This window comes from Argiope bruennichi, chromosome 4 (assembly GCF_947563725.1).
Source record: "Argiope bruennichi chromosome 4, qqArgBrue1.1, whole genome shotgun sequence".
NCBI lineage: Eukaryota > Metazoa > Arthropoda > Arachnida > Araneae > Araneidae > Argiope > Argiope bruennichi.
Window position 1 is genome coordinate 116,504,290 of NC_079154.1, and position 72,089 is coordinate 116,576,378.

At 26.5% G+C, this 72,089-nt stretch overlaps 3 protein-coding genes across 4 annotated transcripts; 2 read left to right on the forward strand and 1 right to left on the reverse strand.

Annotated features, from left to right (window-relative positions):
- Positions 1-1,193: 1,193 nt before the first annotated feature.
- LOC129966806 (heterogeneous nuclear ribonucleoprotein 27C-like) lies at positions 1,194-21,056 on the reverse strand. The gene is made up of 12 exons (XM_056081380.1): positions 20,909-21,056; positions 18,908-18,948; positions 17,047-17,213; positions 16,522-16,560; positions 16,345-16,443; positions 15,772-15,820; positions 12,864-12,946; positions 5,689-5,854; positions 4,771-4,899; positions 3,737-3,859; positions 2,008-2,097; positions 1,194-1,314 (listed from the first exon to the last, which is right to left on the reverse strand). The coding sequence occupies exons 1-12, from the start codon at positions 20,935-20,937 to the stop codon at positions 1,253-1,255; spliced, it is 1,077 nt and encodes a 358-aa protein (XP_055937355.1). The 5' UTR covers positions 20,938-21,056; the 3' UTR covers positions 1,194-1,252.
- A 343-nt stretch (positions 21,057-21,399) lies between these two features.
- Positions 21,400-30,224, forward strand: LOC129966805 (phosphate carrier protein, mitochondrial-like). Of its 2 annotated transcripts, none has more exons than XM_056081378.1 (8): positions 21,400-21,495; positions 21,575-21,745; positions 24,555-24,679; positions 26,988-27,167; positions 27,248-27,429; positions 28,807-28,979; positions 29,066-29,176; positions 29,849-30,224. In XM_056081378.1, exons 2-8 carry the CDS (start codon positions 21,592-21,594, stop codon positions 30,010-30,012), a joined length of 1,089 nt encoding a protein of 362 aa, XP_055937353.1. In that variant the 5' UTR covers positions 21,400-21,495; positions 21,575-21,591; the 3' UTR covers positions 30,013-30,224. The 2 variants fall into 2 exon arrangements, with proteins under 2 accessions (XP_055937353.1, XP_055937352.1); XM_056081377.1 differs by having other exon boundaries at positions 21,438-21,499.
- Positions 30,225-40,711: 10,487 nt separating this feature from the next.
- On the forward strand, positions 40,712-61,558 carry LOC129965913 (UTP--glucose-1-phosphate uridylyltransferase-like). The gene is made up of 15 exons (XM_056080194.1): positions 40,712-40,915; positions 42,032-42,157; positions 46,016-46,123; positions 47,130-47,312; positions 47,977-48,110; positions 49,828-49,896; positions 51,735-51,867; positions 51,985-52,074; positions 53,658-53,726; positions 53,915-53,946; positions 56,949-57,045; positions 57,138-57,216; positions 58,183-58,349; positions 60,154-60,258; positions 61,103-61,558. Exons 1-15 carry the CDS (start codon positions 40,889-40,891, stop codon positions 61,208-61,210), a joined length of 1,527 nt encoding a protein of 508 aa, XP_055936169.1. The 5' UTR covers positions 40,712-40,888; the 3' UTR covers positions 61,211-61,558.
- Positions 61,559-72,089: the final 10,531 nt, after the last annotated feature.

Here is a 72,089-nt window from a genome sequence, read left to right on the forward strand (position 1 = left end):
GAGCACCAAAAATTGACTCGTGGCCTACAGCATGGGATCACACACTCTATACTAAATATTTATGCAAATGAAATTACATTTTTAATTAATATAGTGCATTTTTTTTAAATATGTGATGAAAAATTATTTTTACCTTTCTAACCAACTTAAAAATACTTTCAAAAATATCTTCTTGAAAACAGGAAGCTAACTAATATTTTATTAAATAATTTATTATTTAGATTTTAGCTGACAATTTGCATACTATTTACAAGTAGAAAAGAGCAAAATTTAAAGAATAGTACTATAAATGGCATACATAAAAAAACAAAAAAGCATTTTACTAGAGAATAGTAAATATCAGAGGGCAGAAGAATTAATGACTTTAAAATTTTCAAACTTTTAGCTTTAAAAAAATGAAATTGATTTTTTTTTTAAAAAATCTCCTTATTGCATTAACATTTAAAATCCAATTCTACAAATACTGTTCAAAATATTTTACATTTTAAATCTTTCCCCTAATAGATGATACACCTCCATTTCTTGTGAATTTCACTCTCTTCCCCTATAGATTTCCCAGCCTTGTAATAACATTTTAAATATGATGGCTAGATTTATTGTTAATAAGAGTATATAAGAAAATTTAACTCGAAGGGAGGGGGAAATCTAAAGGGAACACACATCTTCCAATGACTTGAAAACAAAGTGAAGTATAGATTTATCCAATAAGAATTCCCATCTAAAAAGATTTAATACCATTTTTGAAATCTCATTATTTAAAGATTAAATTGTTGAAATAATTAAAATTGAGGATTGCTACTGCAACATCAAGATGAGAAGAGTTTAGAGAAAATATAATTATATAGTTTATAAGGTGGAACATAAGCTTTATCAGCAACCAAATATACCATATTTCTATCTAGAATAAATTTAAAAAAAAAAATGCCTTTAAAATTGAAAACAAATTCATGACACAATGCATTTTTCAATGCCATAACTTGAAACCCACTGTGAGAATTCAGATCATAAGAATAAACTCAAATTCTTAAAAACACTAGATATTGCTTCCCATGAATTAAAATAATTTTACTAAAAAATGAATGAGTTTTGGATCCTTCCCAAATTTTAATCCTTCAGTAATTTTAAAAATGGAAAAAGAACTTTTAATATCACTGGCAATATTTTCTAATAAATAAATAATAAAGAGACAACAATAATTTAAAAAGCAAGAGTTTAATGAAACAATATGAAAATACAACATTCACGTAAAAAGTCAGCGTCTGTATGGATGATATCCCTGGCTTCTATTCACAGCAGCAGCTTGGTAGTTTGGTCCTGAAAGAAAATTCAGAATAAATTAAAATGGAATAGTTATTTTTTATATTGTACTTAATGTTCCATTTAATAAAAAAACAACTTTTCATAAATGGAAAATAAATTCCTATTTATTCAATATATAAGTTCAAAAACATGTTTACAGTATTACTGGTTTTAATCTTAAAAACTTAATAGCACCAAAAGTGTAACATGTTCACTACCAGGGCACACATCTGATATTCATTCCATATAATTAAATGCATCCTTTATTATCTCCTAACCATTATAGGGATTGAGTCAACCAATTAGATAGATTTTTCAGTATATTTAGAAAAGAGCTGTGAACCACAGGAGAATCAAGTAGCAGTAAATGTTAAGGATTATTCGATGAAATTTTCACACTAAATTTATGTACATTAAATGTAGTATCTTAAAATATACATACAAGACCTAAATGTGCACCTTTTTAGATTTAAAAAAGTTTTATTATAAAGAATTAAAATCAAAAACCGATTTTTAATCACTGATTACACAAATTCTATCAAATTACTATGAAAAGAAAATCCAGTACATTTTTTAGCATAAACAAACAAACAACACAAATAACAACACGTCATTTAAATCTTAAGAAATAAAAAGTTTTATTAATTTTTTATGTAAGTGGAACGGGGGAAAAAAACTCAAATACAGTAGAAAGATGAATAAACAAACCATTTTCAGTTGTTTGATCCTTTTGAAATGAACTTCCGTAAGCCTTAGTTGGTCCAAATGCAGGTGGATTTTGTGGATAAGCATTAAGAGCTATTAAAAAAAAAAAAAACACGCCTTGAATTAAATTTCTGAATGGATATTATTCAGGTTATACACAATTTTCATGTTATAACTGATAAACAAAAACAGTGCATTTGTCAGATGAGTATATGCATTGTAAAAAAAGGCATATATTATTTGAAATGGAATTGATAAATATAAGAAACAAGATTCTAAAAATACAATGAGATTTCCTAGTAGTTTACAAAGACATTTTGCAAAAACAATTATTACCCATCATGAATGGAAATAGGTTTAAAACAACTGGAAATATAACCAACCTTCTCATTCATCCACTTTAGTATAAAATATTGAGACCCCAATACAGTCTAATGAACTTGCAGAAAAAGGGGAAAAATCAAGATATTCAATCATCTCCAAAAATTAACTAATATAAAGTTAATTATATATATTTTTTTCATTCAAATGAAAAAAAAAAAAAAATCAATGGATAGTTACACGATCCAGAAATTGCTCTAATATTTTTATTTCAACAATAAAAAAAAATCATTCAAAATTAAAAACTTAATATCAGTTCATAATAAACACTTGACACCTAGCTTCTAATAATAATAATAAAGGGTACATGTATGCTGGCATTTAACAAAATAGATCATGGAACCAAGCCCTCACAAATTACCAAAAATTTTGATATTTTTCTAAAGGTAATTTGTTATTCCTTATTAGATGGTAATATTATTAAAAATTATTTTAATACTATTTCTCAACTCTGCCCTATTTCATTTCAATCTTTTAAGTATTAATCTAATTAAGGTGAATTATACAAAATAGTATGTTTTCATGAAATACAATTAAAAATAATATTTTACCATAGCTTTCACAATAATATTTTTTTTTTCATTTTTTTTCTATTAATATCAAATTTGACTTAGCAACTGACAAATTTGAAAGTTTGGACTAAAATAGGAATTTTGTTTTTGCACAATGATTTAGCCTGCAATTCTTATATTTATTTTCTTTGAATTCTGTGATCAAAACAATAAATATTTCTGAAAAAGTAAAATTATAAACACAATTTTAAAATGTGAACAATAGATTTTATTTAAAGTTTATATTTTTCTTGAATTTATAAGACACGTAAAGAAATGATGCTTTAGTTATATTAAAATAATTCTTAAAATATTAAAATTATATTTACAATATGTCATATAATTTGACATTTCCTTGCAGAAATATAAAAATAGCAAAAAAAGGCATTTGATTTTGTTTTCTTTTGGAAATACAGAACAATTAGATTCATTATTTTCATTTTAAAATGTTAATAATTAAATAAGTAATGTTACAATTTCTGACAAACATTAAATTGCAGATGACATTGAGAAGGAATTTTTAAAGAAAAGAGTACTTTTTAATGAATTTTATCAATTATAACGACCAAGAAGTAAAATAAGCATGAATAATTTAGCAATACAATAAATAAATTTATAAAAAAAAACTGCTTGAGATATTAAAAATATTGCAGAATTATCACATAATAGAAAATTAAATGCTTTCAATGGCAAAAACCAATTCTGAAAAGTGATGAAATTTATAGAACTATATCATATCTAAAAATTAGTATTAAATTTTATGAATCTTTTGCAAACCCATATACTACATCAAATCTTACCATCAGGAGCTGCTGCAGCTGCTGGAGGATAGCCAGCAGTTGGGGCCTGATTGTAGCCAGTAGCAGCTGGTTGCGAATAATTTCCAGCTGCAGGAGGTTGGGTGTAACCATAACCAACAGCACCTTTAGAAATGAATTTGAAATTATTACCATGATAAAAAAAATTAAAAAAACTTTAATATATAACTTTTTTTTCTTCATGGATATGCTGCTTCCATCCATTTGTTTTATTTAATACAAATCTCCAAAAATAATTTTAAAAAAAAATGTTATAAGTGTATGATCAACTGCTTTATAAAATTTATAGAAATATTTCATTCTAGTAAAAATAACTGATACATACAATTGATATTACTCCTGATATTTAAAAGGTAAAATTGATAATTTTTCAATCAAAAATTCTTTCACAACAATAAAGTTTTTATAATATTTTGCATCATCTAAAGGTTTTTTACACATTATACAAATTGAATGACTTTAGATTGTATATCTAAAAAGGTTCTAAGAAAATTAGAGCTTAAATCATAAAATGAATAATTTAGAAACTATATTATAGTTTCTCATTTTTCATATAACTTTAAATTTCTGAAAAAAAAAAAAAGCAAATGTGAAGGAATGAAGAACAGAGCTTAAGAATAGCATTTTGAAATTAGAAGAAAAATTAAAAAAACTTTATAAAGAAAAGAAGAGAAGGCAAGAAATCCAAAGCAATGTTCTTTAAAATTTCTTTATTAATTTTTCTTTCCAAATTTCTTTAAATTTTCATAATTATCAATAATTTTTTTTCTCTAAAAAAGTCTTTACAAAAATGTTTAATCAAATTTAGGATTTCACTAATCAGGGCTCAAAAATAAATAAACTAGACATTTAATTTAAAAAAAATATATAAAAAGAGACTTAAATGTGAAGTCATAGCTGATTATAAATATAACCTACTCTTTCACAAAATACTTGCTAAATTAAGATTAGACATTTAATTTATGTGTAATAAACAGACCAGGACTAAATTTTAATTTAAAAAAAGTGCCACTTACCATAACCAGGATATGAAGGTTGAGCAGCATACTGAGTTGCAGGAGGCATTGCATTGTATGGTGCTGTGCCTGCTGAATACGAGTTTGTACCCATAGCGTTATAATTTTGGTAATTACCATATCCTTGGCCTATAAAATAAAAAAGTCAGCGAAATTAAAGTTTATTTCTATATTTCTTATTTATATTAATTATCTATTTATCCACATTCAGAAATTTCGCAATTTGTTTTTTCAATAAATCCCAAAAGACTAGCAAATAACTTATACCTCAAAATACAAAAATGGGATAAAGATTTGTAATAAACTTCCATACTTATTCTTTTTGATAATAAACTATCTATGGTTTTAAAAACTTCATTATCATAAAAAAGGGAAAGAAAACCATGACCTTATCAAAAAAGAATTTCCAATAATTTTGATTAAAGTTGATTAAACATGCTTATAGTTGAGGAAAGTAAAAGCATGAGCTAATATTCGATAATAACTTATCTACTTGAATATATTAATAGTATAGACAATCTAATCATAACACTCATAATAAAAATGATTATTTTCACAGTTTTTACATTTCAGAAAAAACTGATCCAATACTTATATAGATAAATGTCAGTACAGATCTGCTGATTTTAAAGCGCATAATCCCCCCCCCCTTCACAGCATTGAAACTGCATAAATAAACAAGCAGTTAAATTAATATTGTACAGCAGTTAAATTAATATTGTACAGCACTTTATATTCATCAAACAAAATGTCTTATGAAATGAAGCACTTTCTCCTCTACACTATTTATTATGGTAAACATGTTTAAAACAAATATTATTTCTTTTACTTTTTTTACATAATTAAATACTTATATAATAAAAATATTTATCACAGTTTATTTTTTAAATTGTTTAAAAAATAGAGTTTACAAAATACCTTGCATGTTATAAGATTGTGCAGGCTGATTCCATCCAGTTTGATATCCTGGTGCTGGTCCATAACCACCTGGTCTCATCATGCCATTTTGATTTCCAGGACCATATGGTTGCCCTGGATTTCTTCTCAAATTATTGTCTCTTGGTTCTGCTCTCTTGCATTCAACCTTGAAAAAAATAAGATCAAAACAAGTTAATGTCTTATTTCTTCCCAACATTGCAAACCATTAGCATGTTATCTTACCTCTGTTCAAAAGGGGAAAAAAATCCATGTTTTTCTTCAAAATAGGAGTAATAATTAAGTAAAACATTTTAAGACAAATGTTTAAAGTCATGCTCATGAGAAAATCATTCTATGAATCATTAAAAAGCTTCTATAAAATGTTAAAGATTCACAATCTTCTTCTCAAGTAATATATTCAATATTATACTTGATAATAATGTGCCTATTTCACATTTATGAAAAGGAATTTGTTATAGCAAAGATCAATTTTCATTAACTAATCATCAAAAGACACTACATCATAAGCATGTTAAATAACTTGATGCTTGATTAAAAAAAAAAAAAAAAAAAAGCATTACCCTGAAATATCAATATTTGGGAAAATCTATTTAGTAAAAATTAAAGGCCTTTTAATAGTTAAGTTTAAAATTTTTTACAAGCTATGGTTCTAATTTGTTACACTTCAGAAATTAATTTATCGGCAAGAAAATAGAAATCTTGAACAAAAATTGCATGTGCAAAAGAAAGTAGTTTTCTTACAGAATAAAATTCACCTTAATTTGAATGCTGCTTTAACATTAAAATATTTCACAAATGCAACAGAAAAAAAAAACAATCATAATATCTTTAAAATAGTTGGCATGAGTACAAACAATATAATATAAATAAGACTTTCAGTTTAAAAATGAGTTGAAAGGATGTTTTCCAATTATTTTAATTGCATGAGTAATCTGCTCATAACAAAATTTAAATACCACATACCCATTTAAGATTTAAAAAACAAACATGCATTTTACATAATTTTCTACCTATTTCTCATAATAATCTTTTCCCAGAATATTTTATTCAGTAAATGCGCTTTATTGTAGGATTTAATGGAGCAGATGGAGGATTCATCTATCATATTTTTCTGATAACTCAAACTGAGAAAATCACAACCTACTCTGAGAATTAACAGAAAATAAATATGGAAATGAAGTATCAAGAAGAATTACATGGCTAACCTTTATGCAATTTTTTTTTTTTTTTTTAAGATGGGTTTAATTCTCCAAGCAGCCAATTATCTCAAGCTAATATTCAACTCTCAGAAATGAGCTGTAAAGTTTACATCTTTTAATAATTAGTTTTTTTAATTATGTTTTAAATCAAAATATGAAAAATTGCTTTGGCCACTTGGAGTATTAAAGCACTGAACAGAAAGAATTAATGTATCATAGCACAATCAGAAAACAAAAGAATCCAAAAAATGTAAGAAATTTATGTAAATGTATAAATTAAATATATGATTTAACATACTTACCTTGTTTTAAATATAATTATTACAACTTTTAAATTCCAATGAAGAGATCCATTACCAAACATACTTAAATAATTAAAAGGCACCATTCATATCTAGTATCCCATGTGGAAATATAATGATATAATCCTTCTCATCACAGCATAAACCTGTAGCTTAATAAGACTGAATTAATATATTACTAAAATGAAAGCAAAACTGCCAATCTGTTTCCCATGCTCTTGCATATAGCCTGGCTGAAAAATACTGCTTGCTTCTTATACAACCATGTACAGATTTCATAAAGTTTACAAAATGAAGCATTTTAGTTTTATAATTTTTAAGATTCTAAAGTTTGACAGATAACACATTGATAGCTGTATTATTTTCAACTTCATATATTACATTTTCAAATGAATACTTTCATTTCAATGAATACTGATGAATACAGGCTATGACACCTGTTTTAATACCTTTCAATTCCCTAACTACTCAAAAATAAAATCTTGCTTTAAATAAATAAGGTCAGTTTGTTATATATTTTAATACTCTGCATTATTTTAAGTCTATCTAACATTAGACTCCACACAAATTTAAGATTTCTTAAAATTCTCAAATTTAAAAATAAACTACATTTTTTACAAACAAAAGTAACAAAATCAAACTTTTAAATATGTATTGTTTAGAAAGTGCATATTTCATAAAACTTTTTTTTCTCTATATCTGAATTGCTGAAAATACAATAAATTGTCTTTCATATTTAACAAGACTACTATAACAATTTATCAATTAATAATAATAATAAAAAAATAGATACCAAAACTAAGCAGCTAAAGTAATAAGGATACTTATTTCACATGATATTGCAGAAAGCAGAAACATTTCAGAAATGAAAAAATTACAATACAACGAAATAGATAATACATTTTGTTGTCATGTATAAAGATGCTAAAAATTCCATAAATTTTAAAAGCAGCATATTACGTAATAAGTTCCAACAAGACTGTTTTGAACATCAACATGTCATGCGGTGAAAAAAATCATTTACTATTAGTACATTAATAGTTTAAACTCTTAAGTTTAAAAAAAAGAGTGCAATTACATAAGGTAAAATCAAAATATATTATGGAAACAAAAGAAAAGCAATTATTGTATTGGTGAAACTATTTTGTATTCAGTTAAAATTTTTATTTTTACAGAAGTGGCAGTCAATTTCTCATAAAATAAATCCCTGGAGAATGACATTTCCACATCATCAGTAAACAAACTAGCTGTTTCTTTTGTGCCTTGTGGCCTTTTATAAAGAATTTTTATTGCAATTTGAGTATTTCCAAAGATTTACAAATTTAAAATGGCAAATACAAAGTACAAACTTGTATATATACATATATATGGTTCGCATATGATTTCTATCCAGTCATAACAAAATACTTAAGCCATTTAGTTTAGATCACATTCCTTCCAAATGAATGGATATTATTGATTAGATTAACATGAAAATTAAGTTGTTACTTTAAAATAAAATAGGTTGTAAATTAATAAAAATAATTGGTAAAATAAAAATTAATTAGGTTGGTTCTAATAAGACAAAATTAAAATTTGAAGTTTATTTACATTAAAGAATATATATTTAATAATTACATCAGAAGTATGTCTTTGAATGTGTGACTTCTACATTCTTTAATGGATTCAAATCAAATTTGATGAAAATGTTCTTTAGCATATAAAATATTCAGCTACACTATTAAAAAATTAATATGCTGCTCTTCAAAGGGAGTGAAATGAAAGTAAAAAGTTATGTTTTCCTATTATAGCCTTTGGGAAATATAGGAAAACTAATTACTTTTCTACTGATACCATTTTTGAATAATTTCTGTAGTTTGAATCAATTTTCAAAATTGATTTAAATACAATTTGCAACAACTATTTTGTTATAGTTAAAATATTTAGTATATCTTGCTGTGTAGCATCCATCATTTACACTTTTATTTGTCAATTTTATTTTGTAATATTACTCCTTTTTAATGTCAGCATATTAATTTACCTTAAAATTGCTGCAATTTCTTTTAAAATTCATGTTGAACTATAAATTTTTAAAGCACCAATTTAACATACAGCATATCATTTTAATGACTTTTTATAAGTTGGGCTCATTAAATATGATTTTATTTCATTTAATACATTTGTCAGTTTTTATTAAATCAAATATTTTATTGTGTAAGTATTTATTTGTCAATAGACACCCTCTTCCAACTATGGCAAACTATAAATTTATGGCCTCAGTTTGGTATTTTAATTATCAGGAAATTGGGACATACTTTTCCTATTCAACATTACTATATCAAAGCTAAAAATTCAAAAGAATTTTTAATTTTATTAAACTTCAATAATAATTTAAATATCATGGATTTTAAAATATAGATGTGAACCCAAATTACAAAATCTGAATAAATCATGAAACATTTAAAAAAAAATATCCAAAAGCATTTTCAAAAAAAATATTGTTATTCTATGTTTGTGTTTTTATTCAGTTAAGGGCAAATTGCACCATGCTTCATAAAAATTTATTTGAGCATTATCTAAGCTTGTAATTGCTAGAATTTGGTTTTTAGCACTTGATATTAAAATGTCTATGTGTATTATTATATAGTCATTAAGTTTCAGATATCATAGAATTTTTAGTTCTCTTCTCTTAAAATTGCCAATTTAATGAATTAAAATTTAATTTGTTGTTGCCAGTATCAATCTAGAAGCTTCATCCATAGAAAAATAATTTTACCAAATTCTAGAATGGAACTCCAAGAAATGTTATAATATAAGTACTAATAAGTGAGAATAAGAATGTTATTTATCTGAAAAGCTTTAAAATAGCAACTATTACTAATTAAGATTGAGTATTCTTATATCATAATAAATAAAATGCATATGCAGCCATGGATACAGAAGTTAGTAATTCGATATATTTGTTATTTTAAAATTTTCAGATAAAACTCAATACAAAGAAAAAGGACCTCCTCCTCTCCAAAATCCCCATTTAATAACATTTTACGAGATTTTCTTTAACCCATGTACCAAAACATGGAGTACAGTTTAATTCTTGGAATAACATACAAAATAACAATAGATAATTGTAATCAGATTCTTTGGAACAAAAATAAAAGTTCTAAATAATGAATCTTGTTTAAGCACTCTCAGAAGCATCAGGATAGATTTTTTTTTTTTTTTTTGATGTTCAGATCAAAAGAAATAACATTTAAATTTTTTAAAATATGCTTGAACAAAAAAACCCATCTATGTTATGATTAAATTAAATATGACAAAGTTTGATTCAATTACTTTTACAGCTGATTATTTTTTTGAATCTGAAAACATAAAAGATCAATAATTGATTTTTGAAAATTTAATGACATTGGCACATGAACAGCAAATGTTCAGCAAATTATACCGAAGATTTCATGACTCCGATTAAATATGTGATGAGAATTTGTGGAATAACACTTGATTGATTAAGTAAAAAGCACACTGATAAATTTAAAAGTTATTTATTAAGTTTAGTTGACACCACTTAATGCAATTTCGATTATTATCGTTTGCTTTACATCATTAAAATCCTTCAATTCCAAACCAACATAATCAAATGCACATCAAAGTATTCATTTTATGCAATAATTATATCATTAAAGTTATCAGATTATACTTTTCTTCATTTTCAACCCATGATAATGATTGACGTTCATAGTATTTCTAGCCACATTTATAAAAAATAAATAAAAATAATCTGAGTCATTTTTGTCACAAGACAAGACACAAAAGTCCCCCCCCCCTCCTTTTTTGTCAAGACTAGAATGCTCTGGATTAATGCAAAAGGATAGCCATACTGTTACATGTGGCATGAAATCTGTTGAATAGCCATAATACCATTGTTTGATGAACTGATTTCAGTGTTCAAAACTTAAATTCATTACAGATATAAAATTTACCTAAAATGAGTCAATGCAAAACTACAAATATTTCACAGCACTTTCTTTGTAAAATTTTTGAAAAATCATGAATGTTTTGTGAGCAATAAACGATTCGGTTGGGGGAAAATGTATTTAAAGAAACCCACCATGCAGCCTCATTCAACAACTTTTAAAAGACAATACAAGAGAACATTTTTAAAAGAATCAGAAATAATTGTTGATAAATAATAAAATTTTTTTGGTAGTTTTTAAATAAATTACAGCTAGATTCTAAAGTTTCTCTTAACCTTTTCCCTTACCCTTTTTGTCCAAGTATGATACTAATACAGTTGATTTTACTTAATCTGGTTATTATTATCAATCAGTTCTTGAAGTCATAACATTAATTAGCAGCTACTATATAAGTAGTTTTTACATATAAATTTAACTACTACAAATTTCTATTAAGTTGCTACACGGGCAAACTATATAAAAGTAAAAAAAATTGGTAATCAAGATTTTCATACTAAGAAATTAGAGCAATTGCAACTATTAATTTTATCACCTACAGCTAAATATCATTGCATTTCATTTAGTTCTGAAATGAACAGATATTCTAAATAAAACCCAAAATATATCTATACAATTCCCATCAAAATAAAAAGAGAATGAAGACAATTTGTTAAAATATAAATATTAAAAAGTATAATTTTCTGTGATTTGTTACCTTTTAAGTTCTAAAAAAAATTACATCTACATGTTAACTAATAAACAGATAATCTAACATCTTTTTAAAATCCTATCTCTTTTAATGAAATTGTTTTTGCGGCAATAAATAATCTAGCTGAATATACTATAGGTAGGTCCATTTTAATGTAAATTACTGCTCTATCAACTCAATAGCATACAATTCATACAAATTAGCTTAGCAGAACATTTCATACACTAAAATGAGTTGGGAATTCATCAAACGAGTCCATAATAAAGAGAATCCCCCATAAGAACTCCCAATTCCTTATAAATGTACAAATATAATTTATCAAACACTGCAGAAGAAAATATTAATAAGCAAATTGTTTCCAATTTCATTTTTAAAAAAAATCTGCAGCGCACATAATCGATATAAAAAATAAAAGTTTTCTTAAAAATTTCCATTATAAATGTTAAACAACTAAAATTAACTCAATTTTAATATCTATTATTACTAACACATTTGGTTTTGCTTACTGCTAGTAAGCAATTTTACCTCTTTTATCATAATTTCTAATTTTCAATGTTTCACATTTCTGCTATAGGAGATAGGATAATATTTTACAACATATACAAACAAGTTCTAATAAAAATAAAATGTACATTTATAAATTAGATAACCTAGTATAACAATAATGAATACAATATGGGTACTATTCTGTTATTCTAACAGAAGCCAAAATATATACTAAAACTGTTGCTTTTCCATTAGCGATTGCTACTGAAATCTGTAGAAGATCAATATTTGGCACATTTGCCTATATTTTGATGATTTATGTCTAATGGAAAAGTTACATTTTGCACCAATATTTAGGCTTTGTAGAAAAACTGAAACGCACCAAGATATTAAAATAAACAATTATCTCTATAACAGTTAAAAATCATCCATCCATTTGAATTCGTGTGTCATTTGCAACTTTCAACACAAATAAAACTTACAATATATAAACAATAGACAATAAATATATATTAAATGAGCACTACACCTGCTTGCCGTTGATGTTCACAAAACGTTGAGCACATGCTTGTTCAATGCTGTCTTCAAGTTCAAAAGATAAAAATCCAAAGCCTAATTTTAAATGAAGCACAATCTTACATATCTAAACTACAGAATACATGGAGATACCAAAGGAGAAAAATTATTCTCATTTTTCCTGCATGAGTTATTAAAATGGAATATACAATTTTTTTTTTTTTTAAAAAAAAGAGAAAATATTCCAAATTACTCATTATAAAATTCCATTGCTTAAAAATTGAAATACTTGATTCTTTAAGTTTAATTACAACTATGTTTCCACTTTTAAGAACTGAAAATTTTTTTCGTTTAAATTTATTAGTTCTGAAATAGGACTAGATTACAACCAACAAATTTCAGTGAGGTGGGGGAATGCACAAAAATTACCATTTTAAACATGTATACTGTATAATTTTTTAGACATAAATTTATTATTTTATTAATTACTTTATATTTATATTAGGCCATCATCTTCGCATTGAGAAAAATACATTCCCAAATTATTTATGGTTGAGATCAATATGAATTTTGAAATTCAAATTTGTGATATGATTGTTTAAATAGTATTCAACATTATGATTTATCCATGTTTATAACTAAATCCCTACATAAATTTAATAGAAATTAAATTTAAAATGTGTAAAACAATGGTATATATGCAATAACCTAAATGTCGTATGTAATATTCTAAATACAGATGAACAAATATTTTATTAACTAATATATACCCTTATTCATATTTTATAATAATTTTCAATCCAAAATTCTCACATTACTAAATTTCAAATAATCTATAAAAGCAACTATCTTAAAATTTGTAAATTTAAATTGTAATATGAAGATTTATAAAATTAAACAATCAAGGAAATATATATCTTAATCATGGCCTTAATGATACAGGGCATCCAAGCATTATGGATACATTACAAAATTAAACAAAAAAAAAAAAAAAAAGAAAAAAAAAGTAGAAGGGCAAAAAATTCAATTAATGCAATAACTGACATCCTATGTAGAAAAATTAATAAATGCCAATAAATAAATCACTGACAAACACCCAAGAAGTTATAGAATCAATAATATAATATAATCTGAAGAAATTCAAAAACTCAACAAAATTAAAATTTGAAACCTCATTCATAAATATGGCATAGAAAATTTATCTACTACATGTAGTGTATTTTTTTTCCTTCATAATTTTACAATGCATACAGTAAACTTCAAATACTCTGTATAAAGAAAGCCAATCATTTATTCCTTATAATTTTTAAAGAAAAGTTTTAAGTGTACAATGAATTATCTTTAAAGGCTTCAATTACAGTTCATACCTTCCAGCTAATAAAAAGACTATACTTTACATACAATCTAAAATATGCAAGATTTTAAATCCATGAAGCTAATAACAATATGGTTATAACGAGTTTCACTCAATGGAGTGCTATTTATGACTAGAAATCACCTTATTAAAGAAGAACAAAATTCAGATCAAATGCATCAAAGTAATCCATTACACACCAATTTCAAAAAGCTTATAAAACCAAACAGAATATTTGTAACTTCATACAAGAAAGATGCATACAAAGATGCAGATATTTATTGAGAAATATCCATTCATTATCTTAAAATGTAAAACTAGGTAATTAAAAAAAATCCAATCTCTTAAACATATCTATCATTAAATAGATATATTCTATTCTTTAAAACAAAGAGAAATGATCAGACGTAAATTTTCAAAATCTAATTTAAAAAACATTTTTTTTCCAGAAAATCTAACTATAATTATACCATTCTATAGCACTGATATCTTTCAATACAAATCAATCTAAATACAACAGACTTAAGAAAGACGCTTAATGGATCTTAACATGTTAGTCAGCAGCACTCTTCAACAACTTAATTTTGTATACATCATCTTTCAACAACTTAATATATATAATCTTTTAACAGTTTTCTGATTGTCTAAATACTACAAAACATGAAGATAAATCAATAATTCTGGATATTATAAATGCCCTCAAAAATGCACTTTAATATCAATTAAATACCCTATCACTTAAAATATCAATATAAACTGTTAAAATATACAAGTTCCTTATTTCAAAGGAAAAACAATGTTTCCAAGATACAATTTCTAAAAATTCATGCAGCTTCTGAATAAAAAAATATAGTCTATTAGGAGGAGGAATAAAAATTGCAAGTGAAATATGTAAATTGTTAATTTTACTTAATCATATTTAATTCAATTTGGTAAATTTTTTTTAAAAAAATGACATATATAAACACAAAACTATTATAGAATAAAGAATGTGAACATAGATTAGCAAATTTTTTTTAAAACAAACTCTAATTTTGCATTTGCTATAAGGTGATTTTTCGTTCCGGTATTTTGTAGCGGTAATAGAGAATTACAATATAGAAAACTCTGAATAAAATATTTCATTACATAATTTTTGTAAAGAAATTAAATAATTTTAATAATGCATTAATTGGTTACCCTGATACTATTTATAAACATTCTATGTATCCTTTTCCTCACTGACATTAAATTCCCCCCCCCCATTCAAGCACAAGGAAAAAAACTGATATATGTTTAAAAAAAATCAATTATATATACTTATGGAAATGGCAATAAAAAATTCAATTAAAGTGAAGAATAATCTATTTAGTGAGGGTTTATTTATTTATTATTTTAATTTTATACTAATTGCGGTATATAAGCCAATTTTGGAACTCTACAGGAGACCATGTGAGGTTGGCTATTCATCACTTTTCCCAAAAATTTGCTTATTTTTATTAATTGTTAAAAAAACTGTTTTGATATTATAATTTAATATTCTACATTAAAGTCTCACAATAAAGAAAGCTAAGCAGAAATATATTACCTCTGCATTTTTTCGTCTCTTGGTCACACATTATTGTTACTTGATTAACCTAAGAAATAAGAGAGATTAATAAATAAAATATGTTTACTATATTTATCCTGAAAATAGGCAAGATATTTAGTGCAAGTGAATACATAAGCTTTCTAGTAGTATAATTGATCTTGAACTTTGTAACTATAATTTAAAATTCTAAGGGAAAAGAATGTTATAATTTTTTTTAAAAAAATTACAAAAAATTAAAAAAATTATTGGCTTTAAAATTTTTTAAAAATTTAATACTACTAAAAGAGCAGAAAATACTCCAATTTTTATAACCAACAGTTTTTAACTTATATTTTTACAGTTCAAGACTGTAAAAATATAAGTTAATAAGTTACTATTAAAAGAACCAATATAAAGATTCCAGAAAGAAATTTAAAACACTTTTTTTTAACAATTTGACATTTATAATTACTTTATTAAAATGAACTGCATTAAAAAAAGCATAGCTTCACAAATAAGGAAAAAGTTACTATTCATTTTCAATACATTAAACGAAAAAAAAAAAATCTATGGAAATTATAGACGAATTACCTTTCCAAACTTTGACAAAGTATTACGAATATCAGTTTCTGTAATATCAGGAGGAAGCCCACCTAAAAACACCTTCCCTTGAGATGCCGCTTTTTTGTTCTATAGAAAATAAATACATTTTAGTAAGCAAAATATACCACTAATAAAAATATTCAAAAATGACAAAATATTATTTACCCTTTGCATGCTTCGTGGAGTGCATTCTTTAGCATCAACCTATAATGAAATTTAAAAAACACTCATCAACTTTGCATGTTAGTTTAACATGTTATAAAATGACAGATGAATATAAAAGATGGAAATTGTGAAAAGCATACAAATTTGGTATTTATGAAATTTGTACAAAATTTAAAATCCATGCAATACTATTCAAACAAAACATAAAACAATTAATTCTTGGAATTTTTAGAATATTATCCTATTGATCATGAACACTGGTGTAGATTACAACCATACTTGTACCAAGTTTCATAGTTGATGGCAATGGATATAAATGCCAGATTTTCAATGAAGCTTATAATTCATTATGTTTTAGAATTTAAAATTTTTAATAAAATTTCTTACAAATGGCATGTAAATACTCATTTTCGTAATCCTTCAACAGTCATATAATTAACAGATTTCACTTTGTAGCAATACATTTTACATAAATATAACTCTTTTTATATTAACAATCAGCAAGTTCAATTTTCATACACTTACCGTCCTTCCATTTATTTCATGAGGTTTAGACTGCAAAACAGCATTCACACAATTAGGGTCTTTAAAAGTGACAAAACCAAAACCACGGGATCTTCCAGTTTCATTATTTTTCATAACAACACTATCAATAACTTCTCCAAACTGGCTGAAATAGTTTTGCAGAGTTTCTATTGAAACATTAAAAAAATGCATTAAAAAACACACAAAAACATTACAAAAATTAACTCCAAGAAGTAAATTTTTTTATAATTTTTATTACAGTACAAATGCTAGAGTAAAATAATATTTTAAGAGCAACTCAAGAATATCAATTTATCTAGTAATTAAATATCTTATAATTAAATTAAAATTACTTAAATTCTGAAGTATGAGACATGGTTTTCCAAAGTTGATTTCTTTCTTTCTTCTCCCCCCCCCTTCCAACTATATGCCAAATATTGTCCCAGCAATTTTTTAAATTTCAACTCTGAAAGACATTTGTTACGATATATTATATACGGCAAGTTTTTAAAAGATAGGCATGAATCTATCATACTTAATAAGAGATTGGATATTAAAGTCTTACTGATGCATAACTCTGATAGAGTTCCTAAAAGTAGTCTTAAAAAGCAGAAACATTTTTTTAATACTCTAAATTTATGTAGCTTCAATTTCAGAATGAAATAAATAATTGCAGAAAAGATGAGTTTATATGCTTTTATCATATTTAATTTCAAAGAATCTCGCAAATTGTTTGAAATTACAAATTTAAACTTCTTTGGACTTATCTCCTCTTCATGATAATTCTAAATTCTGTCTTAAATGACAACTTTTTTTTTTTTTTGTTCAAAAACATATTTACTTGATTAACAATTGCATAATTTAAGGAAATTATATGTTAGAATAACGTTAAAATTTCTATAAAACTACATAATAAGCACTAGGCACCTGATGAGGCCAAAAAGTAGAGTAAATAAAAGATATTTTAGAATACATTTAGATTGGCATTTGTATATTAAATACATGCTAGCAATTAATCACTAAAAAGAAATATTGCCAAAGATGTGATGTCATCTATTGACTATATTGACCAAAGATATGAAGTTAAATCTGAAGCTTGTCAATGGCATGCAGTTAAGTCAAAAGTTCACCAATAACAAGCAGTAAATACAAAAGTACTATTATATTTATCAGACACAATTTTTTTTTTAAAAAAAATTACAGGTTTTAAATCAGATTTTTACTAGTGTTTTAAAATGAAAATTTCTTTAATATAATCATTCTAATACTGTCCCTAGAAAGCAGTTTTTCTACAATGTATACCTCTCACAGGAATCAAAATTTAATTAATTCACTAATTATTGATAATTTTAAGAAAATATTAAAATCCTGTACTGTTATAAAAGGAAGAAGAAATTTTATCACAAAATTACATCTTTACAAACATGAAATAAATGTCAAATAAAGGTATTAAAAAGATGTTATGATTGTAGAATTAAAGTCTTGCATTCTCTAAAAAAAAATCATAATTATCAACATAATAATTCAAAAATAACATTTTTCTGAATTAAAAATATAATTTATATATGAAAATTGAATAAAATTTATACAAAACAGCCATAATAAAGTATAAAGCTAAAAAAGCATCTGTTCAATAGATTTATGATATCAAATGGAAATTTAATTTGTATAAAAGTTCTTACTGTATTTCAATTTATCATTACATTTTATCACATTAAATCAAACCAAATTTGATAAATTATAGCTTGAAACTAATAATTATATTTTTACAAATTTTTGAAACACTTAACAAATGCATCAACTTCTTTCTTTGTAGGGGGGGGGGAAATGGTGAAATTCTATACAGAAATGTATACTTTACCTTTAGTTGTTTCCCAACTTAAACCACCAACAAAAAGTTTCCTAAAAGGTAAAGTGAACAAATGTAGAAAACATTAATTGCAAATAAAAGTTTTAATTATGAAGAGAACATGAGAAAAAGATTACTAATTTTAAAATTCAAATAAATTCCTTTCAAAATTTTTCATGATAAAAAAATTAAATGAAAAGAAATTAGAAAAGGAAATATTTTCTTTTTAAACACGTAACTGCCTTAAATTTTCCCTTTAACCACTTGCACGATTTGCTCGTGTGCCATACAAGCATAGAATTTTGCATTAACATTAAATCTAAAAATTTCACTATAAACATTATAACTTGATATAAAAATTCTATAGCATCCACAAATATTTCCAATATTCCATGGAATATTATTAAATAAAAATGACAACATACAACCAAATCAGAGCATTAACTTAATAGTTACTAGCCACCTTTGGGATTAGCTGGTTTGTTAGGGATATAGATTATCTTTAATTTCAGCTAAATCATTATCATACAATATCATATCCATAATACATTAAAATCTCCAGACATTCTAGTTACTTTAATTGTCTTGGATATGTTCTGCTCATTATGCACATGAAATTTTACGATAGGGACCTGTATCATAACAATATTAAATATAGAAATATAAGGTTCTGTTATCTTATGAATTTCTCAGTATTTGCTTGTTTATCAGCCTCGTAAACTACACAGATATTAAATAAAATCCATCTTAATTTTCAGTAATTGTAGAAAATCTAACAATTAAATAATTGACAAATAATAAAAATGTTTTTAATTTTCACGGAAATATATTGTTGGAAATTCAGCAAATAAATATTTTTAAAAAAAATGGAAGTTATGGAAAATATGCCAAGGTTTACTGTAAATAAAAGAGACCTTGTAATAAAACATTCCGCAAAAGATATTGAAGTACACAAGAATAACAAAATACCCGATTCCCCAGAGTAAATTCTTTTAAAAAGAATAACTAAATATTTCATATAACTGGTTATTGAAAGGATGATAAAAATGAAGAAATATATTGATAAGCAAGAAACCAATAAGGTTTGGTTTTCTGGTTCCTTGGCCATACTACACCAAGCATATAGTTTCACATTTTGCAAGATTAAAATGGTTCAATTATCAAAAGGTATAAAATAATTAAACACTGAGAATGTTTGTGTAATAATGGACATATAAAATTTTAAGAAGTGAAACATGGACAATGATTTTGAAACAAAAATCAAGTCCTACAATGTAAAAAATAAAAACAAATTAAATGTATTAAATGCACGCACAAAAATAAAACAGAAGTTTTTAAAAAGTGGTTTAGAGAATAAGGTGCTCATGAAATATTTCCAGAAAAAAAAAAAAAGTCATTTCATTAGCCATGGCATCTGTTTAATCAGCACTGTTGATTCTGAAGTTATTGCAAGTTGCATCAGAATATATTCAATAATGTAAGAAAAATTCAGAAAAAGATAAAAAGATTTTACGAAAAATTTTATAAGAATTAATATAAAATTCTCAATCACAATTTCGGATTTCAACTTTTTCTAAAGAAAAATATTTCAGATATTTTCAATCTGAAATGCATCCCGAAATTTAAAAAATAAAAACTATAAATTAATATTTAAAATTTAATCAAAATCGAAGCGCGCACATATGTTGTATGAACAATGAATGTAGAAAATTTTCCCAGGACTTCCTTGTGCTTCGAAAAAATGCTATAAAAACATTTTACTCCAACGAATGCGGCCATTTTATATATTCCAAAGTCCGTGAAAATAATTTTTCATGTAATCCATTCTAGATTATTGTATGTTTAATTTAATCTACTACAGCTGTTTTAAATCACTTTTTCATCTTTAATAGTGAAACTTAATTTAAATTAATCATCTAGAAAAACTAAAACGGACTCAGTAGAATAACCGACTTGGGAAAGTTAAGGATAATTAATAAATAACATTCTGTAAGATATAAAGCATATATTTACCCCACATCGTCGCTTTCCGTCATAGTCATACTTATAAAACTCTCGGTGATAAGTTCAAGAAAATTAAAATAGAACAAAAAGCCAAGTCGTTTTTGAAGAATTCGAAATTATGCATACGCCAAAACGATCGAGAGAAGAGAGATAGATATGTTGCCACACGCCCGAAATGTCAAAATAATTTTTTATTTATATCTACTTATTTATTTTGAATTTTGCAGTGTAGTTAAAAAGACAAAATTAAACCAAGGAGTAATGTATCCTTATTTGGATGAATATTTTCATTTGATTACAAAAAAATAATAATCCGTTCTTCATCGGTATTTTTTTTTCGTTGCATTTTAATAAATAATAAATATAGACCAACTGAAGACACGATCTATAGGAAATTATTACATTTTTGAAATGCAAATGTAAAATAAATTATTTTTTCTTGTAAAGTCTATTCTGTACTTTCCCGAAAAATTCTTGATCAAAAACATGAAAGAGAAACTCAAAATATTCTCCCTTCGACTTTGTCCTTTCTCTGTGTAACGCCAACCGTACAATACATTTACCCTTTTCGGCAGAGACCACTTGGCGGCCGTGTGGTGTGTACGGACTTTACTGAATTATAAATTTATAATTTTAACATTTTATTTGAATTGTTAATAATAATTAATTTTTCAGATAAAGAAGACCTAAAGATGTTTTCATCGTTAATTGAAAGTGCTAAAAACAATCCATTCTATTCACCAATCTATGCCCGCTGCGAGGCTGGTCAAGGTGAAAGTCGATCGGCCGAATTAAAGAGTAACATTTTGGTACCTGGCCGAACAATTTCTGCTGCATCGGCCGCAGGTATAAATTTTTTTTTTCTGTAATTCTGCTCAATTTTTTTCACCGTTCTTATGAAATCTAATAGCATTTTATACAGAAACCTTGTGAACAAACACCCTTATCTATGACGTTCGGCGTTTTCCTTTTAAAACTAGCAGAAGAAGAAGAAATTTTTAAACAATTTAATTGTTTCATGTCGGTAATGTTGTATTCATTTAATAGTTTTATGCAAAAAGTATGTTTTGGAATAAAATTAAAAAAGTATATATGTCATTTTTTCTCAAAGTTAGCTTTATAAATAATAAGTCATTAACTAGAACTTCTTCTAATTATATAGGGCGTTATAATTCACCAGATTGAAATAAAAAGAAAAGATCTAAAACCATACCATTAAAATTACCTTAAATTTATCAATGTTTTGCAAATATATATATAAGCACTTGCTATTTATATTATAATTATGTGTATATAAGGCATAGTCTTGTGTTTTGATATATTATCCAACCAGTTGTTAGTTGAATACCAACTAAAATTGAATTTGTTTATTAATCTTATTTATTGTTTATTGGTTTTAAGTTTCATTTAAGATTTTATCTTCTAAATCTGGCCTTTGTTTAGCTACATTGTAAAGTTTAACTAAAATATAAATATGTTAAAGACAATAAATTTTAATGTATAATTTCTTATTTTTCTGTATTAGTGCATTTGGGAACTGCATTCCTACTTTTAGCATCTATTGCACTCAATGCAAATAATGAGTGGAATATATGTTTATATGAATCATAAGTGCTGACCAATCTGAGGTTATATTTTCTATAGATGTAATAGATTTCATTCTTTAGTGACCTGGTCTCCTTTATATCTTTCTTTTCTCTTTTGAGTTTTTCTGCTTTTCTCCCTCAATGATAAAGTAAGGGCTCTTCTTGTTTCTTATAGATGACAGAAAACTCCATATACTTGGAAATCTATTAGATATGTGCTGTGATCCTCACTATATCGATTGGCTGATAGTGAATTTGATTCCTAGCAATCAAGCCACCTAATAAATTAATCTGCTAAATAAAATTACTAAATTATATTCTGGATAAAAATAAATTATATTCTAATTTCTTGATTTTGAACACTTAATTTTTCCCACTTCATCTTGCAATATAATGTGAAATACATGTGCCTAAACTAATTGTTTGGTTAGCTAAATTTAGAGATAATTGTCGTTTGAAATTATATGATCTCTGAATGTATTCCCTTGCTTCTTTCCCTTTTCTGTCTTGCTGTATTTGTTGCTTTAACATTTGTTGTGGATTTGGTAAAGAACTTTTAAAAGCATAACATCTAAAAATTGGACTTTTTATATAATCATCATGAAAAAAAAAAATAGTCGTCATTTAAAAATATCACTGTCTTCTTTTACCTGACACTTTATTTTTACCCTGAAAAAAAAACTTAAGTAATGAAAAACTAGTCACAATTATTGATGTTATTCTTGCTTATAAATAAAGGCATTTAATTGTGATGATAGATTAGGAAAAATAGAATTTCAAGTAAATATTACATTAAAAATTATTTTGCAGGACCTCTTAAATGGAATATATAACATAACTAATTAAATGAATTATACTAATCATTCTTTAATTTATTGATTATATATTGTCGATCTTGTTCAGTTTATTTTGCAAAAAATTTTACAATTGATGTAAACCCACATTGTAATTCTAATATTTTATAATTCATAGAATTTATATATTGAATTTATTCAGGTAACATCTAGGCTAAAAGCATTTTTAATCAATCTGCTGCAGTCCTCCCATTCAGGTAGAAACTGCCTAATCAGAAATCTTTTACTGTAATTAAAATGTTTTTTTTAAATTTATGAAATGAATCTGATTAGGTAAATTTTATAGAAATCTAATGGAATTAAAACATTTCAAAAGTCTGAATTGGATTTTTTTTCCATAATGAATTGTATAGAAACTGCTTCAATTATAAAAGGTTTTCACATTTAAATTATTACAATTTAAAATTCAAAAAAATTACAAACAAATTTAACACATGTACTGCAATAATGTGTTCACAAATGATGCAGATTATCAGATATGATTTTAGTAATGTTATTTCGATTTAAGTCTCACTTTGAACAAAATGGGAATACTTTTTGCTAGAATTTACTAATCTGAATTCAAATCAAATTAAAATTTTAATAGAAAGAAAGCTATTTTTCAAATATAAGCGAACTGTTCTCTTTGTGTGTGTCTGCAATATCAACTTTATGTTTATAATATAGATATAACTTTATAAATTGTAAATAAAACAAACATTGCGAGAAAAATTGTTAAACTGTTTTTTTTATAATGTTGTTCTTAAATTAATTGGAATTGCAAACCCTTAAACCTTTAAAAATTCTTTTCAGAAGTTTATACAATTTGGTTTCTGAAGTAAAGAAAATCCATCCGGAATTATTTAAATTTCTCAGAGAATGTCTATTGAAATATATTTCAACTTGATACATTAAGGGAAATTAAATATTGATTTAAATTTATTATATACAGTATTTAAGTAAATGGTATTAAACATATATAAATTAGGATTTTTTATCCAATATTTGAATAAAACTAATGATTATCGTATTAGGCTATTGTAAAGTAATGTTTCAATAAATGCCTATTTAATAAGAATGATTGAGCTCCATTAATTTTATTAAATTCCTTTAAAATTCTGTTTTAATTCATTCTTAGGAGATTAATAAAAGTTAATTATTTTAAAATTTGATAAATTTTTAACTAAGTAAAACCTATATCATCAAATTGAATGTTGGACATTTTTCTCCTTTCAGTTGGAGACAGCTGTGAATATGGATCGATGAAATATTATGCCTTGTGCGGGTTTGGAGGCATCCTTAGTTGCGGTATCACCCACACGGCCGTTGTCCCCCTTGATTTAGTTAAATGTCGTATCCAGGTAAGGATTTATTAAAGGAAATATTTAATGGTATATATTTTAATGACTTTACTTTATATGCATTTTTAAATGTTTTAATGATTTTATTCATTTAATTTCTTTTTGGTTGTGGATTTCTTTATATAATATGTAGATCATGTGGAAACATTCTGAACTCTTGGATTTTGTATTGATTGGTAAATAAATGTTTTTTAATTATTATGGAATTAATTTTCTTATCCTTTCTTCAATTTTAAGCATTCTGGTGAATATACGATGTAAAATTACTATAGTCTATTCATGTGTCCTGTGAGTAACTATTAATCAACTCGTATGACAATCATAATATTTTTAAAAAACACATTTTATAATTTGCAGAAAATATGGGTAAAAGTCTTACAATTTATGGATTCAAATTTATAAATTAAATGTACTAATAGGTAATTTTAAATAGTGGATATGACTTATAAATTATGTATAATAATTGACAGAGAGATAAAACAGCAATTATGGCAAATATTAAATCTAAAAAAAAAGTATAAATAGTTATTTTATGGCATCTTCAAAACATCTTTTAAATTTAACAGTTATGTTGAAGAAACTTAAATGTAAGCTTTAAATATTTTAAATTAATACTTTAAAATGATACATTAAAGTGTAGATATTTTTATGTTAATTGACTTTTGTCAAATTGGACAGTATAGGTATAAAAAGAATAAATAACTCAATCAAAAATAATTGTCGTGTATTTAGGAAAATGCAATATAATAGGTTGCATTTTAGCTTGTTCTTTATTACACATTTGTAAAAATATTCGGTCAAGTAGAAGAGTATTTTTGAAATATTATATCTTCAATGAAACTTCATAACACACAAATTTTCTCGAATATGAATATAGTCTTTACATACTTATTTCAAGTTGTTGAATCTAAAAATGATTGTAGTGAGGGGGAGGGGATGTGGTTTTCAGTATTAATGTTTTAAAAACTTTATTGCTTTTATTGAGTGAAACCTCGATCTGCAAGAGACACTGTTTCTGACATTTGAATTGCAATAATTATAATCAGTATTTTGCATGAAAAAGAAATTTTCAGACTTCATGTTTTAGTGAAGCAAACTATATTTCTGAACTGTGATGCCTTGCTAGTGCAATAATTCTATCAGTAACTTCATCTATATGTTTGTGGAAAAGTGAAATTTGAATTTCAAGTATTCCATTTCTCCTTTAGTAGAAATGATATATTGCCTTTATTCTGAATTATGAAATAGCAGATCAGAAACCCAAATCCCCACATACTGGAATTTATATTCATTGAAAAATTCAATGATAGTGAGGTAAAAAGGAAATGGAATATCATTTGCCATTTTTCTGATGTATAGAGAACAAAATAATTGTATAAATGAGTGCTGATTATGTATTGTCCAATTTCATCTTGAGTAAGTGAATAGGGAAGAAAGTATGCAAATATATGATCCACCATGTAACCAATTCTTTATGGTGAAGGTTTTGTTCTGAACTGAATATGAATCTCTCCAAAAAATTTAAAAAAAAAAAAAAAAAAATCTTGACATGCCTTTTACATGTGCTACTGAATTTTTTAAGAAATATGAAATCAGATATTTAAGAATGTAAATATCTGCCTTATATATATAAAAGTGTCTTGCCAACTATTTCATCAGGACATCTTCTGAAGAACTGTAATTGATTTAGCTATCAACACAGAAAGTATTTTCTTTGGGATATTTTGAAAATAGAGAGATAACTGGGAAGTCCATTGTTGGCAATCTATTTTTGGATCATTTTAACGATGTCTTTGAAAAAATACAAATGTTACTTAGTTGGAGTACTAAGCAAGTAAAAGTAGCATGTGAAGCAATTGCTAACATATTATTTTCTGTTAATGACATTTTTGAAAGAAGAGTCCATTATAAAATTTCTATATTTATGTTTTGCTATATAAAATTAATGATCAGTATCTACTCTAAAGCTGGTGCATTGTTTAAGTTGTAAATAGTAGTAAAGTATAAAGCAATATTTGAAGTCCTGTCTGTTATTTTGTGTAATATCAATCAAGTGGGAATATATTTCATGTCTCTTTCTATTGTGCATTTTTAGATGCCTTACATAAAATACATTTCTGTAGCTTTAAATGTAATTAGGTTTTTAAAAAATATTTTGCATATTTTGATAAATCATTATTAGTTCACCCTTCTGAATCCAACAATGTATGTGTGAGAAACTATTTTCTGCATCTTCTAGTGCTTATTTCTTACTTTTTATATTTTATATACTAAATGTTTCTCTTTTGCTTTATTTTGAATGTTACAGACCAACCCTGCAAAATATAAAAGTATCGTCAGTGGTTTTTCTGTAACCATCAAAGAAGATGGCATGCGTGGCCTTGGAAAGGGTTGGGCTCCAACTGCCATTGGTTATTCTCTTCAGGGCTTGGGAAAGTTTGGATTTTATGAAGTATTTAAAAAGATATACAGCGGCATGCTTGGTGAAGTAAGTTTCTGTTTTATTTTTGGGTCTCTGTTTTCCCTTGTGGTGAGTTTGTAATGTTTTAATATTAATTTGATTTTTAGGAGCTTTCTTACACTTGGAGAACTTCTTTATACTTAGCTGCCAGTGCATCTGCAGAATTCTTTGCTGATATTGCTCTGTGCCCATTAGAGGCATGCAAGGTTAGAATTCAAACACAGCCAGGATGTTCACCGTACCTAAGAAAAGTATTCCCTCAAATTCTTAGAGAAGAAGGGGTTATGGGGTAAGAATGCTTTTGTATATATTGCTTTTATGAAAATAAATTTAAAAGGATCCATGAAAATCTTTCATGATGAAGTTACTTATTAAGTAAAACTATTTTGTTCTGAGAATTCTCAGAAGTCATCATATATTGTGACCCATTTCAAGAATTAAGAAAATTTCAAATATGATAAAGCTTTTAAGAACTGAAATGGAGGGAGGGGGATAAACATATCATTTGGATTTTTTTTTTTTTTTTTTTCTTTATTTCACAAGGTATATTGTATTTCTATTGATTGTAAAATAATTTATTAATATTTTTATTTATCATTTTTATGAATGAATTTGATATCTTGAAATTATGAATGAATTTTTAAAAGAAGTTATAAAATATTTTTTTATATTACTATGAGGAGAGCGGAAAAAGAAGGGAAATGTCTCATACACTTTGAAATCTTAAGTAAAACTGGAATCTAGTTTTAAGGCAATACAATACTTCATAATTCCTTTGAAATAAAAGATAGAAGGTTGGAATTTCTTAGATCATTTCTTGCTATATAATGAATTATTATAAATTATAAGTATTTCAGCAAGCAGTTTAAAAAATAAAATGTTAAAAATTAACAAAATACAAAATTTCAATTTTTAGTTTGATATTTAAAATTTCTTTCTATCTTTAGATATTTTTTGTTCTTTGTAAGTTATTTTACTTTTTAAAAAAAATCCTTTTTATTATTAAAATTTTAAAAAGATATCTTAAATATATATTGTCTTAGCTCTACATTTCATGAATTTATCTAACATAGAATATTTTAGTACTCTAACAACTTTTCAATTAACAGCTGTCTTGTATTTTCATTAAAATGATTACATAAATTTGAAAAATTCACAGTTTGTCATTTTCTTGTTTGTGTTCATTACAATAATTTGATCTTACTGCCTCAGAAATCCTTCTGATTTCTGTTTGCTCCACAGCTGTGTCCTTGTTATGTTTGCATATCGTTGGTTAAGTTTTAATATTTTGTCACTTATTGAATCTCCCATTCAACATATTTTGTTGTTAATCAATCATATATCGATTTTTGTCCCCTACATCAGTGGTGTGATATATTTAGATGCCATGTTACAAAATTTTACCTTAATCAAAGTAAAATAATGATAGCATGATCAAATTTTATTTTTAAAAATATCGTCTTGATAAAATTGTACATCTTTTTTATTCTGTTTGGTCATGAAGAAATCTTTCGTCTAATATTTGATAAATTTCTTTCACACATGCTTATTAATAGTATTGTGATTATTCTTGAAGTTAGATATATTTTATTATTGATTGATTATGTAATCATGCATTTTTAATTTCTTGAACAAATCAAGACTGTATGAAAACATTTTAATACAGATTCTACAAAGGAATCTCTCCATTATGGATGAGGCAGATTCCATACACCATGATGAAGTTTGCTTGCTTTGAGAGAACAGTTGAAGCTATCTATAAATATGTAGTTCCTAAACCTAGGGATGAATGCTCTAAAGCTGAACAGCTTATTGTTACATTTGCTGCTGGTTATATTGGTAAGTCAATTCAAATTTCTAATAGTGCCTTCTTTTTATTAAGGTAAAATGTTTTTCAATAATGCTAACATGTTTTTGTTTTTCAGCTGGTGTTTTCTGTGCTATTGTATCACATCCTGCTGATACTGTGGTATCTAAGCTCAATCAAGAGAAGGGTAGCACTGCTATTGAAGCTGCAAAGAAGTTAGGAATGAAAGGTGAGTTTTGATTGCATTTTTATTTATTTCAAATTACAATGTCTTCGTAAACTTTATAATTATTAAGTTCTCTGACTAAACAGTATTCAGATTGTCTTATATCCCAGTCTGTTAAATTTTGAAGCAGATTTAAGAACAAAAATTACATAATAATCCAATTAAGAAGATTAACTACATCCCCCCCCCCAAAAGACATTTTAAATTATCCATGCTGAATTGAAAAATAAGACCAATCATGTCAAAACAACTTGGCTTTGTCAAGAAACTTATATGCAGAAAACACCACGTTTTTCCTGGAGGATGTAGTCATTCTCAGTCAACATTTATTATTGTTATTAATAGAAAAGTGTCCAGTTTTACTGAACTTTGCTATCTTTTATATTGGATGCATGTGATCCTTCCTAGCTTTGCTATATATATACTACTTTTGCTATAGTTTTGACTAAATTAAGATCACTGTTGTTGCATCATTAATTTTTAAGTTAAATAACTGCAGTTAACTTTCCTGTGTAGCATATCTCCAGTATGATGCTATATGTTTGAAGTATTTAATTTATAGAATATTTTCAAGCCAACCATGTGTATGATTTATCTTTTTGTGAGAATTTAATGTAATAATGATTTTAACCATCTATGTCAATGAATGTTTGATTTTTTTGATACTTTTTTTAGGTTTATGGAAGGGCTTAACTCCCAGAATTATCATGATTGGTACTCTAACTGCCCTTCAATGGTTCATTTATGATGCTGTGAAAGTCTGGCTGCGATTGCCTCGTCCTCCTCCACCACAGATGCCTGAAAGTCTTAAACAGAAGCTAGAAGAAAAGCAAAAATAGAATGTTCATTAATATTAATAAATAATAAAAAAAGAAAAACTGGGTCTTCAATTCTAAATTGATTCATTTTATATATAACTGATCTTTTGCATATTTAGTTTCATAATATTTATATGTATAATAGTATTTTCATTTTATTTAAAATATATCCAATAGGCTAAATCCTTGTAAAAACATTATTCAAAATTCAAAAATAAATTATTTGGGTCTTTTTCATTGTTTTTTTCTTTGCAAATAGTTTAGCATTCATTTTGAAAATATTTATTATAGTGAATATGTATGATACGAATGCATCTTATCTAACATTATTTGAGCTAGATAGTTGGAGTTAGATAGTAAAGCAAAAGCATTTTATTTTGAATTTTACATAAATATTTTATATTAAAAATCCTTTTTTTTTTTAAATCCTCTTGGCTTATTAAATTAAATGGAAATGAAACATTTATTTATACTGTTATTTATAAAACTATTTTTTTATCTGTCTTTTATTTTATTCTTTCATTACATAATAAATTTAACCTTTACTGAAAATTATGTATTAATTTTTAAAAATTTCATCATTATTAGAAATGTGTTTTAAGTGGCATGCAGTAATTAAAGTGAAATTTTAAAAAAAAAGTAAGGGTACTTAATAAATACCTTGTCAAAATTTCGTCAGTAGTTATTTTCATTAAACAATTATTTTCTTACCATAAGAATACCTATATATATAAGCAATAAGAATTCTGATTCAATACATAAAGCTTACTTGTATTGTCCTCCGTTTTCAAGGAATTCTACATTACAAAATCAGTTGGTTATTAATGTCAAAATTTTCTACTTTTTGTAATTGAAATTAACTGTCTGAATAAAACTGGGCATAAATTAAAACAATAAAAGTTATTTTTTTCTGTCATAATATAAATATATATGGAGGTCATTTTTGCAATTTATTCCTTGGATGCTCTAAAAGATTTTTAAAAGAAAAGGAGTACATAATTTCATCATACTACTGAATATTTTAATATTTTTTTCATGTAAATGATTTTTAAAAAAATTAGACTTATTCATCATTTACATTATAAAGAAATTCTTACGTAGTTTCTTGTGGCATCGATGTCTGTTAGAATTCTTACAAAGTAGTTCTAAACGCTTGGGGAAATTGTTTTTAAAAATGTGTGTTGATTGCCAATATTCATCAATTAAATTTAGGAGCTTTTCTGAATTAAAATGGGTATTTAATAGAATTTTGTTTTTGATTGATGAGAGTCACTTGTTTGTATAATGTGTATCAAAATGGACATGCTATTTAAATTTTGGGGGTCCATTGAACATCTTGTATGAAAAAAAAGAGACATTATATCACATTACTTTATAAGATAGCATCCATTTAATTAAACTACTTTCTCAATAATATTTGTGAATGGGTGATCATTGAAGGGTATTCCTATTCCTGCTGTTTTCCTTATTAAGCTAATTCCTGCATTTTGTGTTGATTTTAATTTGGATTGGATATTCATAATTTCAAATCAGGAATAATATCTGAGTAGGTAACGTTGTTATTATTAGGTTGAAATGTACGAGAAAATTTTGATAATGAATACTGAAAACAATAGAAGGGTAGGCAGCATTTCTTTAACATGACCAATTAAAGGAGTTAACTTTGTTATAAACTGTTTATGTAAACTTAAATTGGGTGTGAAACTACAAGAATATTTACTTCAGAGACTAAAGAGATTTTATATGTATTCCTTATAGTAATACTACCTAAATGATTCTCGTGATATGACAAATGGAGATTTTTTTTGGATTTGAGCCTTCATATACCATAGCGATTATGAAAATCTTAGTTGTATTTACAATTAGACCATCCAGCTTTGGGTGAAATTTTCATATTTCTGTAACTTCCTACTATTGAAGATTTTTAAAAAAAGTAATCAATTACGTGAATTAATGCCTCATCATATCTAATAACTTTTTGTATTGAGATTGTTTCATAATATACAATTGTTTAAAAATTGAAAGCTTAAGAGTGATTTTCAACCTCTAACTTTGACTGTTTTTTCATGATAACCATTGACTTGTTTTGGAATCTCTTTAACTCCTAAAATTAAAAACTTGAGATTTAGCAGGAATGTTTCTTGAACAGGAATGGTATTCGAGTCTGCCTGGCTGAGAATCGTAGCCTGTCTCATGGGACACGTTCTGACGAACGAGGGTGCGCCACTTGCTCTGCGAAGTGGGAAGGTTTATTGATGACCCTCTGATATTTTCGTCAGATTTTTATTTATCTTCCGTTTGAATAGCCTGCTATGTTGATGGGGTATAAAAAAAAACTGTCAAAAGAAAAAATATTCTATTATAAAAATATTGCCAATTGTAGAATTTGTTTTCCTCTAAACAGCTTTTTACACATACTCATTTCAAAAGCAATAATTATCCCTACTGCTGAAAAGTTAGCCTCAATTCATGCATTTCTTTTTTCTTGGTTAGAATTATTTAAATTTTAAGTCAGGCTGAAACAAAATGCAGAAACAGGATTTAACCATCAAATTATAAATTTTTAATTAAATTTCGATACCATGCGTTATTTATACATCTGATCAACTTTAAAAAAATATTTTTCTTAACATGTTTACCACAACGGTTTTATATATAAAATTAGAGCATATGCACAAAAGACATATCACATATATATATATAGACATATACAAGGTGTTGCCGGATTCGACCGATAGTTTCGGAGGGGTCATTGTAGGCATCAAGAGGATAAAGAACCGCCATACAACATAAGGTCCCAAGCGACGTTTAGTAGGTGAAAAATCACAAAAATATAGGGAATCCGAAAACTTTTGGAGTCTGTAAAAAATTAATTAAAAAAAATAACAAATGGTGTTTAAATATGAATTTATTTTTAAGTAAAAGCACATTCTCAAAAGTTTTTTTTTTTTTTTTTCTATGTGGGCAATATGCGGATTTGATGATCTAGGGGGTCGTAATCTACTGAAAACAGAAAAGTAGCTTGGAACCCATATAAGCTTGAAAATGTAAGGAATTTTATATTCTATAATTTGATATAAGCGTGTAGTGTGAATACTGGAACACTGACAATTGTACGCCAAAACATTTGGTTAATGCATGATAGCGCATCAGCACATTTTAGTTGCATTCGTTAAATCTGACATGTTGTTTGCAGATGAAATTTAAGGATCATCAATTCTGCAATGCTCATTAATGAATACTTGCTCGCTGCTTTTATTTTTCTCAAACGCATGAAAAGTTTATTTACGAGAAGTTTATTCTCGATTACATTGTTCTTAATCCTAGCATTCATAGGGCCATTCTCTTTGCCAGGTTTCATTGTCTTTTCGACTGTCCCCCCCCCCGATTTTCACTGAATAAAATGTTACCTGTTACCCTATGCTTTCTGATAATTGTTCATCTAAGTGCTTATTATCCTTGCTCTGAATTTATCTTTCGAATCTGACAACGCTCTCTGCGATCATCGGTACTGCTGTTGCAGTGATGTTTTCTACTTCCCATTTTAGTTTTACTTGAATATCTTTGAAACTCCCCAGTATTCACACTACACGCTTATATCAAATTATCGAATGTAAAATTCCTTACATTTTCAAGATTTTATTTTTCTTTTTATTTTCTTTTAATATTTTTGCAAATATGGATTCTAAACTACTTTTCTGTTTTCAGTAATTTACGATCCCCTAGATCATCAAATCCGCATGTTACCTAAATGAAAAAATAGAAGAAAAATAAAACTTTTAAGGATGTGCTTTCACTTAAAAATAAATTCATAGTTGAAATACCGTTAGTTATTATTTTTTTTTATTAATTTTTTACAGATTAATATAGTTCTAGGACTCCCTATATTTTTGCGATTTTCACCTACTAAACGTCGCTTTGGACCCCATGATATATGGTGATTCTTTATCCTCTTGATGCCTACTATCACCCCTTTGAATTTATCGGTCGAATTCGGCAACACCCTGTATATCGCAAATTTTTTGTCTTTTATTGAAATTATGATAATAAATCCTCATGAAATTAATGCATATGCAATAAATTTAACTATGAGAAAACATTTAGTTTAAATATCTACAAATAGAACAGTTTTGAGATCAAAAATTGTTAAAGAAATGCTTGCATGGAATGACACAAAACGCTAATGACTATATTGCTGTCCCTCAGTTTAATGAAGGTGGCAATGATATAAAAAAGTGTGTTAAATCGATTGCAAATAGAATTTGTAGTCACACTCATAAAGGACTAAAGCTTTTTGACTATGAACGTATTTGCAGTCCAAAAAGGCATTCATGGCATACCACCTGCAAAAGTTCACCGAAAAAAAAAGGTGCAATGCATGAAGAAAGAGAAAGTTTAACTTATAAATGTGGAGAATGTTAGACTGTTTTATGAAGAGGAAATGCTTTTTTGCATTAACTGTAAACTTTAAACACATTTTTCTCAAAATAATTTTTTCGTTAAAAGTTTTAAACAATTAACATGATATCTCCAGCATTAATTAATATTTTTTAATGAAATTTTCATGAAATGTTCTTTATACTATTGTCTATGAAATGAATTAAAAGTGTTGATGTACAGTAAATACTTTTTTATTTATAGACTTTTTTGTTAGAAAATAGTTGAAAATTTAAGAATAACGTCTACATTGCAACATAAAAACCTTCATAATATTTTTGCATTTTAATTAATCTCTTAGACTTTAGTTCATTTTGAAGATAACTATGTTATGTATGCAATATGTAAACTGAAGAAAACTTTAATTACTGAATTAGAATTTTGTGTAGAGTGTTAATCGTTTTGGTTAAATTTTTCTAAAATTTACATCAAATTTGTCAATTTAGAAAAAAACGGGAAAATCACAGATTTTTTTATAGATGTTTATTATTTTTATACTCTATTTAACTAGAAAACACCAATAAAAGCTTGAAAAATAGCCTTTTAAAAAAATTGTCTCAAACGTAGGTAGTCACCTTAAAGGGGCAGGTTTCTTGAGATAGACAAACTGATTAATCGAGTTAATTAACTACTATTTCAAAAAAATTTTAAATTACAGAAATCGGGATTTTTTTTTAATAATTCGATTCTGAGGGTTTTTTTTTTTTTTTTTATGTGTATCAAATTTTGTTCAGAAATTCACCGTAGTGCTTGAGATATACTTAATTTTGTCTGCTGAAAACTCCAACTAAAAAAGAGCCAAACGTCGGATACCTATATCAAGTTATTATTATTATTTATTATATAAGTTGATATACTTATATAATAAATATAAGTAATATCAAATATTATTAATATAAAAAATAAGACTTTTTTTGCACGTTTTTATCCCAGAAATTTCGGAGAAGCAAACAACATGACCCAGATTTATGCTTAATACAAGTTTTTTCAAAATATAAATACTTTTTTCTTTTTACTGAAATATTGAAAAATTTCTTTTACTTTTAAAATTAAATCCTCAATTAGTCCTTTTTAGTTGATTCCGCCCTAAGAAATTAACATTGATCTTAATTTTTATGACGAATGAAATACGTTTTTAAATCTACTTTTTTTCCTTAAAAAGTCGCGGATTGGGGAAATGTGAATACCGTAAAAACATTTTAAGCCAATGAAATTATCGGTGTGTATTAAAAGGATGGACTTTTACTTTTAGGTGGCATCAATTGATAATCAGATAGAAGAATTATTAAGTTTACTGCTGTAAGCTACTGTAAGAATGACTGAGTATTGAGTATTCTTCTTTTATGCAACGGCTGATGCAATCAAGATAAATAAATACAAAAATAGAGCCCAGCACATTATCATGTTACAGTATCTCGAACTAGAGGTTCGAAAATAATGTTTTTTCATAAACGCAATTGCAGAGAGCAGATTATTTTATAATTCTGAGGGAATCATTTTAAGGATGTTTTTAAAATATTCTCTACCTATTTATGAATGGATGCTTGAATTGCGAAATTTGTGAATAAATGCTCAACACTAAGCCGTTAAGTATATAAATAGTGGGTGCAAATTAATTTCTTTACCTTAATTTTAATTAATTTATTATATGATAATAAATGGGACGGATTTTCTTGGATATCTATTTCATTTACTTGCAAATGATAACTGCAGGCAAAGAACAAAAATCAATAAAAAAATTCCAACAGTTAATCTATCCTGCAATCTAATTTTATATCGTCAAAGTGAAAAAAAAAATCATTTTTTTTTTTAAATAAAGCAAAATTTATGTTAAATTAAAATCGTCTGAACTGAAACTAAATTTAATATTTAACTAACTGTAATGTTATAATGGCCATTAAAACTCGTGCTTCATAAAAATTAGATAGATAAATACAAATAAATTTAATAAACGCTCCCTCAAAAAGTGTTCGTTGGAAATCAACTGAGGGAATTTTACAATTTTTGTGAATATTTGGAAAACTATTTTAGGTACGCGTACAACTTTTTAATTCTGGCATTTCCGACTTTGCCCCATGTAAACATTTTACTAAGTTACAATTCACTTTTTTCCCACATTCATTTTTAAAATTCCATAAAAAGTATTAAATTTGTGTTATTTGTGCATTTAATTCATGACTTAATGAAATATGATAGTTTTCTTTCGGTGAGTGAAATTTTTAAAAAGAAATATGCACAGAGAAAGAGAAATTTGTAATAGTTTCCGAGATATAGCCGAAAATTCATAAAATTCTTTTAACATTGAATGCGTGAGTTTTCAAAACCCTCTAATTTTCAAAATTTTTTTCAGAATTCCATAAAATTTTATTGAGAGGTTAATTTCACTACGACAAATCGATTCAGTATATAAAAAAAATGATAGAGCCTTAAAGGAAGCAATTCGGGTTAGAAATTAATTAAAGATGTTCTTTAACTCGGTTAATGTCTATCTCAACAAACATGTTCCTAAGAATTATTTCCGTTGACACCAAATTTATGTAGATGTGATAGTAAATAACAAGAAGATTACAGAGTGTTCCTTTTTTTTTTTTTTTTTTTTTTTTTTTACAACTGTACTATATTATCATACATCAATTCATAAGAATTCATTGCAAGTACTAATTTTTTCTTTCTTTATTTCGAGAAATTGTGACAGGAAGAATTTAAAATGTTTCATTGCCGAATTTGATATTCTATGAATGATGTTCTTTACATTTTTTTAGCAACTTTCTTAATTTCGAAGTTTATTCTTTTTGGAAACTTTTAACTAAAAATACAAATATTGAATTTACTTTACTAGATGCTTTAAAACGCCGCGAAAGTTCTGGGCATGGCATATTTAACACTTAGTTTTTCCTTTCCTTTAAGTACAACATTTTTCGTTGTACCGTCTTCTAAATTATTATTTTTTCATTTGCCTTCATCTCATAATTATGAAGCCTTTCTAGTATTATGAATTCACCGGTCTCAGTCCCCCCCCCCCCACTTTTTATTACATTACACATTTTCCCACCAGAAGCAGAAAAGAAACCTATTCTTTACCTTCATATGGAGCATTTTTAAAGACCGATAAAGACTAAATCATGCAACTAAATTAAAAGAGAAAAAAAAAATACACATTTTCATAAGGACCCATGAATGCCGCAATATAGAAAAATTGAAATTATTACTTTAAAAATTGATTAATCTGCTTACAAATGCAAAGCTGTACAGCTATTATTTCGAAAAGATTAAAAATGAAATAGGAAGTTTAAAAATGATTATTTTGTAATTACTAATTGTTTGCTGTTGTTTCATTGTTTAAATGTAATTCACTGAATTTAAATGCTTCTTGATTTTTTTTCTGAATTTAAATATAAATAATTTTGTAATTGTTAATTATTTGATGTTGTTTCATTGTTTAAATGTAATTCACTGAATTTAAATGCTTCTTGATTTATTTTTCCTGAATTTAAATATAAATAATTTTGTAATTGTTAATTATTTGATGTTGTTTCATTGTTTAAATGTAATTCACTGAATTTAAATACTTCTTGATTTATTTTTTCTGAATTTAAATATAAATAATTTTGTAATTGTTAATTATTTGATGTTGTTTAATTGTTTAAATGTAATTCACTGAATTTAAATGCTTCTTGATTTTTTTTTCTGAATTTAAATATTATTTACAGAAAATAAAAGAAAAAAATTCATAAACTGGTTGGTGAGACCAAAAGAAACTAACGAATTCAAAACAGAACAAGTTAAATGAGTTGCTTTTAAGTATCAATAATTTAACTTTAATAAATGTTATTATACTCATAAATAGGTTCACTTTAATAAAAACTCAACGATTTATGCAGTAGTAATTCTTTTACTATTGAATAATAAATAACGTTTAGATGATTTTTATATCAAAGTAATAACATTTTCGTAATGCATGTTTTCATGAAAATTCTTACACTACATGTAATTTTTAATGGGCTTTTTTATGTTGGAAGTAATCTTAAATTCTAAGAATAATAAGTTTCAAGATTTCCTGCATTTACTGGAATCTCATACAGGGAGAATTTAAATAACTATATATTCCTTGTTTATTAAAAAAAGAATTTATATTTTTTTATTTATTTAAAAATATTAGATTAATGCTAAAACAAGTAGATAGCAAATATCAACATCAAATTTATCATTTCATCTTTTAACTATTACTCAATATATTTTACAAAAGATCATGCTCAACATTCTTTACAAAAATTTGACATAAGCAGAAAACTATCTAATTAATTCTCTTTAAATCATTCAGAAATGGAAATTAATAAATATGAATGATAATTGCGAAAAATTGCATTGTTAATTTTTAGAAGATTCATTTATTTGTCTTTACGCTTTAAAGGATGCACATAGGTGGTTATCTTCAGCAATTCAGCAAATAAATAAAGCATACCAATATCTTGTGAGTGGATGGATGATAGGAATGTGAAAACACAGGAAACAAAACTATGTAGAAATTTCCAAACGATGTCATCCCTTCGGCATATGTTCAAAGTAATGTCACACCCTTTTCTCTAAAGAGAGAAAAGGACGTGACATTAACATTTCTGGTAAAAGAAGCCCCCCTCCCCCTCCTCCTTCTTCCTTATTTTATGATAGCTGAGAATTTTTGATTTGTGACTCAGTTAGTGACGAAAGCAAAATGGACCTGTCTGATCTGCAAACAAATTTGAAAAAAAAAAAAAAAAAAAAAAAAAAAAAAAAAAAAAAAAAAAAAACTAAGAAAAATGTTCTGAAATTTGAACGGAAGCTGAATGCGTTAAATCAAAATAATTTTTTTTTTTGGTTCTTTAAAGCAATTTATTTACAACGAATTATTTTGATATATTCATTTTTTTCAATATTTTATAATTTTTTAATGTTTTAGAAATTTTCTGAATATTACAGCTTTTCAAATGAGTTATTGACCAGGTTTTATATGTTGTTGTTTTATTTTGTGTTTCTATGCATGCTTATTTCCCAACATATCGCTTATCTCTTTTAATATTCATTCAGTTTCTTACTTCCTTTCCCTATTTATTTTTAGAATAAATTGGAAAAAGTTGTGAGAAAATTTATAGATTGTAAAAAAATATATGGATTGCAATGCAAAAAAAAAGTCGGCTATAGCTTAATAATGCAATATAGAATTTGAAGTCCCCCCTCTCTTTAGATCTCGCGTCACAAAGCAACCGCCTCCAACGCTTAAATCGAAAGCTACCACTGACTAACCCTCTATGCAAGAAACGGCATTCCCTGTGTGTAAACTAAACGATGCGCTTTTCTTTCTCTCTCTCTCTTTTTTGCTCTTTCGCAAAAATGATGGCTATAAAAAAGGATCATATAGTTCATGAAGCAGATTAAAAAAGATTCTGAGAAATGCTAAATTTAATTATGTAAAAATAAACCGATACTTGAGTTTGCTTTGAATAAATCCGAGTACATTTTTTGTTGCACTATGGCGCAAGCAAGCAATCGACTAAAAGCAATTAAAAGTAATCGGTCCAATCGGCTTTGCTGTCATCTGAAATTCCGTTTTTAACATTAGACGTTCGCTTGGTGAGATCGTTGCTGTACCAATTATCCTTTTATATTCTATTTTCTTCTGTTCATTCATCTCTCATTCTGTTTTCTCTATGCAATGAATAAATGCATATGCATTGCTATTTCTTAATGCATTGAAGTTTATCATTGCGCCGCTTCTTTTGAATTTTCTTTTATTATCCGTACCTGTCTTCGTTTCCGAGCTTAAAAATTTTTTGCAAAAATTTCCATTTTTACGATTTTGTAGCAATTGAAATTATTCTTTAAGAGGTAACTCGTATGGTATTTTTAAGAGACGTTGCACAATGTTCAAAGAGAAATTGAATAAAAAAAAGATTTAAAAAACTATTTAGATTTAAAACTCTATAAAAAACTATTTTATAGAGTCACTTCAGATTCATATAACGTTAAGCTAGTCATGAAATCTGTCGGCTAATATAACTGCACTGTGTAAATCAACAATGCGCTGCACAATTTTATATTAGATGGCATGGCGCAATTATGTTTGACTTTCGATTGAAACTCTGTTCTAAAACTTTCGGCACTAACAGCTCAGAATCCTTAAATGCTTTTTACAGACAAACTCCATTTTCTGGTTTATTATTATTATTATTATTATTTTGAATCCGGCATTAATACTGTGTTGCGGTTTCGAAACTACTCTCTTAACTGCAGCCGCAAGTTGCCGCATAAAAATATAATTTTAAAACTGAAATGTCTTTCATCTGACACTGACAGGTCACATTGAATTAAAGTTCTTATTAATAATATAGTAATTAAAGTTTGTGGTTGTTTTCTTGTCACAGAATCGAATTATATGTTCTTTGCAATACATCGGGGCGAGATTTGACACTGTTTAAAAATAAACATGACTTGTCATCTTGAAGTAAAATCAGTGAGTGATTTATTTTTTTCTTTCTGAATCTATTTTTCAAAAAAGCTTATTTAGGAAAATTGCCCATAATTATAAAATTTTTAACAAATTATTAAATTCAGAGGAATCGTAGAGAACTTTCAAATTTTTTTTATATATGTTATTTGTCCTATTTGTTAATTATCAAATCCCAAAGAATATTTCTCTTTTCTATATTTTTAAATGAAATACATACCAAAGAAAAGCAGTTCTTCGAGTATATTGTCTATCGGATATTTATTTAACTATAATAGAAACCTTTCATTATTTTTAAAGCATTATATAATTTAATATTGAATATGTTATTCATACCTTTTTCATGTCTGTTTTTGAAATTTTTTGCACTAAGAAAAAAAAGAAAATTGAAACTATTAATTACCACTACTTTCAAAAAGAATCTTTCAATAATAATTCATTTTTTTTCATATAGTTTTTAAGTTTATTAAAAAAAGGGAACTTTCAGGAAATTATTTTTTATTGTCTAATGAGTTGATAGTGAATGTGCAGTGAGCATATTTAAAATATGTGTTATATGTAATTATAATTGTTTTGGTTAATAAATCCAGGAGTAAGAAGGAATATAAGTATGATTGATAGAATTTGTTAGTTTTATTTTATTTTGATTAATATCTTTAATGCTTCATGTTTTTTTCTTTAATTGAGTAACAATCTTTCCAGTGTAGTAGAATTTTTTCATGATTATTTAGTAATTTAAAATGATTTTACTTCCAATGTTGCTTTATATGCTTTATTTTTCCCTTCCCTTCTACTTAGACATTTTTTTTTTTTTTTTGAAAAGCAAAGAGAAATTATTTTAATTTTAAAAATTGTGTGAGCATTATGCAATTCTTAATACTGAAATAGCTCTTTTCCTTCAAACCGTGTGGGAATTTAATACAAAGATAGAATGCTTGATATAAAACATGCTATATTAATGTATTTGAACATTAAATAATAATTTTTATTTTAATATGGAACGTAATATTAGTAATTAAAAATAATAATTTCACTATCTTATTATTTTATTTTGATGATAGAATTTGGATATAAAAATTGATATCAGTTTTGATACCTTATTTTCTAATTTTTTTATTACAGAAATTTGGACATCAGAAAAAAATAAGTGATACAACAGAATTCAAGGAGTTGACCAAAAAAGATGCCGAAATACAGTTGTCTCATGAACTAGAGAAATTGCTTTTAACTGCAACAACTGAAAAAGAAGTAAGCTTTGAAGATGATTGTGCTGTTGGATATAATCTTATGATATTTAAAAATAAACATATCATATTTGTTATCAGTTTATAAATTTCTTAAAAAATAATTTTAGAAGAAATTTTTATGTGTATTCAGGAAGTTTAATACATTTTTTCATGCTTTCCAATCTTTTCCTTTTGGATCAGCTATGTATAATATTTGAAGATAATTTGTAGATGTTAATTTCTAAGTGTGCAATAGAATTTTCTTTTAACTTTAATTATTATAATCTAAGTAATGAAGCTTTTTAGTCTTTTTGTAAAGAATTTTTTCCTTTTTAGATTTAATATTCTGAATTTATTTCAAACTGGTATCCTTCAGGAAATAATTAGATTATTCCTGAATGATTGTAAAAACTTTTCAGTGAACTCAAATTCATTGGAAAGTTTTTTGCCATTTTTTTATTTTCTTGTTTGCTTTTATGTTTATTAAATGCTGCACTTCTTGAAACATTGACCTAAGAAAGATATTCTAAATCCTTTAATTGGTCCATCAACCTTTTCCACTCTTATTTAAATTCCAAGTACCTTATTTATTTTATTTAACATTGACTGCCTTTAACAATAGTTGGTTCACTGGAAATACTAATTATTTGTTCAATTAAATCCTTTAAATATAACTTGATAATTTCATGATTCCTTCTACAAAATATTTTAAAATTACTTTTTGTGAGAACTATTAAAATCATGTTATTTTAATAGTTTTACCTCTATTTTACACATTATGATGACTTTTTTGATGAAATGTAGCCCCATGACATCAAAGTACCTTTAAAAATGCAACTGCTTATGTAATAATCTATGCTCTAATTATTAGTTGTCTTTTAGAGTACTGTAATTTCAGACTTATTATTCTTGTAAACTGTACAGATAATAATAATAAAAACCTTTTGTTTTCAGTAGGGATAAAATTGTTTTTATTCTTTATGTTATAAAATTGTGTTTCTAGCATAAAATGATAATAGTTTTCAACTAGGGGAAATATTTGATAAAATAATAAAAACAGTTTGAATTTCAGTTTTGTAGTAAAATGTGCACCTACAATATTCTAAGTTCAGGAAAAAATTGCTCAGCAACGAAACAGATATTAATAATATTTGCTTAAAATAATGCAATAATACTGTTAGAAATAATCATAGAAAGGTTGTCAAAACATCACTTAATTTTTAGTTAATTAAAATCCTAATTATTTTAAAACAGTTCTCTCAGATGCACATTATTCCTCTTCAATGTATATTTGATGATTGGAGAGAGGGAGAGAGCTCCAAATTTCATTTGAGATTTGGAGCTCTTAGTTAAATGATCTGCTCTGTAGAGTGTTTTCTTCCTCTCTCTCTCTCATATGAACATATTCTCTTTTATTTTTAATAGAGATTATTATTATTGAATTTTTAAAACATTCTTTAAATTATCAGATTTTGATTATTTGTTAAAAAGTTTATTTCAAGCTCATTGCTGAAAGCTCAAAGTTATTATACCAAAATGATTGATGGATTAAACTGTTGGTTCTGATAATTTAACCCTGAGTACACTGATCATTATGGAATTCTGACTTTTTTTGTTATTGAAGGAGTTTTTTTTGGGGGGAGGGGAGGGATAAAGAAACTTTCATTAAGTTAAGTTATATAAAAATTATATTTAGCTTGAAGTAAAGGTTTTTTATTTATGCTTTTATACTATAGGTCTGTAATTTGATAAATGCTTAATTGCTTTTGAAAAAATTCTCAAAGAATTTAACCTTCAGCTGTAGCTATGATCATTTGTCTGTTTATTTCTTTTATAAGTGGTTATTTGCTTTGTAAAATTAAATGATTGTACAATTAAATGGTACTGAAAAAATTATATAATAACTTCAAATTAGCTCAGATATTAGTAAATATTTTATTCATTTAATAAATATTTTATTCTTCAATATCTTTTTGAGTTAATCATCATCTACATTGAATGTTTCATTTTTAGTGCAATAGCATTTTTTGAACCAGTAAATATAATGTAAAAACATTTATTTTTGCCTTGTCTCTTGCATATACATAATATAAAATAGATAATCTATTTAAAGAATGCATTGTTATTAAAAGTAGCATTTTTGAAAGAAATTTTCTCAATATTTTACTGAAAAAGTCATTGAAGGTTTCTGTGTAAAAATTTATCTGCTGTTAAATTTTTGAGTCCTTATGTAAATAAGATATAATTGACAAGTCTTATCTGCTTATTTGTACTTGTTTTTTTTTTAGCTTTCTTTGTTCTTAGAATAGTTCTTAATAATGAAATGAAAAATCACAAAACCACCTTTTGTTTTGGCTTAAAATACTGTCAAGGTATATCTCAAAAATTTTTTTGTTGATAATGATGCTATTCTTTATATAGATTATATTTTTTATGCATATGTCTACCAGAGACAATGCAAGGGCAGTCGAAAGGTTTTGTAATGTTAAGGAATTATAATAATTCAGAACTAATGAAATAGGAAGTGTATAGATTCATATTTTTCAATGGCATTGGGAAATAAGCTTCTCTTTTTAATTCTTCATTTAAGTCTAATGGCATTGCAATTTGTTCTTTATTATCTAAATATGTGAAGGAATAAAATGATGACAATAATAAATTTTTGTAATTACAGCAAATTGATGTTAACTTCTAAAATTTTGACTTAGAGATATTTTTGTCATATACATTTGTTAGCACCCAATGATTTCTTGATTTTCTTTTGATAATCATGCTTTTTTTTTCTTTAAAAAAAAAAAGAGAGGAAAAATGATGTACAATGATAACAATAAGAAATGTTTTTTTTTAAATTAAACATTTAATTAAACTTAAAAGTACTTATTTTTTTCACAATTATTTCCAAAGACTATCAATTGGAACATAAATTTCATCAATTCAAATAAATGATTGTTACTGTGTTTGATTTGCTTTCTATTTGAATGCCTTTTAAATCACTCAGTGAATGAATTTCCTGTTACTATTTTGTACAATGAATTAGGTTCATAAATTAAATGTATAATAATCATATTAATAATTGAGTGTATTTTTTTTAAACTTGATTCTGTTGAGGTTATTTTTCTTTTCTAATATATTGATTTATCAGATTATATTTCTATTCAAGATATATTACAAAGAATATTTTCATTTAAACATTAATATTCTTTGAAATAGGAAATGCATGTAAGGTTAGTTAGTACCCAACTGGGAGTAATAAGATCTTTTTATGAAATTTAATTTTGCAAATTTGTACAGTTAAAGTTTTACAAACTTGCAACAACAACTTGCAGCAATTTTTACTACAGCAATTTTTTTTAGTTTTCTTAAGACTATCTATCAAAACGACTATTGTCATGTGTAATTTTCTAGATTACTTTTATATAACATTACTTTAAATGCATGAATTTAATTCATATACTTTTCTTAATATATAGCTTATAAGCAAATTAGGGAATATACTTTTAAAGCATGAATGTGTCAAATGCAAGGTAATTGCATTGTACTATATATAGGGGTTTGCCAAAATGAGTAAGATTACTGCATTTGATGGGCATTAAATATTACATACTGATTTTGATTATGATTGAAAAGTAATGTTATAAGCTAACATTTATATTAGGTCCAATAGCTGTTGAAATTTTAAAAAAAGTATACAAATTAGTTACTCTTTTATATATATATTTTGTGTTCCAGAGTATTACTTATTAGATCATTTATATTTCTGTTTTGGGCTTTCTTCTTAATTTGAAACTTATTAATTTACTTTCCACCTTTTAAATAGAATTTAAAATGTTGAAACATTTGCATATGATTGTGTAACTTTTAATTTTTTCCCTTCCTTTAGAGATATGAACATGAATTTTCAGGTTACAAAAAGTTGTTTGAGCAATTTCTTCAAGGAACAGGACCATCATTACAATGGGATAAGATTGAACCTTTGCCTGCTGAAGCTGTGAGTACTATTTTTTTTGTATAAAATTAAAATATATTAAAATTGGGATTCTATGTCCTTGAAGAGTTCAAAAGAGAGGTGATATTGGAGATTTTTTTGATACAGTATTTATTGAACAAAATAAATATTTATGTAAAAATGAAATCAGAATATATTTAATAATTGTTTTAATCTTGGTGATAAATTTTTTTCAATATTTTTTTTTCTTTATAATCCTAATTTTAAAAAATCTGCTTTAGAGTCAAAAGTCAAATAATATTCTTAATGTTATAAAAAATTGCAGTCTTTTGATTAATATTAATTGTTATAATTTAAATGAATTGGAATGTCTGAAAATGAAGTTGCGGGATGGCAAAAATATTTTTTTATACTTATTTGCCTCTGAATTCTTAAAATTAACTGTCAAACTTAAATGTACTCTAGATAATTTGCCAGTCTTTTGAAATCTGTTGCAGGTTCTTGTTTGCAGAAGAAAAAATGTCTTTTTTTAAATTTGAAATTCTATTTTTGGACTTGTCGATGTTTTTTGAATAAAAATTTGTTACTATTGATGTTTATTCTTTTGAAAGGCAGTAGAGTTAACCAAAGTTTTTGGTGGTGGATTACTTGGTTTTATTAATAGAGTATCTTTTCATTTTGCAACATTCATTTGTGATATTGTCTGGGTATGATGTATTCTTGATAGTAATTTTTCCATGACATGTTAGAGGCTTGGTTATTTATTTATCTAATTAGAAATTATTAGTAAATTTACTGAATTTCTTTTTGATTAAGATAATCTGCTTTTTTTGTCTAGTGGATCTGTAAGATTTAGATTTTATCTATAAATCTAGATTTGTATTTTATATACCAGAGTATGCATTTGTGTGGCAAGTCCTACAAGACTATGTGCTAGAAAGAAACAGCTGAAATATTATTTCTACTATTTGATTTCAGTTAATTTATAGCTTTTGTTTTAAATATTAACACTGAAAAAATTGTATTCTTATTCAATTTTTTTTTTCAGATTAAAAACTATGCAAGTCTTGCTGAACCTGCTCTTGATTCAATAAGAGATATGCTTAACAAGCTTGTTGTCATCAAATTAAATGGTGGACTTGGGACAAGTATGGGTTGTACTGGTCCAAAATCAATTATTCCTGTTAGGAACGATCTCACATTTTTGGATTTGACAGTTCAACAAATTGAAGTACGTAAAATTTCTTAAAATTTCTTTTGGACTGCTGATTTATAATTAGAGTTTAAATTTAAATTGGACAGGTAACAATAATTTAATTGTTATTTTGTGTTATATGAATATAAAAGCAGCAGGTTTCTTATTATTAGTACATATGACTATAGAATGTTCACAGATTGTAATAATAATAAAACTAATTTTTGTCATTATTTTTTAAAGTAATTTTTTTGGTTTCTGAGAAACACAAGACATTGTGAAGAATTATCTAAGTATTATTTAATATGAATTGTAAAAAACATTGTAAAAATTTTTTTGCATTATTTTAGTGTTGCTTTGAATTTGAATTGATTAACATATAGATATTGTTACTCCTTTAATAATGATCTAAACCCTGTATTTAGTTTTAATCTTTATTATAATTTAAAAAATTTTAAATCTGTATTTAAACACAAGAGAATTTCAAAATTTTTAAAAATTGAAATTCCTCAAAAGATGACTGTGGAACAACATATTATTCTTATAATAAACTGTTATTGCAAATAATTCCATAAACTTCCATTTAAAAAAAATTGTTTGAATTGGCTTTTTAAAAAAATTTCTACTGTAAATCTTACAGATTGATTACAATATGGTTACTTTTGAAGTAATAATAATGTACTTCAATTATATTTTTTAGCACTTGAATAACACATATGATGCTGATGTACCACTGGTTCTGATGAATTCATTCAATACTGATGAAGATACCCAAAAGGTTTTAAGAAAATATAGAGGGTTTCGAATAAAAATTCACACTTTTACACAGAGCAAGTAGGTAAACATATTCTTCTGTTAATTTCTTTTTAAAAGTTGACAATTTTATGCTATGTAGAATTTTTACTGAATGTTAAAAGAGTTGTGTTCATGTGGTCTATGTTTCATTATATTTTCAGATTTGTAATTGACTATATTTTGTTTTTTTTTATTGATTTTCAATATTCTTTATTTTTGCAGTAGACAAATTTTCTCTTTAATACTGTCATACTCTTAACTATTAAAATTTTAATATAAATAAAATTTATTTAATTGTATGTTTATGTTTCACATATCCCATTATTGATTTCAAACAGATTTTAGACAGTTATTATTTAAGTCAAAAGAATGAATATTATCAACTTTTCAAAGAGCAACATTTGATTAATTATTCATTTTTTTTATAGATTAGTAGACTTTTTGAATTTTCTCTGCAGTAATTTCTGAGCAAATTATTGCATAAAAGCAATTTTTATATCAAATAATTATCTTTTAAAGACAATGATTTCATCCCCATGAAAAATATTCTTGTAGTTGTTATTAAGGTTTCAAAATTTATTGTAAGTGCCATAACAAACTTCAAACCAATTACATTGTTTTCATTTTTCAATGCATTTACACATCATTTCATTTCAATACATTTACACATCATTTCATTTCAATGCATTTACACATCATTTCATTTCAATGCATTTACACATCATTTCATTTCAATGCATTTACACATTACATCATAAGTCTCTATCAAATGTTTGTCAATTTAAGCTCATCAAATGATTAGATATTTATTTTACTTGATACTTCTGCTTAATCTTTCCCATTTTTTCCCCATTGCATATACTGTTTTTTATATTTTGGTTTTATTTATTTATTTATTTATATGAAGCAAGCCCACTACAGAGATTGACTCCATTTACAGAATGCTTGGACCAAAAACAGTATAGGAGGAAATACAAGCCAAAAGGCAAATTAAAACATACATAAAAAAGGAACTGTTAAGAATACAAAATTACAAAGTTTTAAATGATATATAAATAAAAATATAAACAGGTAGCAAGGGTCAAAAAGTAAAACATATACGATTCATCCATATAGTTTTCATTTAAATTATAATATTATAGGCCCATAAGTAGGCTAGATTTAAAGGTTAATTTTAAAAATATGAAATTCAACAGAAATTTGTTTTTTGTAGAAAGTTAGTGACAGATTTTGCTTGGTAAATTTGTGATCCTAAGTGCAGTAAATTATGATCTCTTGTAATATTAGATGCATAAACTAAGTAGTGATAAATGCAAAATACATGTATTTTTTATGAGCATATGATACATGCAGTGAGTGTCTCCTTTTTCTTTCTTTTTAGAGCTAACATTTCTTGTTTGCAATTTTGTTTATACATTTTGTTTATTTAGTTTTGATAATTTAATCTTTTATTGTAAAAGGTTTATTTTATCTTTCTTAAAATACCTCAAATATAAGTTTGAATTTTGACCCTGTTATTTAATTAGGATTATATTTTTGATGTTTGTGAAAATTTAATGCTTTCAACTTACATAAAATGATATTAGTTATCATAGAATGTGAACTATTATCCTATCATTGGGTATTTATTACACTTGTATTTGGGTTATATAATGTTTACTTTTTTAAAATTTATTTTTGTTTGCAAGCAAAGTTTATCTCAAGAAATAAGGTAAAGCCCATTTTTGTATTATAGTGCACCGTTTTAATATTTTAGGTATCCTAGGATTAATAAAGAGAGTTTGATGCCCATTGCTTATTCACTTGATGATGAAGATCCTGAAGCGTGAGTTACTAAATTATCATATCTCTTACTTTCTTTTAGAATGTTAGATTAGCATTTACATATATTTAATGCATTTAGGAACTGCATATATTTAATGCATTTAGGTGTTTTAAATAATTATTAAAAGTTCTTTCCTTTTTTTTTTTTTTGTTCAAATGTGTAAATATATTTATTGGAATAATTCATTTTTTGTGTATCATGCTTAGACATCAAATTGTATAAATTAGCTAATTCAAAAGTATAAAATTGAATTATATAATTTATTTGATCAAGATGTACATGGAATTTTTTTGTTTGTACATGCAAGGAGCACTGAAAGAAAACAAACCTCTTATTGAAAAGAAATAGTTAAATCTTTTCTCAATGACGAAAGCATATAAAATATATGGATCAAATTTCTCTTTAGAAGAAAAATCTCTTTCCTCTAAAGCCTCTTCTTTAAAAGAAAAATTCCTAACTATAGAAACAAATTATTGTGCAGCACTCATGAAAAGGATAAAGGGTATGCCAGATCATCTTGCTGCATAAACAATGCAAGCTATACATATATTTCTACAGAAGTGAATTTAAATTTATTTTACTGAAATATACATATAAGATACTTGTGTTGCACAAAAAAAGTATAAGATATAGGACAAAAAGGTATGATTACTGGAAACCTATTTAGTTAAGTTTGAATATATCATAAAATGCAGTAAAAAATATGAAAGTTTAGATTTGGTCGATGTTATGATTCATTATTCAATTAAAAAAAAAAAAGGTATTGCAAACTATTTTTACTTCATGGATATGTGTATATTATATATATATTAATGAGCATAATGATAGGGAGATTTGCCAAATTGATTTCCTCATGAAATTGATAGAGCATTTTTCTACAAAATTTGCTATTTTAAAATCAACAGCATTTGAATGCATGGCAGGCACAAACTGTGTAAGAACTTGAAAATAGACATATCCATTATTGTATATAGATCTTGAGGGAAAATCAAAATTTTTTAGATGTGATGCATTTTTTCATTCCAGAAAAATGTTTACTGAAAAGGAAAAGTGAGCCTTTAAATTAATGTAAAGACTGCAATATTGGATTATATGTTAATCTATGTTTTAAATTTATCACATCCCAAAGATTGTTTTAAATAAATTTGCATTGATTTCTTACTACTTAATTGCTAATTTATTTCCTTTTCAAATCATTGTTAAATTTTCAATACTTGACAAAAGTATTACAAAAGTAAATTACAAGAAGAATGTGTTATATATAATCTGCAGTCCATTGGCAAGATTTATTATAAATTTAAATTTTTATAATTTTTTTTGTGTAGTTTTATTGAGACATTTGTGCTTTGTGCAGCCACATACATTAGGAAATGTTAGCCAAGGAACTATTTACCAAACAGCACAGTTTTGTTTTGACGTGACTATCCTGAAGTAATTTACATTATCATAAATGTTTTTTCTCATTATATGACAGCTGAAATACTTTGAATTTTCTTTTTAAGTTGTATAGCCTATTGAAAAACCATTGTATTAACTGTTTTTTGAACATCTAATGTTGTTTATATCAAAAAGTAGTGAACATAGTTTATATTATTGATTATTTCAAAATAGAAATCTTTAAATCACTGAATTACATACAAGCATTTTTTTCTCTTAAAAAATTACTAAATTTCTTTTTCTGTTGCATTCATATTAGTATTGTAAAGATTTGTATTTAAAAAAATTGTAAGCATGCTTTTGTTGTTAGTTAGCATATTTTGTTATTATTATTAGTGCAATGTTGCTATGTGTAAATAAATATTGATTGACTATGCAATACTAACTATTTAAAATAACAGATGGTATCCACCTGGTCATGGTGACTTCTATGGGACATTCTGTAAATCAGGACTGTGCGAAATGTTTCTCAAAGAAGGTCGAGAATTCTGCTTCATTTCAAACATAGATAATCTTGGAGCAACTGTAGATATTAGTATCCTTTTTATTTACTGTTTGCAAACTAATTATGAATAATTTCATGCCAATATTTAACAAAATATAATGAAATTTATCATATAAAAAGTTAAAGATTTTTCTTAACTTTCCATAAATATCTTAAACTCTTTGATAAATCCTGCTAAGAAGCCATCACCTGAATTTGTAATGGAAGTAACAGACAAAACAAATGCTGACGTGAAGGTTTTTATTGTTTTTAAAAAATTGTACTGCTTTTTTTTTTTAATTGAAAGGTATTGCAATCTATGTACTTAAAATAAAGAAGATGCCCCCCCCCTCCCCCAAAAAAAAAACAGTCCCAAACACAAACTATTGATGTGGTTTTGTCATTTTTTATTTCATATGAGAGCTTATGGACTCTAAATATATCATCACCTACACCTCCCTCACTCCATTTTAGTTAGAAATCTAAAAAACACTATTTCACACTATATTCTGTATTAGAAATAAGAAAAAAACCCATAACAGAGTTCCGTAGTCCAAATCATTATTCTGATTTTTACCAATTTTTATTTCATATGAAAGTTTATGACATCTAAATATATCATCAGTTATTACTTGTCCTTGCTATTCTCTAGTTTCGTAACAGATCTCGAACATATTATTTCACTGTGCATTCTCTATAGAGAAAAACATTGACAAAGTCTTCCAATGGAAACAACTGTATCAATTTTTAAAATTATTATTTCATATGAAAGTTTATGACCATTTAGTTTTTACATATTTTATTGAATTTTGCCTACTGATCCCCTGTGCCCAACACTTCTATTTCCAAGAATTATTAGAAAATAAAACTTTGAAAGTTCTCAACCTCAACAATTGGATCTTTGTAAACAAAGCTTATTATTCAAAATACTTTGCATTTAACATGCTAGTATAAATTTTAATAGTTCTTACTTTTGATTTGATGACATATAGATAATCAAAGTTGGATGCATGTTGGATTAGTGCTGGTAATATGTAATGAATAATATGATATAATATGTATGAAAGTAACAACAAGGAAAATATTAACTATGGATTATTACAAGAAGATATTGTATAAAAATTGTTTTCATAGATTTTTATTATGAAAAATAAATGATCCTGCCTTTTTTGTAAAAGTTTATCTGGTATATTATTATTTTTTTAAAATTTGTGGCATATCTACAGACTTGCTCCAGTAATTTTTCTACATATTTAATGTAATTCTTGCTAAGAAATTATACAAAGGTACTGAGACAGTGCAAAGAATATATATATATATATATATATATATATATATATATATATATATTCCCTCCAATTCATAGTTATTTTCAAAAAAAGGTCTTTTTCTTGGCACCTGCTGAGAACAACTATAACAAGCAATAAAATGCTATATCAGAATTTGGCTAGACTTATTTGATTAATTTGAATTATAAGTCTTATGTGAGATCACTAATCATGTAATATTTATAAATGATATTTTAATGGTTTCATTTTTAATTTAATTTAGAGCCACTTTATTGCCAAAACCCTTCATTCTTAATTTATTGTTTGTTATATAGTAAAATTGATTAAAATAATACTTTTACCTGCTTACATAGTTTTTAGTTCTTAGCAATGACAATGTAGTTCTGAATTATAGTAAAGATATGGAGAAATGGAATATAATTTGAAAAATATCTTTTTTATTCATTGATAAATCTTGGCTTCAACATTTTTTTCTCTGATTTTTTATTCCTAACCAGAGTATGTATTATTTAGTCCTTTGTTTTTTATTTAATTTTTTAATTTGTATTTAGGGTGGAACATTAATTCAGTATGAAGGAAAATTACGACTACTGGAAATAGCTCAAGTGCCAAAAGATCATGTATGTTTCTTTATTTTGTCTTGTTCTTTTATAAAAGTTTCTTTATCATGTCTTGTTCTTTAAAAAAGAAAATTTATGTATTAAACTTTTTAATAAATTAAATAGTTTTAATTTCCTCCATTAAAATTTTTTTACGCTTTCATTTAGTGATTCTTTGTTTATTGGTTTTTAAATTTGTCTTTTTTTAGGTTGATGAATTCAAAAGTGTGAAAAAATTTAAGTAAGTATTTATTTAGCAATGTAACATTATTTAAATGCAAGACTTCTTTTGGAAAATTGATTTAATTTGTCTATCTATCTCTATATATTATATAAATTATTTATGGACTGTGTTAAAATGTAAGAAGTAATTTAATTAATTAGTATTTTAGTATTCCATTTAATGTATTTCTGCCTTTTTTTTAAAATATAAAATGAATTTGGTTTTGTTTTCTTCCTCCTTATTTATAAATAATTCGTTATTAAAAAATAATTTTATTTGCTTACTTGTAACATTTATTTTATTTCTTTTTGAATTCCCCCCCCCCACACCAAATATCTAAAATTAAGAAAACAGTCTTTTTCTAGAGATAGACATTTTTTTCATAAAAATCTTATTACTATTATTATTTGGGAGTATTTTATGAATCATTGGGTGAAGCAACAATTATACAGCTAGCAATGGCATCATTTTAACCCTTGCTAGGGCTGTGGGAAGTATGCTTCCCACCAAATTTATCAATCTTTGTATGGATTTATGTAGGTTGGCATAAGTTCTGACAAATTTTTTTAGAAAGACAGAAACTTAGATGCTTTAGTTCTTTATTTTACACAAAATGATGTGTCTTGATTTGATATTTAATTATTAATTAACCAAATTAATGAATCAAATTAAATTTATCTAATATGCTAAATGAATCCCTTTTCTTATTCTAATTTCAAGCCTAAAAATATTTTAACATAATATGACTAGAAAAAAATGGTCCTTTAAAGAGTTAAGCAATTAAAATGAAGTAAAATAAATCATATTAGAAGAATGGTGAATTTTGAATTTTATGAATTAAAATTCATAAAATTAAATGATTCATGAATAAAGTATTAACTTGATAATGCTAACACAAATCACACTTGTTTTGTAGATAAACACAAATCTGAAATGATACATACATGCCACAATTTTTTAAATTAATATTAATTAATAATAACTCTTTTCCTTAAAAGTGTTATTATTAGACTTCTTTCTCTTCATTTAAAATAAATTTAGTCGGCAGTTTTAATTTTTTAATTTATTTTATAAACCTACTAGCCGCCTTTGGCGACCAGCCGGTTCGCCAATCTTAATGCTCGTTAAAGTTTTAATAGTTAAATATTTTATGTGAGTCCTACTTTAATAGCTTCTTCATTAAAATATTTCAAAATTTCAAATTTCAATTCATTCATAATATTATAAAGACCTTCAGTCATAACGTAATCTGTATCTCTCTCATTTTCTGTTAGCTCCCGTAGAATTTATGCTTTACATTAAATTAAAGTGTAAATGATTAATCTGCAATTAATATAATAATATTTTTTACTGAAACAAAGCATTTTTTTTAATAATATGATTACTGATAATAGAGTCACAGAGCGTTTAAACTTTATGGGCACTAAAGAATATCTTTCTTAATTTATGTATTATCTCAAGAATTTGTCAACAAAATTTTCTCAGATTCATCATGAACAGATCGATTCATTAACAATGTTTCATTTTAAATGCATCAAACACTAAGAAAATAAAATGAATCCTTTAAAATAATCGGTCGAAAACAGGTGTAAAAAAACTACTTAAAAAACGATGTACTTAAAACTATAAGCATATACAAAAAATATATATAACTAACATAAATACAATTTAATTACAAAAGCATGCAACTAACCTAAAAATAATTTAAATCATTGAAAACAGGTTAAAAAAAACTACTTAAAAAACGATGTACTTAAAACTATAAGCATATACAAAAAATATATAACTAACATAAATACAATTTACTTACAAAAGCATGCAACTAACCTAAAAATCATTTAAATCGTCCGTTGATAATGGTTGTCATGGCAACAATCGGAACAGAATGCGCACGCCTGAATTTTCTTCGCCACTTACGGTAACGCAAATGCGTGAATTTTTCTACGCCAGTTGGGGTAACGCTATGCAGATTATACATTTTTAATTTCCTTTATTCTGTGTTATTTTAATTCAAAAGTACTTCAGAATGAATCTGAAACATGGATTAATTAACAATCTTTAATTTTAAATGCATAAAACATTAAGAAAATAAACAGAATCGTTTGAAATAATCCGCCGAAAAACGTTAACCCTAGCCTCATTTCTGTTGGGAGAAAAAAAACCTGAACTCTTACTCATTTGGCAGTGGGAAAAATGGAAGATTTTTTTGGCGGAAAAGTTGGCGGTGGGGAAAATGGATGATTTTTTTGGCGGGAAAGTTAGTTTTTAATTAATAATTAAAATTTGAAAAAAAGGGACCCCAGGTGCACATTCCCGACCTCTAAGGTATGCATGTACCAAATTTGATAGCTGTATGTCAAATGACCTGGCCTGTAGAGCGCCAACACACACACACACACACACACACACACACACACACACACACACACACACACACACACACACACACACACACACACACACACACACACACACTGAGCTTTATTATAAGTATAGATGAATATGATATATTTCTGAACTCTGTGATCTCATTTTTAAACAATCATAGTTTAAGAAAATGTTAATTTGTTGTGAACAGTTGAAATAATTTATATAATAATTTAATCTTCACATATATCTGTATTGACTAAATTGTTATATTAAACCATTTTATGGTTCCAGTTTTTTGGAAGGTATGCATGATAAATAAAGCTTAACACATATTTACAAGCTCTTACAAGCAAGCTGTTTTTTAAGGATTTTTAATGAAAAATTGATTTTATCATTATACTGATTATTATCCCAATAATTTCCATACTATCTTACAAACATTTTATTTAATTTCGAGGTCATATGAAATTTGTCTATCGCACTCATATAATTTTGCCTTTATTTTTAGGAATTTTATGTCCAAGACTTTTGTAAATTCTGTAGCTAACAGTTAATCTGTTATAAAAGTAAAAAAATAGTTCTCTTTTTAAAAAAGTTATCGTAATTATAGTTTTTCCTTAATATCTCTATAATATAACTATTTCTTTTAGAATTTTTAATACAAATAATTTATGGATTAAATTGGAAAGCATATCAAGACTTGTGAGCTCAGGGGGACTGGACATGGAGATTATTGTAAATCCCAAAGTAAGTTTTGAGTTATTTTTTTTTACATAAGGTATAAAAAAAATAGTCACTGGTTGCTAGTTAAATAAGATATGACATTCATTTTTTCATAGCACCTTGATAGTGGAATCAATGTAATTCAATTAGAAACTGCAGCTGGTGCTGCCATGAAGGCTTTTACTGGGGCTATTGGTAAGTTTTTTTAATGGAAATTTGAAATTGATTTTTATAGTGGAATATATACTTAGTTCCATACTATTAAAATTCCATATTTCAGACAAATAGTTTTAATTGCTTAAAACTGCCTCCTTGCTTTTGATTTTTTAAAAAGAATTTCCATAAAATATTTTATTTTTTAAAATTAATTTTTCTTGGGTAGATTAATCTGCCGAAACTTTGTTGTTTTATAACCATTTAAGTAAATATTTACAAAATTATTTATATAACTGTCCATTTGATATTTATTTATTATATTAAATAAATTAATTTTGATTTATTTAATATACTGAAAATCAAATTAAAATTTGAAGTGTTTATAAAATTGTTAAACTGTCTAAATAAATGTTGAAAAAGATAACAAATCTGGGGGGAAAAAAGAAGAAAGGAAAAGAAAAAGCAAAATGTTTTATTGAAAGTCATGATTTGAGTTTAGTAATATTCATGCCCTGTTTTGAAGCAATACAAGAATCTTTTGGGATCAAATATCTTCCTAACAAATTGAACACTTGTAAAAACCTAAATTATTTTGCAAATTACCTCTTTTTATTTTATGCTTTTGGAATCACTTGAAGCTTATTTTATTGCTAGAGGCCAAATGCACAATATTTTCTTTTATTTGTGTATCTGACAAAATGAATAGATCAACTCAATATTTTAAAAATATAATTCATATTTTAAAGAAAGAATATATCGCAAAAAAATAATCAATTTTAAGAATTTTAGGGATTTATTATTATTATCTGCCATATTACATATTTTATCATAAATGTTCAAATGTAGATATTTAAGAATTTGTTTAAGCAAATGTGCTAATTAATCCATTATGTCACAAAAATTGTCAATTAGAAGTATTTATAATAATAGTTATTATTAATATTTGAAAGAGCTGTCAGTTGTAAAATTTTTGAATTCTGTTGACTAATGAATTTATTTTTCCAGGTATAACTGTTCCTCGAAGTCGTTTCCTTCCTGTCAAAAAGACTTCAGATCTCTTGCTTGTTAAAAGCAATTTATATTCCATGCAGAATGGATACTTAGTAATGAGCCCTTTGCGCGCATTTCCTACTGTGCCATTAGTCAAATTAGGAGATAACCATTTTGCTAAGGTATGGATTGCTAACCAGTCTTTTTAGAGAGTCTTTTTACCAGTCTTTTTATTGCAAATTATAAAATGTAAATAAACAAGACTTATTCAAATGTAAATGCACCAGTTATTTTTTTTAAAGAATCTTTCTCTCTTTATATATAATGTATAATCTTTTACATCTAAAGAAAATAAAATAATTTTTGCAAGTTAATTGTAGTATAATAATCATAGATTTTTGTTACAAACGAAATCTATTTTTTTCTACTATATTAAGATAATAGTTATATTTTGAAGATTAATAAAACTTATGGCATTTTGAAGATTAATAAAACCTGTGGCTTCTCCTTTGACATATTTCATTAAATAAATAAATAAACTATATTAATGTATTATTTATTTACTCTCTTCCTGTATTGTTGCACCCTTGCATTTGAAATAATTGGAATATTAGAGGGGAAAGAAAAAAACAGTGTGTATTAGCAGAGAGGGACAGTCATAAACACTGTCTGTATATAAACTATTGCTGCTGTGTCAATAAGCAGATTTATTTTATATATTCATATAAACATAAATCAAATTTAGTGCAGACTTTAAGAGTTAATCTTGATATTCACCTAACAGATGAATTGTGTAACAACTAAGCAGTCTCCCAATAGCTTTCTTCTCAGATATGTAATATTTTTTATATATATGGAGAAGTTGCTTATTATGTTTATCTCACTTATTATGTTTTCTAAATCTTCCTTAATGTTCTTGTATCCAATTGGAGCTTAAGAGATGTTCACTGGAGAAGCATCTGCAACATCACAGAAGATATTTAAAAAGACCAAATTTTATATTTTCAGTCAACTAGTTTTGTTATCCAATGTAGTAAAAAAAAAAAAAAAAACGCAAAGAAAATATTTCTGTATCATTTACTAAACACATTTATTTAGAAAATGTATAGATTTATGAATAAAGAATATTTATGTATAAAGAATTTTGTGTATTAGCAGAGAGGGACAGTCATAAACACTGTCTGTATATAAACTATTGCTGCTGTGTCAATAAGCAGATTTATTTTATATATTCATATAAACATAAATCAAATTTAATGCAGACTTTAAGAGTTAATCTTGATATTCACCTAACAGATGAATTGTGTAACAACTAAGCAGTCTCCCAATAGCTTTCTTCTCAGATATGTAATATTTTTTATATATATGGAGAAGTTGCTTATTATGTTTATCTCACTTATTATGTTTTCTAAATCTTCCTTAATGTTCTTGTATCCCATTGGAGCTTAAGAGATGTTCACTGGAGAAGCATCTGCAACATCACAGAAGATATTTAAAAAGACCAAATTTTATATTTTCAGTCAACTAGTTTTGTTATCCAATGTAGTAAAAAAAAAAAAAAAAAAAACGCAAAGAAAATATTTCTGTATCATTTACTAAACACATTTATTTAGAAAATGTATAGATTTATGTATAAAGAATATTTTTTCTTTTGCAAAAATTTAATTGTTTATTTGAATTATTTTTGATATTTATTATTTGGAATATGCTACAGTTGCAATAAGTTACTGCTGTAGAATTATTTCTTATGACATTTTTCTTATAAACACTGTCCAAAATTTATCAGATATGGAATGTAGCCAGTTTATAAAAAATTTAAAAGGCAATTTAATGAAGGAGTTGTTTTTGTGAAATATAATGATGTTGCTAATGTATTGAATTAATGTTCAATTTTGTTACAATTAATGTAGTTTTTTTTTTAATGAGTACTTGTAACTTTTCAATATTTTAAAGTAAATACTAATTTACATCTTTTTTGTTAATCAGGTGCAAGAATTCCTGAGAAGGTTTGCCAGTATTCCTGATATGTTAGAGTTGGACCATTTGACTGTTTCTGGAGATGTGACATTTGGGAAAGGTGTATCACTGAAGGTAATAATTAGAATATCACTGTATTGCTTATATTAATTGAATTCTTTACAAGATTATATATATTCTTCTTTTAGTCTAAGATGTAACATCATAACATTTTCATTTGCAACTTAATTTTTTTTTTTTTTTTTTTTTTGTAAATTTTATCTGTAGAAACTTAAAATATAATTTTAGAAAGGATAGATAAATGAAATTAAAGGTTAGGTAAAGATATTATATACCGGCAAATCTCCTATTTCTAAGTATAATAATCCTTAAGTTCGTGCATTTCTTAGGAGGAGCTTTCTTTTTGTTCCATGGATATTCTACTTCTTGCACGCTATAGAAAGTAGATGCCATGCAGTATATTTCTGAACATTAATTTGAATATTGTCCATATTTGGACACAAAACTATTGCTGCAGTAAAATTTTGCAATTTAAATAAAGCTCTAATACAGTAAGAATTACTAAATTTTTCAAAGATATTATAGATATTTCAAGATTTTTAAATTGTGTAAAAAAAATCTATATTGTATTCGGTATTTTTTGATATGTATCAAATTTATAAATTTGATAGACATTTCCAATTTATATATTTTATTAATTATTAAATCTTAATCATTTTTTAAATTTTAAATGCAAGTGTAGTTGTGAATATTTTTCTGTGTTTTATAATGACACAATTAAGAAGAACAAACATAACATTTATTTCTTTTCTTACTCTTAGTATTAAGTAAGGTTTGGTTTGGTTTTTAGAAATTTAACATTTGCCTTTAAGATTTTTGAAAATGAATGAAAAATTTTCAACTATTTTATTTTTTATGCTGCAGTGGGATTTATTAACAATTGTTATTTTCTTTTCAGGGAACAGTTATAATTATTGCAAATCATGGAGATCGAATAGATATACCACCAGGATCCATACTTGAGAATAAGATTGTGTCTGGAAATCTCAGAATACTTGATCATTAACTGTGTGTGCCATTGCATTGTCTGCATTCATATCTTCTGTACTTAGTGCAATCTGACTGTCATTGTTATTTATTCCCTAACATCTGAATGGAAGCCATAGCACAGTTTTGTTTGTTTTCCTAAGATATTTAAACAAGATAACAAAAAATATATCAGGTTGTTTTGTTTCACTGCCATTGCATTTAGTTCTGTAGCTGAAAGAATTCTCAATGTTGGGTGACGTTTTTGAGCAAATTATATATTTTATATGAAAATTAACAGCAATATTGTAGTCGTATTTTGAATAGATTATTCATTTTTCCTTGAGAAAAATGTATTTTTATGAAAACAAGATCTGAAATAAAAGTGTTTTTGTTTGCCAGGAACTTTTGTGTGTATTTATGTTTTGCTCATAATTCACATTTTCAGCTTTAAAATTGCTTCTACTTTCATAGAACTACACTATGAAATGTTTGGATTGTGATGCAAAAGAGAATTATTTGAAAATATGCTTTTTATCCAAATTCTCACTGTGAGGTTTTAGGGAGAATTTCAAGTTAACACAATTTATTAACTTTTAACTTAAGTTAGCTTTTCTTTTTAAAACTTTGGTAAAAGTGTTTAAAAAAATCAGTATGATGGTTGATTTTAATATGTAGCTGTATTTTCTGGTCATAAGTTATAAAATTAAGATTTTCCTTAGTAATTTTACACATTTAACTTTGTGCGTATACAGACATTTTATTTATTTTAATGAATATGATAATTTAGATGCATTAAAAACATTTGTTGAAATGAAAAACTGCAAGTTAATTTTTTTTATGTATTAAAGTATGTGTAGAAAACTCTCTGTCTGAAATTAGTTAAAATAAATTTATCATGCAGTTTTAAACAGGCAAAATGCTGCTTTTATGAGTTTTACCTGAATTTTTTTCTATAATATATTTATATAAAATTCTGTTATATAGCATGTTTTGAATCGGAATTTGTTAACATTAAAAATCGCAGGTGAATCAAAATTAGAAGCAATGCATTAATTTTATTAGGTACATTTTTATGTCCCAGAATTTTTTAAACATATATATTGCAAATCCTTCTATTTAACTAAATATATTAATTAAGTAGATGCATATTTAAGTTTATGGATGATCTAGCAGAGTTTATTTAAACTGTTCATAAGACTTTGAAAAGGATTAGAAGGGGCAGACTGCTTTGTATTTTTAATTTGAATAACCAGTTAAACACCTACTATATATCATCAATACAAGGACTATTTTGGATGGATCTCGTCATTTTTAGCCGACGACGAGGAAGACACCTGAGCGGGCACCCCCCTCCAAAATTCCGCACCACACTAGTAGTAGTACAATTGGATTCAGCCTGCACCAGGCCTGCTTCCTGGTTATAAATAAAGCAATCTGTTTGAATTAGGGATTGCAATACCGGGATACCGAATACCGATATTTTGAGCCATTTGTACACTTTTGTAATACCGGTATTCACAAGTTTAAATACCGGTTTTTCGGTATTTACTAGAAATTTTTAAAATTGTCTCCACTATATGTTCAAGTATTGCGAACATAGCAAAATAGTATAGGTTTTTGTTTTTATGTTTCCCTAACGGGCGAAATTAATTAACTAATTAATGGCTTAATTAATTGCTTAAATCTAAATTAGCGAAACATGGATTATCACTGAAAGAAAATATTGTATCCATAACGCCTAATGGAGCAACAATTATGAAGAAAGTTGATTGGTGGAAATCAGCAGTTGTACTATGCACATGGAATTCAATTAGGAGTAATAGTTGTATTATACCGAAAAAAAAAAGAAAGAAAGAATAGAAGAATCCAAATACTGTGGATATAGAAACTTCGGAACTTCCAACTTTGAAAAGAGTAAGAGTGAGAGTGATATTGACAATGAAGATAATGACAATGTGATTGTTGAAGAAGATATTGCTAATGAGGATGAAATATTAACCTATCAAGAATTGCTTCCTATAATTTATAAAGTTCAAAAAAATTGTTAAGATATTTAAACGTTCCTCTATAAAAAGGATATATTACTAAAATCTATACTAACTGAAAATAAAACAGAATATATGTTAATATTAGATTCTAAAACATGTTGGAACAGTTTACTCCTAATGATGGAACGATTTTTGAAACTGAGAAGTCCAATCCAAAACGCAATAATCGACTTAAACCTGTAAATTAATTTTTCAGATAGTGAATTCGACTTAATATCCAGAACTATATTAGCTCTACTTGCAATAAAACTGACTATTGAGGCATTATTTCGGAGAGATTCTAATTTATTAACAGCTAATGCAACATGTTGCATTAGCTGTTAATAAATTCATGTTGCAGTCATGTTAATAATTTCATGTTGCAGTCACTGAAAGAACAGCACGCATCACTATCTGAAGAATTATGTATTACATTGAAAAATCGCACAGAAGAAGGGCATACCGAAATAGAAAATGTTTTATGGTATTTACATAATTAGAATGATTTTGAAAATGAAAAAGAAGAAAAGAAGATAAACAATTCAAATCTGATTAAGTTTAGAGTAAATTTTCTTAAAATTTTTTACCCACAAACCTATCCATATTCAGAAAAATTCGGTTCAATTATCGAAGATTATGATGTCACTACTGTCGATAGTGAAAAGGAATTGTCTCTTGAACAAAAATTAGAATTAGCGATAAATAAGAAAATTTCAACGAATCAGCTATATCAAAAACCATCCAATGAGAAATCGATTTATTTGAAGATGAGGGATTTAGAGGTAAATACTTGGAAAAAGTATATCGCGCATTGCTAACAGTACCACCAACCAACGTAGATGCCGAAAGAGCGTTTTCGACAGCTGGTAATTTTTACACAAAATTACTTTTCAGGTTTAATGACGGTACAATTGATGCATTATGTTTTTTAAGATCACATTTCAAAAATTTGTAATAGTACCACAGACTGAATAGTAATATTTACACTTTTTTTTGTGATTTAAATAAATAAGATGTTTCTTTACTTTTTTGTGATTATATACTGTTATAATTTATAAGCTACAAATTAATTTTTGTGATATTTACACTCGCTAACAAAACCGACAAATAAAACAAAGAAACACCTGTGTTTTCTTTCTTTTTCTAAAATTTCTAATACGGTATTAAAACCGGTATCCCAGTATTAAGAATTAAAAAATACCGAATACCGGTATTGAAATTTTGGTCCGGTATTGCAATCCCTAGTTTGAATCTAATAAATATTATCACTAATAATTTATGCCATCATAAGATTGGATAAATTTTTTAATCTGAAAAAGAAAAATAATATAATTTGTTTTAGCATGTAAAGTGTCACATGCTCTGCAACAGTCTAATTCTCTTTGAAGATCCCTATCTGTACATATACGAGATGAGTATTTCACTAGTGCGTTTACATATTGCAGCTGGGATCGGCATCCGCATCCTTAATCAATCACAGATCTATTTTCACATTTCTCCAGCTGCAAAACAAATGTGCACTTCTAAAAGGCAATGTTTGCTGAAATGGGAACAAATGAAAATAATAATAAAAAAAAAAACACTTTTTAAATTAAAATTAAATGGCAGTTCTTCCCATTGTCTTTAGTATTCTTTGTTCTTCCATTTAAGTTATCTTCTTCAATATAAATTTTTATTTCTAGTTACATGCGTTTTAAATGATGGAAAAAGCAGATAATTATGAAAATCTGTGATAAAATGTTTATAATAATGATAAAAAAAAGTTATTTGAGTTTCAAGGTAATTATAACTGTGCATACCGTCTAATTGCATGCTCATTGTGCTGCAATTTCACATTTCTTTACCTTCTATATTGGAATCGAAATGAAAAAATTCGCATTTGATGTGTTTCATGGCTCCACGATCATATTTAAAATTTGAGTTTTAATCTATAGGAACAAATGACGAAAATTTAATTATTCCAAGAGTATGCTGGACTGCGGTGGTGACGTGGTAAAGACTCGTCTTGAGGACGCGATTCCACCGAAGAAACGTGGAAGCAGGCCTGGTGCACGCTGCATCCGAATGTATTACCGCTAGTGTGGTGCAGAAGTTTGGAGGGGGGTGCCCGCTCAGCTGTCTTCCTCATCGTTGGCTAAAGATAATGAGGTTTGTCCCAAATAGTGCTTGTATTGCTTGAAAGGGCCGGTAATATAACTAAACCATAAACATATTAGCTGAAGTGAAATAGGCTTTTAAAAATATAAGGAAGGAGGTAAGATTCATTCACATTTGGAGATGTGTACATAGTTCTATATATTGAATGTATTCAATAATTAACTTAATTGCTTTGGATGGTTTTGTTTATAGATAGAGCTATATATTTTTTATATATTAAAGAATCATCAAATTATGCGGATTTCTTTTATCATTGCTGCATAAGTTTGCTATAATTAAAGACTGATATAAAACCTATTAAAATTTATTGAGATAATTAAATATGACATAAACAATTTTATTTGTATTACTTGGATTGTATTGCATACAATGTAGAATGGCTTTTAACACTCCTATGCAAAATCCATTAACACATTTTTCATAACTTTTTAATGCTTTTCAATAGGCATTGAAGATTTTCATTTTTTTACATAAAATTATATGAAATGAATGAGTTACAAGTATCTTGAGAATATATATAAGAAATGTTTGCCTGCAATATTAAGCATAGTGCGATTTTAACAAAGGCAATTTTACATAAAAATTTACATTAAAATTTATTATTTTTGCCACCAAATGGTCACCAAACGAAGGGAGCATTGATTCAGTATCCATTCAGCATCCATTAGTCCAATCTGTAAAACTATCTTCCTTACCGTGAGACTGACTGAGCAGGAAAGTAACATTACATAATTTACAAATAATATGGAATCATTTTAATTTAAGTTTAGTTTATCGGCCAGAACCAAATAAAAAAATAATTTTGATTAAATTTCATATTTTCTCTTATATTTATTCAAACTAGTTAAAAATAAATAGTACTTTTGAATTCTAAACCGGTAATGGACGATTCTAGAGATGATGCCACAGTCCTAATGATTCGACGCCTAATGAGCTGTGTGACTTGAAACTCCAACTAAAGGCAATTAGGGCTATACGCTGTCTGAAATCATGAATATTCAACAAGGTTCGAAACCTTAACGACTGCACTGTTACTGCTGATGATTTAATAACTACACTTCATCGACGTGAGTTTGCATCAAAGGGAAAATGACCCACTCTGTTTAGGAAGTTTGATCACGGGTAGTTTGAAATGGCCAGCGAGCTTATCAAATATAGAGTTGCTTAATAAATTCCACCTGTTTGGTTTTGGGAATGCGGACAGATGGCAAGGAAATTGTTAAGGGTCAGTTATTTTTCATATATACATTTATTTCTCAAGTTTTCTTTTCTGTTGGTAATGGGTCCCTTATTTCCTTTAGAGTGCATGTTAGAAATAATCAAATAAAAAAAAAGGGATTTGGATAAAGAAATAAAAGGAAATTTTAGAATAAAGTAGTATGTACTAACTTAAAATGAAATTAATTAAGAATTAAATTAAATTAAAGAGATATTGATATTCCCCTAACCCCGCAAGACGTGCAGGTGCGTTGGGGCCCTTGGACACACAACCCTACTTTATATTGGTATCTAAAAAGGAAATTAAAATTTAAATGCATTTCAATGAGGAGATTAGAGATATAAAAATTTAATAAAGAGTTATATTTGTAAAAATATCAGATAAAGTTAGAAGATAAACAATAAGAGCAAAAGTATAAATAAAATATGTAAAGTAAAAATACATTTCTGCAGAGATCCAGACGATAATCTTTATTTGATGAGAATTGTCTCTAAGGTATGATTCCATACAGTGCCTTTTAATAACAACTTCCCAAAATTATCAGTTTATGCATAAAATAATGAAATGGGGGAATTGGCACATGAAAAATTTGCTTGCTTATTAGCGGTAGATTAGTAAATATTTAAATGCAACCCCTTCATGATATTTTCACGTAATAGTCCATTCAGCTAACACGAAATCATTGAGATTCCAAATTCGAGGGTATCTTTTGGCAAAAAGAAAAGAAAGTAGAGTGGTTCTCGAAGTGGACAAAAATTATGAATAAAATTCTTCTAGTAATTCTGAAAAGTGCCAAGGCTCTAATATGCTAGAATCTTGCATTAAATATATTGCCTTATGTCTAATATACATTGCACTCATTTTTATTTCATTTAAAATGAGGGCAAAAGTTTTATGCCATTTTAATATGAAAATTTCTATAGCCTGCATAATGCAAAAATCGTTCACATCTCTCAACAAGAGAGACCGTTGGAACTCACAATTTTGGCATAAGTTACTACTTAATAAATGCTTAATAAAAAAGGAAACTGAAAATTTTAATTAGATTTTTAATTAAAAATAATTGAAATTTTTGCCTCAGTAGCTTTGGAACACATTAATGCCCAAAAACTATTTATAGAACACTTTTAAATGGAAAAAAATCGGCTTTTCAGTGATACCAATTTTATTTTCGGCAGTTTTTTCCAGAATTTTAATAATTAAAAAAAATATTTTAACATATATTTTGCAGCAATACCATTTTATTTAATTAGTTTAATTTAATTATATTAATTTCTACTTTAATGAATAATGATGATATTAATAATGATAATGATGATAATAATTTCTAATAATGATGATAATAATTTCTAATAATGATGACAATAATTTCTAATAACGATGATAATGATGATAATAATTTCTAATAATGATGACAATAATTTCTAATAACGATGATAATGATGATAATAATTTCTAATAATGATGATTCTGATAATGATGATAATAATTTCTAATAATGATGATTCTGATAATGATGATAATAATTTCTAATAATGATGATAATAATTTCTAATAATGATGATAATAATTTCTAATAATGATGATTCTGATAATGATGATAATAATTTCTAATAATGATGATAATGATGATAATAATTTCTAATAATGATGATTCTGATAATGATGATAATAATTTCTAATAATGATGATTCTGATAATGATGATAATAATTTTTAATAATGATCATTCTGATAATGATGATATTAATTTCTACTTTAAAGCAATATTAGCGCTGTTTCAGAATTGCCTTCGTAATTTTGAATCACGGTCAGATGACTTGGACGGTATCTGAAACTGGCGGAATATCGAAATAATGTTAGAGAATGTATATCCTTTTTCATCAAATGTATTTAATTCATCGTCTTTAGATATTTTTTTTATGCATCTTTCTCAGCTTAAAATGTATATAAAACAGTTTATACGTAAAACTGCCATGAGACTATGAATAAAAAATCCGATTTTAAGATTTTAAAACAAGTCATAAAAAGTTGTAAATGAATAATAAAAACTAACAATTTACGTCCCAACTCTAAATTGGAAGAGGAATGTTTTCATTTACCATGTACAACCTTTACATTCAGAATTTAAAAGTTACTGCACCAAATTAAAACAAAACAAAAAAAATCTCCCATGAAACTCTCCGTATAAAATATTTCTTCCCTAAAAGCAGTAACTGCGGAAGACTCTCCGCTCTCTACTAAAAGATTTTATCCTTGAGCGGGGAGGTAGATTTCGGGAGTTAAAATGCCTCTTGTTCTATTCGAAAAGTTTTGTGCTGGGCCCGTAAACGAAGGAAACATCTTTTTCGAAGAAGAGTTTTACGGCCGGCCGTGCTCGTAAAATTTAAGTTCCTTTCTTTACGATAAAAGTTACAGCGCAGGCTTCTCATCGCGGAACAAATGCAGGGGCATTTTCGAAGATTAAGCTTATCTGGAGTCATTATAAATCATCTGAGTTTTTCCATCTCAGTGAAAAGGAGTAGATTCAGTCCAGAAATGAATTGTGTTATTTGTAAAAATGCTTAAGATTTCATTTAAGGGAATCTAAGACAAAATATATTATTTATGAATTCTGTTAATATTTGTTTTTCTAGAATGGAGTTAGCTTTAAATTTTGGAAAGTTTCTGAGGCCAAGGATTGGTAGCAAGATATTGACTTGCAGGTTCGAAACCTAAGTTCGGTTCTCCAAAGATTCGAGTTGTATCTCTGGTATGAGTTAAATCTCCTTTCAAGTCTTCGGCTTGGTGTGGTGTAGAAATATGGAGAAAGGTTTACAGCTCATGGTTTTCTTTATTTCATCTTATCGCGATTCTAAAGTATGAGATCTGTACCATAATAATAAGGTTGCTTCAAAACGGTAGATGAATAACACCGACTAAACTAGTTTAATATAAACCGTTTAATTTAATTAAACTAACTTGAAGTTTTAAAGAATACCTCCCTATTGTACATTATTGTCTACTTTAAATCAAATAAAAATACTTTTGCTTACAATAGCCCATTTTAATCTGAAGCAGCAAGTACCGATAAATTAAATAATATGAGTGGTGTCTCTGTTATTTCTCGGAGCCGTGGCGGCCAGGAAACAAGGTTTCAGGTTCGTAACCCTAATGTACCGAAGAAACGGGGTGTAAGCGGGACTGGTGCACGCCTAATCCGTCGGAGCCATATGCCCTGGAGAAGGAGGTGCTAGCTCAGGTGTCGTCTTCGTCATCTGACTGTGGCTCGAAATTACGAGATCCATTCCAAAATAGCCCTAGTTGTGCTTTAAAGCGGGACGTTAATATAACTAAATTAAACCCCGTCATTTCTCACATATTTTCTAATAAAGGTGTAATTTCCTTTCCCCTCTCTGAAAATGATGGACCTTACACAATATTGTGAATGCCATGAATTAATGTGTTTTTGAGTTACAGCGTTTACATTTTCTTGAAAGTACAGACCGGCAGATGGTCAACTCCTTGTTGGATTCGGCTTAAAATTTCATAAGTGTCTGCCTATAGATGCTAAATGTATGTCCAAATTTTATCTATCTAGCTCTCTTCGTTTCGTAGTTATCATGTTAAATTATACTGAAATAGTAGGACAGACAGACTTTTTCTGAATGTATTTTACTCAAAATTTGATAAAAATCTGTGAAATTGGTGTGATGACCGTATACGAAATTTCATCCGTGTAGCTCAAAGCGGTTCTGAGATATCTTTGTCACAGTCAGACAGACAGGCAGATATTTTCGAAAAATGTATTTTTTTGAACTCAAAGAGGTATCAAACGTGGAGATTCGACAAAATCTCGAATTCGAATTTTTAAACTTTATGCACGAGGAAGTAAAAAGGAGTAACCTAAATAAAAAAAAACTTGCATTTATTTTACTTATATAAAAGACGCATATTCCTATAACGTCCAACTGTTTCGTCGAACTGTCACATTGTTTTTTTTTATTGTTATTCCAAGTATTTCCCTGTATCTTTGCCCAGTATTTACGATACAATATGTTGACATTTATTACGTCGAGTGCTATAGGATAACCATAGTTCAACCTCGAATATTGGTAAAGATTTTTTTTTTGTCCATCTTCATAAGCTCAACGTGCTGTGGTAATGCGTTTTCTGCCCATTAGTCTTCATTGCTGGGTTTCGACAAAGTAGAAGGAAATCCGGAGCAATTTATTGTACCGAAGATTAACGCACTTTTTTTTGTATATGGTTCAAGGTTACTCGAGAAATCGATGTGCCCTATATGCTTAGCAGGGTTGGTTTGAACGTGTTTATAAATTATGTTTTCCTACAGATAAAAATTACAAATCAGTTTTTTTTTTCATTGAAGAAGTTGATTTAAATTTTAAAATTAATACAAAAATGAAATTTGTCATTTCAATAAAGATGCTCAATTTTTCAAGGACGCAAATTATTTTGCTCGCTTATCATCTTCATGTTATCTCAATCATATGATTTTAAATAAAGTGGTATTTATCATCTGATCAGAATGTTAGACATAATCTTAGGTGAAGTTTTTGTTAAGAAACCAAAGCTTAAGGATATTGAATCGCTGAGTTAAAATCTCAATAAATGATGAAATGCCATCTCTTTTCTCAATTTGTCAGCTTTCAATATTTATGAAATCTTTATCTTTACTTATAATAAAAATGAATGTGTGTGTTGGCCCTCTACACACCTACCTAATTACTACTGCCAGACTGTTGGCCTAAAGTACCAGACTGTTTGACTTAGAGCTACCAAACTGGTACGTACATACTTTGGAGGATGGGAAATGTAAATAAAGAATTGTAATCATCAAAATATTCGAATTCGAGACTTTTACAAATCTTTACTTTTTAGAATTCCTTTGGTATCTATATCTATCTATAGATAAATAGATATAGGATCATATTTGTCTGGTTATGAGCACGATAGATAGAGTATTCTTTGAGAAATATGAAATTTGGTTTATGGACTTAAGTCATATTTCTGACTCTCCGACCCGCCACGAAGACACACGGATTTAAACCATAAAACTGAATGACCGGAGCGCTGCAACAGCAACACTGGCCACGGTACAACATTGAGTCCTAAGGGCCATCACTGGCCACGGTACAACCCTTCCCGAAGGAAGTACGTCCCGTCATCGATGGGTGGAGTCACATCCCCCACCTATTTCTGTACCCTCCAGGGTGGCGAGATCCAACCACCATGCCGGGAGCATCTCAGGTGCTAGGGGTTGGTTTATGGACTTAAGATAAAATTTCTAGCTTTCTATCAAAATTTAAACCAAATGCATTTAAAAGAAGTCTATCTTCCGGCAAATAGTTTTTTTTTGCAATTATCTCTATAAATAAGATAATTCAAAAATACTTTACAACAAATTTTTAGATTTTTATTAAATTTGGAGTAAAATCTGTTCTCAGAAAGTTTGTCCGGCTGTCCGAATACAAGTTAACTCAATAATTACAAGATGTAAACAGCAAGATAGAT

Coding starts and splice junctions, on each gene's coding strand:
- LOC129966805 (XM_056081378.1), top strand. CDS start 21,592: ATGTTTTCATCGTTAATTGAAAGTGCTAAAAACAATCCATTCTATTCA. Junction 24,680..26,987: donor TAGTTAAATGTCGTATCCAG/GTAAGGATTTAT, acceptor TGAATGTTACAG/ACCAACCCTGCAAAATATAA. Junction 28,980..29,065: donor ATTTGCTGCTGGTTATATTG/GTAAGTCAATTC, acceptor TTTGTTTTTCAG/CTGGTGTTTTCTGTGCTATT.
- LOC129965913 (XM_056080194.1), top strand. CDS start 40,889: ATGACTTGTCATCTTGAAGTAAAATCA. Junction 53,947..56,948: donor AAAAGTGTGAAAAAATTTAA/GTAAGTATTTAT, acceptor TATTTCTTTTAG/AATTTTTAATACAAATAATT. Junction 57,217..58,182: donor GGCTTTTACTGGGGCTATTG/GTAAGTTTTTTT, acceptor TTATTTTTCCAG/GTATAACTGTTCCTCGAAGT.
- LOC129966806 (XM_056081380.1), bottom strand. CDS start 20,937: ATGACTATGACGGAAAGCGACGATGTGGG. Junction 15,821..16,344: donor CTTTGTCAAAGTTTGGAAAG/GTAATTCGTCTA, acceptor CTTATTTCTTAG/GTTAATCAAGTAACAATAAT. Junction 12,947..15,771: donor AGAGACGAAAAAATGCAGAG/GTAATATATTTC, acceptor ATTTAAAATTAG/GCTTTGGATTTTTATCTTTT.